The sequence below is a fragment of the Pecten maximus genome, chromosome 10 (assembly GCF_902652985.1).
Source record: "Pecten maximus chromosome 10, xPecMax1.1, whole genome shotgun sequence".
Classification (NCBI taxonomy): domain Eukaryota; kingdom Metazoa; phylum Mollusca; class Bivalvia; order Pectinida; family Pectinidae; genus Pecten; species Pecten maximus.
Window position 1 is genome coordinate 35,717,639 of NC_047024.1, and position 72,089 is coordinate 35,789,727.

The 72,089-nt window shown below is 37.5% G+C and overlaps 2 protein-coding genes across 2 annotated transcripts in view; one reads left to right on the plus strand and one right to left on the minus strand.

Moving 5' to 3' along the window:
• Positions 1 to 13,131: 13,131 nt before the first annotated feature.
• On the minus strand, positions 13,132 to 25,866 carry LOC117336661 (metabotropic glutamate receptor-like). Its single transcript, XM_033897270.1, has 8 exons — positions 25,590 to 25,866; positions 21,073 to 21,165; positions 19,400 to 19,578; positions 18,300 to 18,420; positions 17,581 to 18,035; positions 15,823 to 16,296; positions 13,520 to 14,434; positions 13,132 to 13,275 (listed from the first exon to the last, which is right to left on the minus strand). The coding sequence occupies exons 1-8, from the start codon at positions 25,864 to 25,866 to the stop codon at positions 13,132 to 13,134; spliced, it is 2,658 nt and encodes an 885-aa protein (XP_033753161.1).
• A 43,797-nt stretch (positions 25,867 to 69,663) lies between these two features.
• LOC117336251 (sulfotransferase 1C2-like) overlaps positions 69,664 to 72,089 on the plus strand; it is an 8,774-nt gene continuing 6,348 nt past the window's right edge. Inside the window, exons 1-2 of the mRNA XM_033896725.1 lie at positions 69,664 to 69,759; positions 71,565 to 71,759. Of these exons, the coding sequence (XP_033752616.1) occupies positions 69,744 to 69,759; positions 71,565 to 71,759 (211 nt within the window). The 5' untranslated portion in view covers positions 69,664 to 69,743. The remainder of the gene's footprint in view (positions 69,760 to 71,564; positions 71,760 to 72,089) is intronic.

Here is a 72,089-nt window from a genome sequence, read left to right on the forward strand (position 1 = left end):
AAATCTTTAGATTTGGTGCAGTCTCTAGTTTATCGGTCAAAGTTTCGATTTGATCTACGAAAGGTGCCATTGCTGCAATAATCTGTTGATTAGTAGCAGGCCCGAGTGCAGTTGGTAAACTTGGGACCAATACACCAATAAAATCGGGAGAGACTGCGGATTCCGACATAAGTTGGGTCAGGTTGATGGGCTTACCTTGGTAAGTGATCATGGTGTGTATTTTTGTATGTCCTGAAATGTCATCACTTTGTTCAATTAAACACAGGCAAATCAATGACATGATTCTACTGATGATAAATAATGATTAAAACCAGCATTTTATTCTATTATTATTATTTCTATGTACTATTTTGTTAACCAATCTGCACACGACACCAGGGTGTTCCAATTATTTATCCCATATGTCGGACCTGTCGGTAAAGCGAACATTTTGAACTATTACGCGTATTCATTTTTTTTTTTTTTTTTTTTTTAAGAGAATCAGAAAACACAAATATTGATATCAGTACTGAAATGCCTTGATATGGTATCGATCGTCGATTTAAATGACAGATCTTTGCAGGCAAACATATCATTGCGCTAATGCGTAAATATTGTTAGCAGCGCAATAGGATCTAGTTATGTAAACGCTCATTTAAAGCGACCAAAACCATTCCGTATCAAGACAGTCAAATCTCAGATGTCTGGTCCACGGACACAACCACGAGGTCTTACTTTAGTCTCTCCATGGACTGACTTTAATTTGTTACTTATATTTATACACGTTATTATGGATTTTTAATTAACAGTATAGCTTACACCAAGACTATGTCTTGTTTACCCAAAAGGTAAACTTTCTTTCCGTAGGTTGTGCATCCTCATTCCTGTTCTAGCAAGTGCCTACCTTTACGTGGCCAGTATGAAGAAACGTAGTTTTTTTCAGCGCCATTTTCTTTAATGAAATCTTGTGTCTTGTGAAAGGTCTCATGTATAAAAGTGCATATACCTGTTTTTAGACATTGTCCCGAAGTACGTATCCATTCCATAACAAAGGAGCCTCATCAACAGGTTGCTATGACGACAAAACATAACTGCCTTTTGATCACCCCAATTTATTCCCATGTGAAATTCCACACAACTGCATTGTGATTTTGTTATATAATCTATGTTGCGTTCTTGGTAAAATGGGATTTTGCTCCCACACTTGTTCTTAAGTGGCGTTTTATGTTGCAGATAATAACAGATTTCCAACGCAAACAAGTCTCACGAGAACAATCTTTCCCTTGAATCTACTTCATGGACGGTAAAACTGAATTGCTTCACTATATATCGGCAACAATACGAAATCTCAGGATATAAGAAAAGTTTACCGCTCGGAGAAATAATAAGAAAGGATACAACGACAACAGAACGATACAATCCATTTTTATTTCAAAATCACCTGAAATTTTCTTTCGTTACATTTTGCATAACATTTTATCAAGTTGTGTTTTCTAAGTTTTCACATCCAAAAACTGTTGGTAAAACTGAAGTTCCTTTCGTCACATGTCGAAATATACAGACATGAAAGAGCACTTATTGTGCATTAAATACAATGAGCTATCATTTGTACATTAAATACAATGAACTCTTATTATATATTAAATACAATGAGCTCTTATTGTACTTTAAACACAATGAGCTCTCATTTGTACATTAAATACAATGAGCTCCTTATTGTACATTAAATACGATGAGCTCTTATTATACATTAAATACAATGAGCTCATATTAATATATCAAATACAATGAACTCTTATTCTACATTAAATGCAATGAAATCTTATTATGCATTAATTACAATTAGTTTCTATTTCACCATTAAACGCCCGTTATTATCCGTTTTTTTAACTTTACGTATGTTTAATAGAGGATAAAGGTACATATTAAAATTCCAAAAAAAATAATATATATCCGTAGTATTATCGAATAACAATTGTTTTGTATTTACAAGTAGCATACTGAACTATCGTCTGAATTAAGATTTTATAAGAATTATTATCAAAAAAAATATTATAAAACGTTCATAATTCACATGATTAATAACTATTCAATCAGGCATCGTTAAGTATTCAGTCACCCATGGTTAAATATTCAGTCACATATCATTAATCTTTCAGTCACACATCATTAATTATTCAGTCACACATCTTTAAATATTCAGTCAAACATTGATAATAATAAGTCACACATCATTAATTATTCAGTCACACGCCGTTAATCATCGTGTGTATCCTTACTATTATGGTAGACATCGTGTGTATCCTTACTATTATTGTAGACATCATGTGTATCCTTACTATTATGGTAGACATCGTGTGTATCCTTACTATTATGGTAGACATCGTGTGTATCCTTACTATTATGGTAGACATCGTGTGTGTCCTTACTATTATGGTAGACATCGTGTGTATCCTTACTATTATGGTAGACATCGTGTGTATCCTTACTATTATTGTAGACATCGTGTGTATCCTTACTATTATGGTAGACATCGTGTGTGTCCTAGCTATTATGGTAGACATCGTGTGTATCCTTACTATTATGGTAGACATCATGTGTATCCTTACTATTATGGTATACATCATGTGTATCCTTACTATTATGGTAGACATCGTGTGTATCCTTACTATTATGGTAGATATCGTGTGTATCCTTACTATTATGGTAGACATCGTGTGTATCCTTACTATTATGGTAGACATCATGTGTATCCTTACTATTATTGTAGACATCGTGTGTATCCTTACTATTATGGTAGACATCGTGTGTATCCTAGCTATTATGGTAGACATCGTGTGTATCCTTACTATTATGGTAGACATCGTGTGTATCCTTACTATTATGGTAGACATCGTGTGTATCCTTACTATTATGGTAGACATCGTGTGTATCCTTACTATTATGTAGACATCGTGTGTATCCTTACTATTATGGTAGACATCGTGTGTATCCTTACTATTATGGTAGACATCGTGTGTATCCTTACTATTATGGTAGACATCGTGTGTATCCTTACTATTATGGTAGACATCGTGTGTATCCTTACTATTATGGTAGACATCGTGTGTATCCTAGCTGTTATGGTAGACATCGTGTGTATCCTTACTATTATGGTAGACATCGTGTGTATCCTTACTATTATGGTAGACATCGTGTGTATCCTTACTATTATGGTAGACATCGTGTGTATCCTTACTATTATGGTAGACATCGTGTGTATCCTTACTATTATGGTAGACATCGTGTGTGTCCTAGCTATTATGGTAGACATCGTGTGTATCCTTACTATTATGGTAGACATCGTGTGTATCCTTACTATTATTGTAGACATCGTGTGTATCCTTACTATTATGGTAGACATCGTGTGTGTCCTAGCTATTATGGTAGACATCGTGTGTATCCTTACTATTATGGTAGACATCATGTGTATCCTTACTATTATGGTATACATCATGTGTATCCTTACTATTATGGTAGACATCGTGTGTATCCTTACTATTATGGTAGACATCGTGTGTATCCTTACTATTATTGTAGACATCGTGTGTATCCTTACTATTATGGGAGACATCGTGTGTATCCTAGCTATTATGGTAGACATCGTGTGTATCCTTACTATTATGGTAGACATCGTGTGTATCCTTACTATTATGGTAGACATCGTGTGTATCCTTACTATTATTGTAGACATCGTGTGTATCCTAGCTCTTATGGTAGACATCGTGTGTATCCTTACTATTATGGTAGACATCGTGTGTATCCTAGCTATTATGGTAGACATCGTGTGTATCCTTACTATTATGGTAGACATCGTGTGTATCCTTACTATTATGGTAGACATCGTGTGTATCCTAGCTGTTATGGTAGACATCGTGTGTATCCTTACTATTATGGTAGACATCGTGTGTATCCTTACTATTATGGTAGACATCGTGTGTATCCTTACTATTATGGTAGACATCGTGTGTATCCTTACTATTATTGTAGACATCGTGTGTATCCTTACTATTATGGTAGACGTAGTGTGTATCCTTACTATTATGGTAGACATCGTGTGTATCCTTACTATTATGGTAGACATCATGTGTATCCTTACTAGTATTGTAGACATCGTGTGTATCCTATCTATTATGGTAGACATCGTGTGTATCCTGACTATTATGGTAGACATCATGTGTATCCTTACTATTATGGTAGACATCGTGTGTATCCTTACTATTATGGTAGACATCGTGTGTATCCTTACTATTATGGTAGACATCATGTGTATCCTTACTATTATGGTAGACATCGTGTGTATCCTTACTATTATGGTAGACATCGTGTGTATCCTTACTATTATGGTAGACATCATGTGTATCCTTACTATTATGGTAGACATCGTGTGTATCCTTACTATTATGGTAGACATCGTGTGTATCCTTAGCTATTATGGTAGACATCGTGTGTATCCTTACTATTATGGTAGACATCGTGTGTATCCTTACTATTATGGTAGACATCATGTGTATCCTAGCTATTATGGTAGACATCGTGTGTATCCTTACTATTATGGTAGACATCGTGTGTATCCTTACTATTATGGTAGACATCGTGTGTATCCTTACTATTATGGTAGACATCATGTGTATCCTTACTATTATGGTAGACATCGTGTGTATCCTTACTATTATGGTAGACATCATGTGTATCCTTACTATTATGGTAGACATCGTGTGTATACTTACTATTATGGTAGACATCATGTGTATCCTTACTATTATGGTAGACATCGTGTGTATCCTTACTATTATTGTAGACATCGTGTGTATCCTTACTATTATGGTAGACATCGTGTGTATACTTACTATTATTGTAGACATCATGTGTTTCCTTGCTATTATGGTAGACATCGTGTGTATCCTTACTATTATGGTGGACATCATGTGTATCCTTACTATTATGGTAGACATCGTGTGTATCCTTACTATTATGGTAGACATCATGTGTATCCTTACTATTATGGTAGACATCGTGTGTATCCTTACTATTATTGTAGACATCATGTGTATCCTTACTATTATGGTAGACATCGTGTGTATCCTTACTATTATGGTAGACATCGTGTGTATCCTTACTATTATGGTAGACATCATGTGTATCCTTACTATTATGGTAGACATCGTGTGTATCCTTACTATTATGGTAGACATCGCGTGTATCCTTACTATTATGGTAGACATCGTGTGTATCCTTACTATTATGGTAGACATCATGTGTATCCTTACTATTATGGTAGACATCATGTGTATCCTTACTATTATGGTAGACATCGTGTGTATCCTTACTATTATGGTAGACATCATGTGTATCCTTACTATTATGGTAGACATCGTGTGTATCCTTACTATTATGGTAGACATCATGTGTATCCTTACTATTATGGTAGACATCGTGTGTATCCTTACTATTATGGTAGACATCCTGTGTATCCTTACTATTATGGTAGACATCGTGTGTATCCTTACTATATGGTAGACATCGTGTGTATCCTTACTATTATGGTAGACATCGTGTGTATCCTTACTATTATGGTAGACATCGTGTGTATCCTTACTATTATGGTAGACATCGTGTGTATCCTTACTATTATGGTAGACATCATGTGTATCCTTACTATTATGGTAGACATCATGTGTATCCTTACTATTATGGTAGACATCGTGTGTATCCTTACTATTATGGTAGACATCGTGTGTATCCTTACTATTATGGTAGACATCATGTGTATCCTTACTATTATGGTAGACATCGTGTGTATCCTTACTATTATGGTAGACATCGTGTGTATCCTTACTATTATGGTAGACATCATGTGTATCCTTACTATTATGGTAGACATCGTGTGTATCCTTACTATTATGGTAGACATCGTGTGTATCCTTACTATTATGGTAGACATCGTGTGTATCCTTACTATTATGGTAGACATCGTGTGTATCCTTACTATTATGGTAGACATCGTGTGTATCCTTACTATTATGGTAGACATCGTGTGTATCCTTACTATTATGGTAGACATCGTGTGTATCCTTACTATTATGGTAGACATCATGTGTATCCTTACTATTATGGTAGACATCATGTGTATCCTTACTATTATGGTAGACATCATGTGTATCCTAGCTATTATGGTAGACATCATGTGTATCCTTACTATTATGGTAGACATCGTGTGTATCCTTACTATTATGGTAGACATCATGTGTATCCTTACCATTATTGTAGACATCATGTGTATCCTTACTGTTATGGTAGACATCGTTTGTATCCTTACTGTTATGGTAGACATCATGTGTATCCTTACTATTATGGTAGACATCGTGTGTATCCTTACTATTATGGTAGACATCGTGTGTATCCTAGCTATTATGGTAGACATCGTGTGTATCCTTACTATTATGGTAGACATCATGTGTATCCTTACTATTATGGTAGACATCATGTGTATCCTAGCTGTTATGGTAGACATCGTGTGTATCCTTACTATTATGGTAGCCATCGTGTGTATCCTTACTATTATGGTAGACATCATGTGTATCCTTACTATTTTGGTAGACATCATGTGTATCCTTACTATTACTGTAGACATCATGTGTGTCCTAGCTATTATTGTAGACAACATGATCGCACTCATTACTGTACGCGATATGACGTCAGAAGTATTCGATGTCCATTGATATACCCGGTTATCCCCTTGTCATCACCCTTAATCTCATTTTGATCACGTGACACTTAATATTGATTTCCAAGGCGGGTGCCGTCTATGAAGCGCTAACCCTTCCGAATGACATTGGCTCCACCGATATCGTTCCCATGCAAATATATGTATATATATATCATAATATGACCTTATGTCGGTTTTTTTTTCTGTTGTGTTTGTTCTCCTAGCACAACGGACGACCCATAATCTCATATTGAGAATGATACTTAACCCGGCTATGACCTAGATTTGTATTGCGGGTGTAGTCGTCGTGACCTAGATTTGTATGGCGGGTGTAGTCGTCGTGACCTAGATTTGTATGGCGGGTGTAGTCGTCGTGACCTAGATTTGTATTGCGGGTGTAGTCGTCGTGACCTAGATTTGTATGGCGGGTGTAGTCGTCGTGACCTAGATTTGTATGGCGGGTGTAGTCGTCGTGACCTAGATTTGTATGGCGGGTGTAGTCGTCGTGACCTAGATTTGTATGGCGGGTGTAGTCGTCGTGACCTAGATTTGTATGGCGGGTGTAGACGTCGTGACCTAAATTTGTATGGAGGGTGTAGTCGACGTGACCTAGATTTGTATGGCGGATGTAGTCGTCGTGACCTAGATTTGTATGGCGGATGTAGTCGTCGTGACCTAGATTTGTATGGCGGGTGTAGTCGTCGTGACCTAGATTTGTATGGCGGGTGTAGTCGTCGTGACCTAGATTTGTATGGCGGGTGTAGTCGTCGTGACCTAGATTTGTATGGCGGGTGTAGTCGTCGTGACCTAGATTTGTATGGCGGGTGTAGTCGTCGTGACCTAGATTTGTATGGAGGGTGTAGTCGACGTGACCTAGATTTGTATGGCGGATGTAGTCGTCGTGACCTAGATTTGTATGGCGGATTTAGTCGTCGTGACCTAGATTTGTATGGTGGACGTAGTCGTCGTGACCTAGATTTGTATGGTGGATGTAGTCGATGAAGCAGAAGACTTTTTCCTTTCTACAAGACATGATCTGATTTTGCGTTCTATTGTCAGGTCGGTGTTACCGTGAAACTAAATTCTGACTACAGTGGCTTACAAGCAAGAGTTAAATTACAATTATGGTCAGGAGTTATTAAAAACTAGTCTCAGAATTCAATAGAAAAAAATGAAAATGAAAAGAAATGGTCTTATAATTACGTAGTAGGTTTGCTTAAAATAAAACTTGAAGGAGAATCTATTGTTATTATTCACAGCTTTTTTCCTCTTCAGGCTTTTCAAGAAGTATGCTATTGTTCACCAAAATCTCATTGTAATAAGTAATAGTCATTGTACTATGTTCAGTCATTGTTATTGGTTCAGCCATTGTAATAAGTTCAGCCATTGTAATAAGTTCAGCCATTGTAATAAGTTCAGTCATTGTAATAAGTTCAGCCATTGTAATAAGTTCAGCCATTGTAATAAGTTCAGCCATTGTAATAAGTTCAGCCATTGTAATAAGTTCAGCCATTGTAATAAGTTCAGTCATTGTAATAAGTTCAGCCATTGTAATAAGTTCAGTCATTGTAATAAGTTCAGCCATTGTAATAAGTTCAGCCATTGTAATAAGTTCAGATATTGTAATAAGTTCAGCCATTGTAATAAGTTCAGCCATTGTAATAAGTTCAGCCATTGTAATAAGTTCAGCCATTGTAATAAGTTCAGCCATTGTAATAAGTTCAGTCATTGTAATAAGTTCAGTCATTGTAATAAGTTCAGTCATTGTAATAAGTTCAGCCATTGTAATAAGTTCAGCCATTGTAATAAGTTCAGCCATTGTAATAAGAACGATCTAGATGAAATATATACTAGAGCGATCTAGAATGAACTAAGAAAGAATATTGGAACGAGCTGAATAATAAATTTAAACGATACATTTCCCTCCAGAGATGTTTGATCAAAATCTGTAAGAAATAAAGTCGCTAGAACGTCAACAATTCTGTTCAACGAAGAGTAAAAGTGACCTTGTCCTTGACCTTGTACCTTGCAACAAAAACTAGTTCGGGGTATTCTAATTCTTGACTTGAAGTCTGATTAAAATTTGTCAAAAGAGTTTCTAAAGTGCTGACAAAAGATGAAAGAAACGTAAATATGAACATCCAAGCTAGTACGAACATAACGCTATATCCCCTCCCCGAATTTGTGGATAGGGGATAACAAAACACTGACTGGAAGGAACTAAATAGAATCAACTAGAATAAGTTGAATAAAACCTAAACAAAATCATAAATCTTCGCTGTACAAATCTCTATACAGTCTTATTCAAATCGACAAAAGGAGAAGATTATATGAACAAAATAACATGATTAGACCCTTGATAGAACAATAGGATCATGTGTCCTCGCCTCGTTCTAGATTAATCTAGAATGTAATTAATTTAGACGGTATCCAAACTTAATACGGTTGCTATGGTAAAAAGGACGCATGGCAAATATATACATATCCAGCTTTGATCGCTTAGATCGTGCGTGTAGTATTTTTGTCGGTAGGAATGTCAAGGCCCCGATGTATATGTGATAATTACAACAAATGTTATCAGATTTGTCACGCCAATAGCAAATTGCTGATCATGTTGAAATACTTAACTCTGCACGCAAGAACGAACAAAGAGAAAGAACAAAGAGAAAGAACAAAGAGAACGAACAAAAAGAAAGAACAAACTGACGACCGTGAGCACTGTGTATCTCTAGGCCAACTTAATGGTCGCGATCGATGTATCGACCTTTAATTGTAAATGTTGAAGCATGAAAGTTAAATTTGACAAATAGAAGTCCCTTTATCTCAATATTCCAGTTTTATATTGTCATGCATGTTATAATGTAACAATAAAATATATTTCCGTTTAAACGAAGAAATAAATAAAATGAATGACAAATAACATGATTTATTGATTTTTCAACCTGTGATTGGTTTAACTTTTGCGTGTACTAAATCCATATGTGATGGTCCATAGAAAAAGCACTGTGAGCTAGAGATAGGATCAATGTGAATGTGTAAGATGATCTAGTGTTGTGATTAATGTGTACCTGGAAGGTGAGCAGACATAAGAGTGACACATTATGAGGGTAAATGGCCTATAAGTATGATAAACGTGTACGGATTCAGGATTTATTATTTTGATGATACAAAATTCTTGTCCCTCCAAGGAACAGTTTAAATAACACATCGCCGGTGAAACGAAAACAGGCTTTTATAATAAATTAAAATACACGTTATAAACATTCACTAATGCATATCCTCAGAAACATACACGTTCTTGAATTCTTCGAATTGTCAAAATCTTTTGCTGGTCATAATTCAAATCATGTATCTTGACACAAATAAGCGTTTATAACCACGGCGAACTAAACTCCTTGTAATCGTATACATTGAAGACAAATATTAGAAATAGCTGACAAATATCATTAATTTATAGTTACACGTTTAAACTAGAGACATAATTGATCTGTAATTGGTAACCAGTATCTTCTCCCAGGTAGTACCAGTGATAACAATGTATTTGATATTTGTTTTCAGACATGACTACAAAACTGCTATTAAAGTGCACATATATACGCACGCACCTGCGTAGGCACACAACATTTTCTATGGTTTATTGTCGCATTGACCTATTTCTATTTTCTGTGTTTCCCCTGGATTTCAGCACCTATACTTATTGTACAGTTTCACTGTCCGATGTATAATCCATGGTAAAATACACAGTAAGAGATAGTGTTCATTTGTTCTGTCTTTTTTTTTAAGATGACATTTGACATGTAACATATAACTACAAGGCGTTCATCACGAACAGTAAAAGAATGTCATGGTATACGGCGAGGAGGTCTTAAGTGGCAGAGCAGACACGTCATATTGTAACCGTGGGGTATTTATCCACGGCGAGATTAACAGAATAACGATTTCATAGAAATTACATTTTTTACTGCCGAGTTTTAAAAACCATCTGACGAGTCTGTTCCGACATCAATCCGAAATCACCTTATACTTAAATCCTTGGTATATGATAAAGGTCGGCATTTAATCGACGTTCTTGTGCTGAAACAGAACAATACATGCTGGATCATTATTTTGTTTTAATATCATGACGCTGTAGTGTTGTGCTATATTATTGTACTTTCAATATGCTGACGCCTTAAAAATGTTCGGAATTATTGTTTTGTTTTTGTTTTTAAGGTGCGTGAAAAAATATGACAATTTTCAGAAAAGTCTGAGCAACGTACAAATACATCCGTTACTAAATTCCACATTATGATGGATTCCGAAAATCTGTTATTACAAAAATGTTGATCGAGTCCATATTCGATCTAAATCATCTTATTGACTTCTTAACATGCAAATTTGCATACGTTAATATGGCAATACGTTTAAATGCATAAAGAATGTGTTCTGTAAACAATGGAATAGCCATGTGATAAGATAACTCTTTAATATCATAAACGTCCAAGAAAATTGTGTAGTATCGTTTTCTATTTATCATGATTAAAAGAAAACTGATATTTTTTTTATCTGAAATCGGTTCTGTTCTCAAATAAGTGAATTCACCACACCGATCGTGTCTGTGTAAACACCACTTATTGCCAATATCACTACGTGCTCTTCAGCGTAAACCATGGACAATATAAATTTAACATGCATAACTAGCATTACCATTTCATTTTTCGGTATTGTGTCTTTCATTTCTAATGTTTAACCGTTTTACGTACGTTATTTACGTATCATGAGTGATAAGGATTTGTCCTCCTGTGATTTCCGTCATAATTTCCGACTGACAGACTAACAACGCCCTCGATAGGAATATAACCTTATAGTATTTTGGTCAACTTCGTGATCTCACCTCTTTCGTAATATAGGATTTTCTTTTGACATTTTAAAGAACGGCGTTTCCCTGATGGCATTATTGCCACTGCCCTGCTTGTCACTTAAGGAACGTCACATCACTTGTAGTTGTCCTTTATTTAAATATTTTCGTCGATGTAGCAGATTAGTTAATTTTCGTTGTTTTAGTAACAGTGTATCTAAGCATTTTTACTTTTTTGATCTTCTGTTGTATTTTGAAAAGTGCTGAATATGCTTTATGAGAAGATGTCAGCTTTATTCGTTCTAGCCAAGCGTTATACTGTATAAATGATTTGGAAACCGTACAAAATCAACATTCTATTTTAAAGTTTTTAGTGTGCGGTAATATTCAACAAAACTATGCTAGGGCTAATTACATTTCGATACTGTTTCAGATTACAAATGTGTACTAACGCCAATCCGGATATTTTTTTACGCAAAAATGTTAAAATTCGCTATAATTTTAATACATCAAAATCTGTGCTTTAACAACGCCATGAACCATTTGAAATTTCTACATCCATATACAATTATTAAAACTAGATATGAAGAGGTTTTTACAAAATCAAAGTAATATAACCTCATGCAGAAATAATGTATGTTTATCAATGCCTGTCTGTGCATAGAAGCGGTAAACAAGGAAAGAGAGAGACTTCTGACATATGAATTTGGAGGAAATCATATTAATTAAGACGGTCGAATCTTCCACCAATATGTGCGAATATCATCAGTTTATTACATAATGTATTATGACATCGGTTTATTGTATTGGTTATGATAAATTACCTTGTTTCTTCTTTTTTCGAAGACATTTTGATAAATGCCTGGCAAACAGAGTCGTCAGGATTCCTGATAATAGTCCTATTACACTGTATAAAGTGTTTCTCAGTATACTATCCTGTTCAGACCTGAAAAGAATAGTACAATCTCGAAATTAGGAAACACCACCAACGCATGACATTATTGAAAGTTAAACTTTGACACATTGTCAATTTTGATATACCATTGTATAATTTGTGAGGTTACTTTGACGCATTGTCAATTTTGATATACCATTGTATGTTGGGTCATTGCTGTCTAAAATGATCATCGTTAACCTGAATACGAGATGGAACCACGGAGAATCAAAGTAATCTCTGTAAGCAATCGAAACATTTACTGAGCAGATTTCTCAACAAATCAAACATTGGTTGGTCAATCATGTAAAATGTCAAGTGACATTTGACTGGCGTTGCACCGTAATTTTGGCCCAACATCAAACAGCAGTGGCTGCACATATGGCCGTGTTTTATAAATATGTATATAATTACTATATATTCTATATATACTAAATATATATAATATAAATAGTTACTGTATATAATATATATATATATATATATATTTACATGGTGTAGATATTTACTATATATACTAAAGATATTTACTATATATACTAAAGATATTTACTATATATACTAAAGATATTTACTATATATATTTATTTATATATTTTATATATATACTATGTCTACAGTGTCTGTACTTAGTTATACATACAGTCGGTCGTCATTTCCTTGGAAACACTTTGCGCAGTATCCCTCTTGAGTTTTACACTGTGAGTCCAAAGTTTGGGTTTTATCGTCCAGCATAGTGTCATTGAACAACAGCAGGTCATCCAACCACTGACCTACCTAGTAAATACATAAATACAATTAAATTTATTTTAGTGGGGCTAGGGACTAGAATAGGCTTTTTAAAATTGTTTTTTTCTTATAAAAGGAGAGGGCACTTCGGAATTCGATGCAGATGAGTTCAAATCACCAGAATTCGTTCAAAACATCTTGAAAGATGGCTCGTTTAATTGTCGTAATCATTGGACAGAAAGACATGGCTCATCGTATATAAATGTGACATGACATGATATTATAAACTTACCTTAACATACATGGGTTGATTTGAAGTCTGATTGATATGAACATTGTATATATGAAAGCCAACCGTCCCATCTCCTGTTTTGTCGAACATATAGGTCTGAGATCTAGCCGGAGCTCCATATTTCTGGGGCACTTTCCTAACATGATCAAGAAGGAATTCAGCGTCTATATCATTTGCAAACATCGGACGTTCTTTTAAGGCATTGTCGCCTCCTTTCAGTAGTGCATATACTGCGTTGAGGACAAATGAGTGCCAGGGATCTAATGTTCCCGGCTGTATCATGTGATCATCGACACATTTCGGTTTTCCATATCTGTTAAAAGACGATTCAAAATAGCATCCCAACCTTGCTTCTGCAAACCTCTCTAAGAAACTGTTATCGTAACGTGCTTCTGTTACATTTATGGACATAAGATAATCTTCGTAACCAAAGTCGTAGCCCATTTCCTGTGAAATAGTTATCATGCCACGCAATCCCGGCCTTCCCAGAATATTGTCTTCTCTTTTGCCCCACGAGTCCGACGCAATAAATATGAAGCCGTCATCTTTGAGGAAAGTATTTAAAGCTTCAGCAACAACTGACGCTTTGTGAGACCGAAGAAACAACATGACCACACGAGCATCCGGGTACTTACGTATGTGAGGAAGTACATCATATCCATTAGAATCTTCACCAACTGGTAAAGAGTTTTCCACAACACAAATACTATATTCCTGAGCTAACAGTAAAATAGCGTCTCGACCAGATGCTCCGAATTCACCTTTACTATATACAATCTGTATGTAGTTGGTACCTATCTTTTTGGCTAATTTTACCATCAGCTCTGCCTGTTTGTAGATCGACGTGGACACTCGCAGAAAAGTAGGGTACATGTTGGTGTTGCTAAGGATCTGCGCAGAAGAACAGCAGCCAACCTGTTAAAATGATTATTGCTATGAAATATTACAAACATTTGTTTTTTTTAATTATCCAAAAGCTCTGATCCATTTCGAAACCAAACAGAGTTCGCTTTCATAGTCCTACACTGCACTGTCTAAGATGTCTTAGCATAGAGTTTATGCTGCTGCAACAGTAGTTTTTTTTTTACAATAAATATTAAAACATGAAATGTAAACGGAAATGTTGAGCACTGAAGGTAGGTGAGTTTTCAAATTGATTAAAATGATGAACTAATTTGTCGTAACATAATATATTGCAATGTTATTCTGGTAGCATAAACATTAGATGCTATTTTTTAACATTAAGCACTTTCCCCGTGTTTTGTATTATTATAAAACCATTTTTTTTCACACTGTCTTATTGGCTGAAATAGTGTCATGTGATTACCGATAAAAAGACATATTGACCAGCCCAAAAAAGCTGGTAAAAAGTTGGTTGATTAAGTGTATCCAAAAATAGATTAACTATTAATAACTTCCCTTTTGGTATTATCAACAGTGTAAATATCTTTAGATGTTTTGAAACATGACAGGCAATAACTTTGATTAACAGAATATCAAGTTTTCGTTAGAATTAGTGTATTGAAATTATTTTGATGAATGTATTAGTTTACTTTTGATTGTATAGATATAATGAACTATTTATAAAAGCCTCAGAAGTCAGTCTCTATCATTACATATACAGGTGTTACTTTCATTCAGTGGATGAATATTAAAAATCAAAATTGTCATGTTATAATTAAACTGTTATATTTTTATTTTATTTTTTTGTCAATACATGGTTTTATTAACATGAAAAAATATCAATCTCTGTCTTCGTCCTCGGTAGATATTATTAAGGTTTATCTATCAACCTTATCAGAAGGCTATAATTGTATATTTTTGTTCTCTGTCACATGATCATCCATTTATCCAGCGAATTCGTCCTGTAGTATTTTTCATGCCACTATTGAAATATAACCTTGGACTTATTTCTCTGTGCCAGTGAGAAATCGATAATATACCGACTGACGTGAATTGAGAATGACGCACTTACTCCATTGAATTAAGTCTTTTACGTTTTGATTTCAAAATTTTCAATATGAAAGTTTTCTAAGTCATATGATAAAATAAAGCATCTTAAACTAAAGAAAACCTAATATATATTATGACTTTTTTTGTATCAAATAATCATACGATTTACATATGTGCTTTGTTGGAATGTCTGACCTATGTATGACAGTATCATTGCTTTGTTATCTTAAAATTTTATCCGGTTTAAAACCCGTTCATAGACTTGATAAAACTGTTCTGTTGATACAGCGGCTGCTATGTATTTTATTTCGGAACGCTACAAGGAGACACATTTGTATTCATATCAATACCTGGACAATGCCGAGGCTGCTGAAGATACCAGCGGCTGATATGGTAGCCGTACTGCCTAGAGGGCCTATAACACCGAGTATCTTGTTTCTGTATTCTCCGTCTGTCGACAACATATCCAGTATTCTTTTCTGTGTTACTAAGGGGTCATTACAGGTGTCCATGATCGTGTAACCGATCGTCTTATCTGGAAACATGTCGGTAGCGTTGTTCACACTCTCCACAACATATTGGATTGCCAATGTAATGTCTAGTCCGATACTCGGACGAATGTCTCCGCACGTTAGTGGGGATCCTTGACCCTGGTCGTGCATAGGCATCAACCCCACGACGATCAAATCTCCTGGTTTGTTAATTATCTCAGAGGGAAGATCCTCCGACATGCATTCGAGACATGATCCGCTACACTGGCCATATCCTCTCAAATTGTGTAAGCTCTCGTTAATACTAAAGGTGTCGTTTGTGTAATCTGCTATCTGGAAATGAATTGTTTTAGATTATCAAAAGAAAATACGTGTTAAAAAGATTCCTGTTATTCAAAAGAAAAAAAAAGAAAAAAAACCAAAATCAAAAGAAAGCTATAATTCTAATTTTACACCAAAGAAACGACTGTAAAATAGAATCAAAAGGAAGACCCTTGAACGCCTACAAAATAAGATGACAATGGATTCGAGGAGAGTTAGCGTCTTGGTTCATAGACAGCTCTTAACATAAAAGCCTTGGTTAATTACAAGAAATGAAATGCTCTCAAAGTTGGGATCAGGGTAGTTATAAGGAATCCAACGGGTAACAGGCAAATTTTATAAATGACTTCATGTTGCACAATGAAAGGAATATCCTCAAGGTGATCATAGCGGTAATCATATCACTTCCTTTTTTTGTTATCTATTTTCCTTAAAATGAACTAGTCACAGATTACAGCAACTGCGACAAAAATGTAATTATCTAGAAACACATAATATTTAGCAGAAAAATTGAAAATATCTGCGCTTGTCATACAATTATGTAATTATCTATAACTGTTTGAAAGGAAGGACTGAAGTTAGAGGCCGATGAACCCTCTGTATCGTTAGGAACAGGTTATGAATTAAACGAAAAAAATATGGTTTAGAGAAAATGCTACATTAGATTCAATTTAAAGGGTAGAATAAAAGCATAAATGCTGCATTTCATAGAATTTACATCATAAAATCTAAATATGAACGAAAAACAACTACTAGTTTTCATCTCATCACGATGTTAAGACCACTCTTTACGATTTGCTGTGCCACTAAACATCAAATTACTCTATTAATTGCCTGCTTCTAAAAAAATCGTTCAACACATCACTCACGCGAATGATGTTAACAGGATCTATTCTGGGGCGTATTTAATTTAATGAACAGCTAAGGCCAATATAAAATATATTGAGGATGAAATTGTGGGAATGAAAATACGAGACAATAATTAATCGAGTTTAGTGGCAAGACCTTCAAATAGAAAAAAGGCGTTACCACGGGAAAACAGGAAATCAGATGACTCTGTGGAATGACTTATCAACTATAAAATTAGGTTAAAGAAGTTAAAAGAAGGAAGATGTAGCAATACCCGAACGATATACTTCTTTATGGGCTTCCTTCTATTTCTGACTGCCTAGATACCCATTCTCTTATGGTTTTGTGCGTGCACATAAAGGGTGCAGAATGTAAACGAATGACTCAATATAAAATTTGGTTTAGGAAGTCGCACAATCCTGTGATTAAAGTCGGTGAGTAACATACCTTGACTTTACATAATGCTTCCGTTGTCGTTCCATCACATTCCTTATATCTATACACTTCATACATCGGTACATGTGCAGAAACTAGTTGAATTTCTCCAAATCTATCAAATTTGATCGTCAGGTCATCTTTGACAAATGAAGAAATTGTGAAAGGAAAATCGGTAAAATTTACCGTCAAGTTAGACATGATATCAATCAAAGAATTACGATCAGAATTAACGAAATCTGAACATGCTCCATTGAATGATTCTCCACACATACTGGTGTGTAGTGAGCGTAACGCCATAGCCATAACATATGCGGTCTTAATGGAATATTGTACGTAGATAGACTGATCCGTTCCCAAAACAGCCTCCTTATTCAGCCAGGGATTTGTTATCGCTCGTTCCATCAAGAAAGTCTCATTAGAGGCGATCTTCTCCCAATGAAGTGCGAATTCGCTGATATCTCTCGCTGGCGGAGAGAGAAAAAATGCTTTTGATAAAATATTTCCTGTATGTAAAACAGTAGTACGTGATGCTGCATCGGAAAATATAACAGAGGGTATATGTCTATCAGTTATTTCATCACAGAAGTTAATAAAACTTTTAGCATGATCGTAACTCCCAATAAATACAATTCCTTTAATTTGTTTCCTTGATAATTTTGTGATAATTCCATTATATCTGTCTTGAAGATTATTTGATACGGGACCGACTGTTTCTATCTCTGATATACAGATATGTTCCGACTTTGCTAATGTCTTTAAGTGATCCGTGGCATTCATAGCATACATATCGTCCTCCCTGATCACAGATATGTAGTTCCAGTCTAGTCTCTTTAGAAGAGCTATTATGGTCTGCAAAAAACAAAAGTGTATTAAAGTATAGGAAATACCAAAACAATTATATCAGATACGTATCAAAATTAATCCCAACATACGTATCTCAATCAGGAAATTATTAAAATATTGACGTATTGAATGCTGAACTAAACTTCTTTATTTGTGGATAACCAAAGACATATTTGACTTTAATAAGACAGGTTATGTCTTCGTATGTCCTTTTCTATTTATAGATACTCCAGACTTCCTGTGATATTTGCTTCTTAAGAAATGTTCTTTAATGATTGCCGTTTGTGTACTCCTCCTACTGAAGAAAGGAGCTTTTGGTAATCTAATCTTATGTGTAGTCGAGGTGACTTCCATTAACCATTAAGCAAATACATTTCCAAGGGTTACAACACCTACACAAATATGGATCACGTAGAAGGTATTGTAAACTTCTGGGCATTATTTTTATTAATATAGGAAATATAGAGCTCTTCAATTGAAACACTGAATAGGTCAAATGTTTATATTGGAAAGATACAGCCCTTCAATTGAAACACTGGAATATTGGAAGAATACATCTCTTCGATTGAAACACTAAAAATGTATCATGTTTATATTTGAAAGATACAGCTCTTCAATTGAAACACTGTGTAGGTATAACGTTATTGAAACACTGAAAATGTATGATGTTTATATCTAAAAGATACATCTCTTCATTTGAAACACTGAATAGGTAAATTGTTTATATTGAACAAAATCAGTTCTGTAATTGAAACATGAATTGGTATAATGCTTATATTGGAAAGTTAGAGCTTTTCAATTGAAACACTGAATGGGTACTATGTTTCGCTTTAAAACTTGCAAGAGAAATGACACTTACACAGACATGGTTCATCCCTTTGGTGATATAAAAAAAACCTTCTGAACAGTACAAATGTATTTGTATTTATTGAGGAGATATCTCAACAACAGATCCATATATCACGGTAAAATAGCTAGTGCTTACCTTGACCTGTGTGTTGTCAGAAGGAACAACCCTTAAAAGGTTACTGTATGTATCCTTGTTGGTGAAGAGCGAGGAGGTCGGCTGGTACACAACCTGTGGAAGTCTGTACCGAGCGGGTAATGAACTCAAGAACTCTGAACTTATGTTCGTCTCTGCACTTGTAACAGGACCAATGACACCTACATAAAATCGGTATACTGCCATATAAATTTTAGCAAGTAAAATAAAAACATGTCAAAGAGCTTGAAATGCTCTCTACCTGATGATCGACTCCGAATCAAGATATAATCCCGGATATCCACAATTTAAAATTAATTTGAGTTATGCCCTTATCCCGGAGATCCATCACATCAAAGGGATTTGAATCAAGAACTTATCAAGGAGAGCCATGATATAAAAACCGAATTTTAACTATGACCTTATCCCGAAGATCCATCACATCAATGGAATTTGAATCGTAACTTTATCCCAGAGATCCAGTGCATAAAAGCTAGTTTGAATGTTGACATTATCCCGGATATCCAAAAAAGAATTTAAATCAAGAACCGATCTCGGAGACCTATGACGTAAAAGCAATTTGAATTATGGCCTGAATGTATAAGATTTTGTAGTGAAAATATAAGATTTTGTAGTCAATATATTTCTCCTATTTCTCTTTTTTATGTAAAAAAAAAATCTGTTCATCTGTGCAGACTAAACATGCAATATCCCTACTTAATGTTACGCATGGATAAGGAATCTGATACGAAAATTCCAAATAGTATCAAGAACATACATGTAGAGGCAGTTAGTTGACTGATCCTACATAAGGTAATGAAAAGGGGAAGTTACAGAAGGATTTCATTACATAATTCAAATTACTTCGCTCGCTCAGATTTGTCAAACACCAATTAAGATAAGAAAAAACGATAGTTGAAAGCAAAGTTGGTTGATCCATATACTAGTAGATGAAGGCAGTCCACTGACAGCTTGACATAAAAAAACATATAATAGAGCTTAAGATTCATAAAGTGGTCGCATCTATACATTCACTCTGTTACATATATGAATCATCATTAGTTCAAAGATTCGCAGTCGGGTAAAAAAAAGCTCGCACTAGAGATAGCTAGGTAGATATTACGAGTAAACATAAACTTTTTGGCGTAAAAATATTCATTGAAATTGTTTTCTTTTGTTTTGATTCACAATAAAATCAAAGTTTGTATTTTCAGTTGCCTCCTCAATTCTAATTTTGTAACCTCTTTGTTTGGTTGTTTGTTATTATGTTTTATGTCATTTCCTCCTTTCACTATTATCCATTTCATGGCACAAATGACTGTATTTACCAGGTGGTGAAAACATTTTTTCCCGCATAGCCAAGAGTTACATTTTCATCTTTATTTAGAAGTTCTGTGCTATAACCTTGTACACAATCCTTCAATATAGTTTCTTTATATTTTGAAATGCGCAGTTATCCCGATCAGCTGACTCAACCGGTTGTGATTTCGATTGATTGACCTAGCTACTTTCCAGTAAGCAGGTAAAGAATGGGTATCAAAATGTCTTGTGATTGTTTATGTCTGTTAATATCATAGATTATTTCACTTCTATTTCCGGAGTAATATATCAGTGTGGGTTTGATAGTTCAGTAATGTTTATTTCATGAAATATGTATAAGGTATAGCTTAACTCACCCATCAGCACTTTGTCATCTATCTCACTCACAATACGTGCAGTTTGGAGACTTGACATTTGTGGGGAACAACAAGTTTTATACGGCTGTAAAACTAAAAAAAAAGAAATACAAGCTCATATAAGTCAACAGGATATGATCTCTACTTGAATATTACGACAGAGAACCGTATCATAAGAGGGATACAATTTATAACCAAATGATCAAGACAGACACTCATGATAACAATGACTCAAACAGACAAATAACTGACGTAACAGTGGGGATAATAATTACTCAAACAGACAAATAACTGACGTAACAGTGATGATAATAATGACTCAAACACACAAATAACTGACGTAACAGTGGGGATAATAATTACTCAAACAGACAAATAACTGACGTAACAGTGGGGATAATAATGACTCAAACAGACAAATAACTGACGTAACAGTGGGGATAATAATGACTCAAACAGACAAATAACTGACGTAACAGTGGGGATAATAATGACTCAAACAGACAAACAACTGACGTAACAGTGGGAACAATAATGACTCAAACACACAAATTTACTAAGATAATAGTTCAACAAAACACCAAAGCTCTTTAAGAAAGACACTGAGAAGAGGCTTAATTCAAGGATAACGTGGGCTGAAACCAAATATCAAGGGGACACTGATATCAGTGAGGCTCCAATGTCAGAGGGACATTAATACTCAACGGTGACTGCCCTTAGGAAATTCTCGATCCCTGAGATCAATTGTGGATGGATATAGGATTCTTGTCGATTTTTAAAGACTTGATAGCTAGTGAAAAATTCTTCTTTCATGTATGTGTTCTGGTTACATTACCCGGTACCAACCTTAATTTACACGGCGGCCATGAAATAGAATGTGTACGTTCTTTTTAATTTCTTTTTTTGTCGCTGTTTGATCGATTTTGACTTTTCATTCCTACAGTTAACATCACGGATCTGTGTGTTTATCATACAACAAATGACTATATCGGGAACTGTTTGATACGTCTACCTTGTAGGGATTTCTGTTGATTTTTACGTCGGAAATTGTTTTCTAAGTTAGATACAATCTAATACGTTTTACCTATACAATTCCGTGTGTTGATCATAGAGTTAAAGAAATAAACTAGCGACTCGCTGTAGTAAAAAGTGTCTAATGGCAAAAAGGGTTGCCAGAACTCAATTAAAATACCAAGAAAATAAGAGGCCAAAGACCTCGTTACATTGTTGCCGACATCGTGAACAATATTTACCTCACACAGCAAGACATGTGCGGTAATTTAGCAGTCGATTTCTTACATAACATAACAAACCTATCAAAATAGGGTCCGCCATAAACACGTCATCGTACAGTGAAGAGGATATTTGAGGAGGATTCGTCTTTATAGGTGACTGATCAACACATCATCAAACAAAATGTCCTTGTGATACCAAGTTTGTCAAGAAAGACTTGTTCAATAACCGGTTACCCGAGAACCATGAGAAGGTTGTCATTTAGGCTATGCGAGAATATCAAGCAATTGTCGACATAAATGATTTATTTTGAACTCAATTATGAAATTTTTACATTTCGGGAAACTCTGTTTCAACAAAATTTTAAACTTCAACTTTTGGTAAAATAAAAAAAAATGTCATCATCTGACTAAGCTTTCATGGACTCCGTAAAATGAATTGCCAAACTGGACGCACGTGGCATAAAAACAAAATAAAATGTACCCCGAACACCCACAAAACAGAGAGAGATAAATTAGGTAATTTACCAATGTGAGGTTTCATGCACTGTAACTGGCTCCCGTCCAAGTGGCTACAGTTAAATATAGGTCACCAGACGCTTGCCCTTTCCACGCCAGGCAGTGGCTTCAGGGAAGTGATTTACATTTTCTTAAATTCCATTTACCCTATCAAGTGTTTTATTGTTCGTTTTTCCGCCATTACGGCTGAAGCAGTTGCAATAAATTTGGTTTTTGAAGAAATCGAAAGGATTACCAAAACAATTATTTGTTCGAATTCATTGTAAGTATTCTCATCGAAAATGGAAGTTTTGAGAATGTTCTCGTTCAAAATATTTGTTGTTAAATGATCCGTTATTTAATCTGATTATTGATCTCTGGTAAGGTTGAAATTATTAGAAATCAGAAAGTTGACTTTTTAAAGCAGTGTTAACATTACAACTAGATTGTCCGACACCGATTTTAGGCATACATATCAAATCAATTATGACGAATTGGTCTCGTGCTTATGACCTATTGTTGGATGTTTTATATCAATGGAAGATGATCTGTTTCTGTATGATTATTTTCATCATCATTTACTTTCGATTGATACGACCTATCAGATGCAATACATCTTATAACAAGTCCATTTTCTATAGCATTCGAACTTTTAAAACTTAGTTAGGGTTTAATGCTTTCATTTTGATGGGCAATCTCCTTTATCATTTACCCCGAAATGACTTGATGAATTGTGTATTGGTTTAAAACAATACAGTTACGTACAATAATATCTCATTTCGTTCTTTTATTTGGTATTTGATTAAGATAATCGCGGCACAAATATTAAGGTTACAGGCCGGGTAATGATGAGTGTGTACAAATATTAAGGTTACAGGCCGGGTAATGATGAGTGTGTACAAATATTAAGGTTACAGGCCGGGTAATGATGAGTGTGTACTAATAACAAGGTTACAGGCCGGGTAATGATGTGTGTGTACAAATATTAAGGTTACAGGCCTGGTATTGATGAGTGTGTACAAATAACAAGGTTACAGACCGGGTAATGATGAGTGTGTACAAATATTAAGGTTACAGGCCGGGTAATGATGTGTGTGTACAAATATCAAGGTTACAGGCCGGGTAATGATGTGTGTATACAAATATTAAGGTTACAGGCCGGGTAATGATTAGTGTGTACAAATATTAAGGTTACAGGCCGGGTAATGATGTGTGTATACAAATATTAAGGTTACAGGCCGGGTAATGATGTGTGTGTACAAATATTAAGGTTACAGGCCGGGTAATGATGTGTGTATACAAATATTAAGGTTACAGGCCGGGTAATGATTAGTGTGTACAAATATTAAGGTTACAGACCGGGTAATAATGAATGTGTACAAATATTAAGGTTACAGGCCGGGTAATGATGTGTGTGTACAAATAACAAGGTTACAGGCCGGGTAATGATGTGTGTGTACAAATATTAAGGTTACAGGCCGGGTAATGATGAGTGTGTACAAATATTAAGGTTACAGGCCGGGTAATGATGAGTGTGTACAAATATTAAGGTTACAGGCCGGGTAATGATGAGTGTGTACAAATATTAAGGTTACAGGCCGGGTAATGATGTGTGTGTACAAATATTAAGGTTACAGGCCGGGTATTGATGAGTGTGTACAAATATTAAGGTTACAGGCCGGGTAATGATGAGTGTGTACAAATATTAAGGTTACAGGCCGGGTAATGATGTGTGTGTACAAATATTAAGGTTACAGGCCGGGTAATGATGTGTGTGTACAAATATTAAGGTTACAGGCCGGGTAATGATGAGTGTGTACAAATAATTAAGGTTACAGGCCGGGTAATGATGAGTGTGTGCAAATATTAAGGTTACAGGCCGGGTAATGATGAGTGTGTACTAATATTAAGGTTACAGATCGGGTAATGATGAATGTGTTGTACAAATAGTAAGGTTACAGGCCGGGTAATGATGAATGTGTTGTACAAATAGTAAGGTTACAGACAGGGTAATGATGTGTGTGTACAAATATTAAGGTTACAGGCCGGGTAATGATGAATGTGTTGTACAAATAGTAAGGTTACAGACAGGGTAATGATGTGTGTGTACAAATATTAAGGTTACAGGCCGGGTAATGATGTGTGTGTACAAATATTAAGGTTACAGGCCGGGTAATGATGAGTGTGTACAAATATTAAGGTTACAGGCCGGGTAATGATGTGTGTGTACAAATATTAAGGATACAGGCCGGGTAATGATGAATGTGTACAAATATTAAGGATACAGGCCGGGTAATGATGAGTGTGTACAAATATTAAGGTTACAGGCCGGGTAATGATGTGTGTGTACAAGTGACACAAAGGAGTTAGTCAATTCTATGATCAAATTATAAATACAAGATACGCCGAGTCATTAATACAAAGTTTATATCGGAAATACGTTACATCTTGCTTGGGCCAATTTAATCAATCATGTATATTCTGGATATTTAATAATATTTGAAAACATATTCAAATGATTATGAATAATATAACATGTGCCTGTATTAGTAACGACATGTCAGGGACTGACGGTCCATCAAACGGGCTTACCACCTTCAATCCAAATAGATTGTACAAATCACATGCAAGTAAGGCTGTGTTTTCTAGTACAAAAGGAAATATTAAACAAGGCACTGTCCACACAAACGTCCGTTTTTTATAAACATCAATGGCAATATGATCACTGAGGAAACTGTGATTCGTATAATTATATTAGTACAGCATTTTGATATATATTAGACGTACCTAGTTTCACACCAGGTATGTACTGATGCGTGTTGAGATGTTCGAATATCCAGAAGACAGATTCCAGTGCCTGTACCGATGCTATATCGATATCGAGGCACTCAGGGTCACTGTATATGCTAAACAGGCCCGCTACTCTCACCTCATTGGTTGACTTTGACCTGTGTACTGTCACTTCCACCTCATTGGCTGACTCTGATCTTTGTACTGTCCCGTGACTTCCATTTTGATTTCCCATTTGTCCAATCACAATAATTCTGACATTCAAGGCGAGCATCGATACGATTAGATAAGACAGCGATGACATGGTCTGATCACCTGTAAAGAGGGATGATTGTTAGAAGTGAAACAGTATACGTCAACAATATTAACAAAAAAAGCATTCACAAAATATTGACCGTTTGTATAACTTTGAAATATGAAATGATAATCCATTTAATGTAAACCATAGATATAACCACGATTTGATAGGAATAATTTCAACACGATATGTTCACAAACGATACATTATTTTGTATCTTTAGCAAAAAGACATTAGCTAATAACAATATGTAAAACACTCATTTGATTGATATGAATTTATACATATTTTTATATCAAGATGTTACATTTTGTAATGCTATAACTCTTAACAATAATGGTTTCGCTATTTGTAACATAAGCATCTCGTGTTAAATTTAACCTTGTCTACACTCAAATCTTTCGGCTTGATAAAAAGTATTTTTATGAATGATCTGTGTAAATTATCTGTAGACATACCTTTTAGTGTGTATCCGGAACCCTAATTTGAGGCTATGGGGCCCACAGAGCCCTATATATAATGCTTCGTCTTCCGGGTCAATTTTAATCTAACCAATGCTAGCTGAGTAAACAGACCAGAGACAGTTTCACGGAACACTCAATCAACTCTAACAATTTTACAGCAGACATGTTTTACAGGATTGCACAAACGGCAGACAAAATTAATGTATCAGCACCAGAAAATCGGTATGGATAATAAATAACACCAATTGCAATTATCCTTCTGATTACACTCCATGTTCGCTGTCAATGTAAAATGCTATTTCTGAATATGACATGGATTTGCCTATTTTCTCTTGTCAATGTCATTTCCTTTTCTGTTATATCAAGGTCAGACCTGATGTGACCCTGCTAAGACGACGTAAAAATTGTACTTGCCGTCCCCATTGTAGTATTCGTAAGAAGTGACTAAATGTTGGCCCTAACCCTTTGTTTCTTTTTCATCAACCCTCTGTCTTTTTCCTCAACCCTCTATGTCTTTTTCCTCAACCCTCTATGTCTTTTTCCTCAACCCTCTGTCTTTTTCCTCAACCCTCTATGTCTTTTTCCTCAACCCTCTATGTCTTTTTCCTCAACCCTCTATGTCTTTTTCCTCAACCCTCTATGTCTTTTTCCTCAACCCTCTGTCTTTTTCCTCAACCCTCTATGTCTTTTTCCTCAACCCTCTATGTCTTTTTCCTCAACCCTCTGTCTTTTTCCTCAACCCTCTATGTCTTTTTCCTCAACCCTCTATGTCTTTTTCCTCAACCCTCTATGTCTTTTTCCTCAACCCTCTATGTCTTTTTCAACAATATTTTCTTCCTATTTTCTCCGTTGACACTGCCGTACCTTCGACTTCCACTTTCGTGTGAGTCATGGCTAAGGCTCTGCCCACTGGTCATTGTGGAATGAATTTTATTCCGCCGTGTATCAGCTCACAGTGATGACGTTCTATATTCTTACCAGTCATAATGTCACCAGTTACGTTCTGACTGTACCTGTCATACTGTCACCAATTACGTTCTGACTATACCTGTCATACTGTCACCAATTATGTTTTGTTAGCCCCTGGCATAATATTACCAATTGCTTTGTCATTCCTTTTATTTTTATTTTTTTTTTTTTTTTTTTGTTATTTTGTTTAACGTCCTATTAACAGCCAGGGGTATTTAAGGACGTGCCTGGTTTTGGAAGTTGAGGAAAGCCGGAGTACCGGAGAAAAACCTAGGGTCAGTACCAGGCAACTGTCCCACGTGGGTTTCGAACTCGCATCCCAGAGGAGGAGGGCTACTGGCTACTGATAAAGTGTCGAGACACCTTAACCACTCGGCCACCACGGCTCCTTTATCTTACCAAATCATAATATCACAATGTCTCAATATCACCAATCTTGTTCTGGTAGTTCCAGTCATAATGTCATCCATAACGTTCCGCCTGTTCCAGTCATAATGTCACCCATTATGGTCCGTCTGTCCCCGTCATAATATCACCAATTACGGTCCAGCTGTCCCCGTCATAATGCCACTCATTACGGTCCGTCTGTCTCCGTCATAATGTCACCAATTACGGTCCGTCTGTCTCCGTCATAATGTCACCCATTATGGTCCGTCTGTCCCCGTCATAATGTCATTCATTACGATCCGTCTGTCTCCGTCATAATGTCACCAATTACGGTCCGTCTGTCTCCGTCATAATGTCATTCATTATGGTCCGTCTGTCCCCGTCATAATGTCACTCATTACGGTCCGTCTGTCCCCGTCATAATGTCACCAATTACGGTCTGTCTGTCCTCGTTATAATGTCACCAATTACGGTCCGTCTGTCTCCGTCATAATGTCACCAATTACGGTCTGTCTGTCCCCGTCATAATGTCACTCATTACGGTCCGTCTGTCCCCGTCATAATGTCACCAATTACGGTCTGTCTGTCCCCGTCATAATGTCACTCATTACGGTCCGTCTGTCCCCGTCATAATGTCACCAATTACGGTCTGTCTGTCCCCGTCATAATGTCACTCGTTATGGTCCGTCTGTCTCCGTCATAATGTCACTCATTATGGTCCGTCTGTCCTCGTTATAATGTTACCCATTACGTTCCGTCTATCCCCGTCATAATGTCACCCATTACGGTCCATCTGTCCCCGTCATAATGTCACTCATTACGTTCCGTCTGTCTCCGTCATAATATCACCAATTACGGTCCATCTGTCTCCGTCATAATGTCACTCATTACGTTCCGTCTATCCCCGTCATAATGTCACCCATTACGGTCCAGCTGTCCCCGTCATAATGCCACTCATTACGGTCCGTCTGTCTCCGTCATAATGTCACCAATAATGGTCCGTCTGTCCCCGTCATAATGTCACCCATTATGGTCCGTCTGTCCCCGTCATAATGTCATTCATTACGATCCGTCTGTCTCCGTCATAATGTCACCAATTACGGTTCGTCTGTCTCCGTCATAATGTTATTCATTACGATCCGTCTGTCCTCGTTATAATGTCACCAATTACGGTCCGTCTGTCTCCGTCCTAATGTCACCAATTACGGCCCGTCTGTCTCCGTCATAATGTCACTCATTACGTTCCGTCTGTCACCGTCATACCGTCACTCATTACGGTCCGTCTGTCTCCGTCAATATGTCACTCGTTATGGTCCGTCTGTCTCCGTCATAATGTCACCCATTATGGTCCGTCTGTCCTCGTTATAATGTTACCCATTACGTTCCGTCTATCCCCGTCATAATGTCACCCATTATGGTCCGTCTGTCCTCGTTATAATGTTACCCATTACGTTCCGTCTGTCCCCGTCATAATGTCACTCATTACGTTCCGTCTGTCCCCGTCATAATGTCACCCATTATGGTCCATCTGTCCCCGTCATAATGTCACCCATTATGGTCCGTCTGTCCCCGTCATAATGTCACTCATTACGTTCCGTCTATCCCCGTCATAATGGCACCAATATGTCTGTCTGTCACCGTCATAATATCACCCGTTACAGGCCGCCTGCCTCGTCATAATGTCACCAATAATGGTCCGTCTGTCCCCGTCATAATGTCACCCATTATGGTCCATCTGTCCCCGTCATAATGTCACTCATTACGTTCCGTCTGTCTCCGTCATTATGTCACCAATTACGGTCCGTCTGTCCTCGTTATAATGTCATCCGTCTGTCCCCGTCATAATGGCACCAATATGTCTGTCTGTTTCCGTCATAATATCACCCGTTACAGGCCGCCTGTCCCCGTTTTAATGTCACCCATTACGGTCCGTCTGTCCCCGTCATAATGTCGCCCAATAAGTTCCGTCTATCTCCGTCATTATGTCACCAATTATCACCCCCTCACCTTCATGCTATAAATCTTTGTCAAATCTATTTTTGTTCCTGTTCCTTTTTACTGAACAACTTTTAATTTCGCGACATCTTAGTCAGATATAACGAGAAATGTTTTACATGCCTAATTCTTTAATGATTTGACAATATTAGTCTTTTTTCAGTGTATTTTATACGTAATGTAATATTAATATAGTTTGTATCCGTAAAGCAGATATCAAGAATATGCATGCGATTGTTTGACAATTTCACAACTGAGAATCAAGATCCATCAATTTATAGCTTGACGTGTCACCCTACTAAAATCTGCATTATTAAATGAAATATGGTTCTACTATAGCGACATCCGGATTTCATAAACAGTGTCATAAAGCAATTTTAGGCTCTAGGTCAAGTAGACCCAACCTTTGTTGGGTTTTTCCCATTCACAGAAACTTCCTGTTCCCGAATTACAGTCAGTCCCCATCTAAAATTAAAACGAATGGTTGGTTTTACGTACCTGCACAAGTGTTTAAACATTCCATTTATTTTTATCGTTATTGATACTAAGATTATATTCAAGTCCTGATTTTCTTAAATAGCTTATTTTCTTATTATCTTGATGAGATGAGTGTATGCTGTTTTTCTACAGTTTCGAGTCGAATGATTAAAAATTAAGTATTAAAAAACAAGAAAAATGGATGAGGTCAAAAATAGCATCTTATAAAGGAACTGAGAGTAGGATTCTTATTGATTATAATGTCTGGGGAAACTCGAAACACTGGCTGACAATATCAACTACTACGATACACATATATTTTGCAGTAAGTTTAAAGATTTCATAATATACTTCTGTATATACTTAACCGGTATCATTAAACTTGTCGCACGAAGAGGGATGGCAATAGAGTTATAGTCCACTAGAGGAGGTTAACGGCAAATCTCGGAGAGTAATAGTCCACTAGAGGAGGATAACGGCAAATCTCGGAGAGTAATAGTCCACTAGAGGAGGTTAACGGCAAATCTCGGAGAGTTATAGTCCACTAGAGGAGGATAACGGCAGATCTCGGAGAGTAATAGTCCACTAGAGGAGGATAACGGCAGATCTCGGGGACTTAAAGTAAGGGGGTCTATATATATTGATGTAAAATACATATGCCCAGTTATTAGGGAACCAACACTCTGGTTGAATTGATTAATTAAAACATATCCTAGATGTTGGTGTCCCGCCATCTCACTGTCGTCGTATCGATAATAATTACTGATTTTCAACATATCAATACACACTACATGGTTATATCCGATCAAACGGACGATAATTTTGCGAGGAAATATCGTAAATCCTATATCTCTCAGACCACCAGCAGCTGTTCTAAGACTATACTCATTAAATTGTTGAGACGTTTTGTTGTAATTTAAGGTCTCAGAGTAGAGATAGGAAATGTTAGGGGTACTTTTGTATCTAATGTACCTTAGTGTGTTATCTTCATGAGACTTGTGATATATGTTAACGCTGATGTTCATTACATTGTATTAGGAGTCTCACGAACCAGTAGCTACACTCGTAGTTTAACATTTTGGTTAATGTGTAGATCACAAGTTCCTACATGCTCAGACGGACCAAAGTTGTATAGGGACGTAATACAACATGTCGGAGTTGTTAGCGTGTCACCTAAATTCAACTGCTGAGGCGTTTTCTTGTTATTAAAGTGGTTGAAACCAATAGCCTAAGTTTAATTATAAGGAAATGTCAGTGGCACTTTTGTAATGTGGTATGTTCGCTTAGGCTGACTGTACTACGATATGACAGCTTTGATAGACTTGTGGATTAGAATATTACTGATGTTATTTTAATACCGGGGTATGCTAGGATATTAAAATCTATTACTACGGCGGTTTGTTAGCTTCGATAGACTCGTGGAATAGGTAGTTACAGATGTTATTGAAGTACCGCGACATGTTAGCATTGACAGACTTATGGAATAGGATATTATGCTCTCCCTCATTATATTCGTCCGAACATAAAGTAATTAATTTCAAATGAATAACAAACACATTAATGGGATTGCAGCTCGTTGCTCATTCATTTTAATCGATAACACATCAAAATCAAACATGTTCATGAACAAAACCATCGCCCCACAACACCTATCCTCCTATAAACCTCTGCTAACCGGCATAACTAAGATATACGCGATTATACATTTAACCTGAATACACCTTACGGTTCTAGCACGTATATGTATACGAAGAGAACCAAATATAACAAAAATCGCGTACAAAATAAATCAACGTGTATGTAGTGTTGAACAACGAACTCGAAAGACCGCATAGAGCACGTGTTGTATATAGCCCTACACCACGTGACATCCACCCCGATGACCACCCTATGAACTACCGAATACTTACGAAAACAACCGAACTTAATTCCATTTGTGTTCTCCCTCATTATATTCGTCCGAACATAAAGTAATTAATTTCAAATGAATAACAAACACATTAATGGGATTGCAGCTCGTTGCTCATTCGAAAAGCAAAGGTGTGTGAAAAAGATATTACGTTTAGATATTTAAATTCAAAGGCACTGACAACTGTGTACTTAGTGGATCCTTTATGTATCCGTCCTTAGCTACGTCTGACTTCCATCGACCATGGGCCTTTAACAGACGAGCAGACACCTGCTGATTTGTCGACACCTCAGTCGCCCCACCACTCCTTAAACTATGTAAACCAAACTTCTTTCTGTCTAGGCCTATAGATGACAGAGCATCCAAAAGTAACTCCCTCGCCCTGGTGTACGATAAAGGTTTATTCAAATTACATAACTTATAACTGTTCGATTTTTTACAAGAAACAACTGCGTGAAAAATAAAAGCGTCAGGACTTTCTGAAATGCCGGCTAGCTCTAAGTATCTACACATCCACAACACTGGACAAGTTACCTCCCCTGTTCTAGCGATAACAACCTTATTCCCTCTCCTATATATGTCCGTTTTACTGCGTTCAATGACAATACTCATGTATTCCTTAAAAACAGCTATATGTTTAACCATCAACTGTGCTATTTCGTTAAACCTTAGAAAACCTGCGAATCCTATCAAAAACATATTACACAATCTTAAATTTGGAAGATTAGTAAGGTCCGAACCGTACTTTGATATTATCTTCTTGATAATGTCCGAAGAAATGGGTTCCTTCTTTTGAACTTCCTTACACACCATACGCCTCGCTCCTCCCAATAACAGTAGAATTAATTTATCCTCGCAAGGATTAGATAGCAAATGTACGTCATGATATCTCTTAATACTGTAGTAAAAAGAGTTGATAACGGACTCCGATTCGTTCATCTGGACCCGCGCACTAATAAAAACAGCTACTGTGGAAACTGCGGCCGGTAAACAACTTAAGCCTTTGGAATCACACCAGCTCCTGAATATCCTGAAATAAGTGTCGTACTTCGAGTTGGTCCGTTCGCTTCTCCCTTTTCATATAATAGAAGGAATTTGATGAGCGGCTGACTTGAACTCTGAATCATCCGAAGCCCGTATAGACTGTAATATAGCCCCAATTCCCCGGCCGTCCGTAACAGCACCTGAAGACTTCAGTGAGGCTCTCTGAATTGAAAAGAAAAAATGCTCGATAAGACAAGACATTCACTGAAAAGAAATCCACTTATACCAAAACATCTCGTTTCGACATGGTCGTATTTTTTTTTTTTTTTTTTTACAGTATCGTAATCGACTTCATTTCAGCATGGCTGTAATACAACATACAATGTACATATATATGTCGCCCCTCTGACTAGATTTCTTGTAGCATGGCTTATTTTATTATGTGTCATGTTTGTAGCCACTCACACAGGGACTGACCTTCATCTTCTCATGGAGAAATTGATTTTTAATGCCAGTACATTACTGTCAAATTTTCCATCTGTGAAAATACTGTTCACATCGGAACCAGAGACAAAAAAGCTTGACGGCTTGACAAATTCTATATGATCTTCTATGAATGTGTGAAAACATAATTTCTGCTCATTCCAAATAATAGGCCAATATATAGCAGACACCCACTTGGGAACTATCAAAATCCCTCTATATGGTGGCATATTTCTGCCATCGTGTTATTTTAGGTCGCGTTACGGTAACACGACTTGTCGAGATAATTATGTCGACAAGTCGTGTTATTAACACGGCAAGTCGTGTTATTATGGCGACCTGTCGCGATAATTTATCACGACCGGTCAAGTTAGGTTATCGCGGATCTCGACCTAAAATGTGCTTTTGCCCAGATATGCCATCTACTTAACGTTTCGAAACGTCTCGGGCTTTACACTGATATTATTACGCATGGCTGACAGGGAACAGTTGCTCTGACCTAAAGTACAAATGTAATGAACTTAAAATGTGTGTGTGTGTGTGTGTGTTTTTTTTTAATCCTGTAATATTCAAACCATAATGTAGACCTGTAATTATTCATTCAAACTAATAACTTAATCTCCAAGTGCTATATGAGCTAAGTCCCTACCGCTACCAAACGGGATATGCACGAACCAAAGTCATTAAAATGTGTTTATCTATGAAATATTTGATCCCTTGACTTTTGTACCTCTTCCTATATTTCTATATAGACAAAAGTCCTTGCCAAATCCCTGTGACAGTTACAAATGGTTTGGGCTAAAGCGGTAATACTCTAAGTCTTTATCGAACATCCGATATATACATTATTTTTATCGTTATTGATACTAAGATTATATTCAAGTCCTGATTTTCTTAAATAGCTTATTTTCTTATTATCTTGACGAGATGAGTGTATGCTGTTTTTCTACAGTTTCGAATCGAATGATTAAAAATTAAGTATTAAAAAACAAGAAAAATGGATGAGGTCAAAAATAGCATCTTATAAAGGAACTGAGAGTAGGATTCTTATTGATTATAATGTCTGGGGAAACTCGAAACACTGGCTGACAATATCAACTACTACGATACACATATATTTTGCAGTAAGTTTAAAGATTTCATAATATACTTCTGTATATACTTAGCCAGTATCATTAAACTTGTCGCACGAAGAGGGATGGCAATAGAGTTATAGTCCACTAGAGGAGGTTAACGGCAAATCTCGGAGAGTAATAGTCCACTAGAGGAGGTTAACGGCAAATCTCGGAGAGTAATAGTCCGCTAGAGGAGGTTAACGGCAAATCTCGGAGAGTAATAGTCCACTAGAGGAGGATAACGGCGATCTCAGGGACTTAAAGTAAGGGGGTCTATATATATTGATGTAAAATACATATGCCCAGTTATTAGGGAACCAACACTCTGGTTAAATTGATTAATTAAAACATATCCTTAGATGTTGGTGTCCCGCCATCTCACTGTCGTCGTATCGATAATAATTACTGATTTTCAACATAAGTTCGTGCGTTTTTATCAATACACACTACATGGTTATATCCGATCAAACGGACGATAATTTTGTGAGGAAATATCGTAAATCCTATATCTCTCAGACCACCAGCAGCTGTTCTAAGACTATACTCATTAAATTGTTGAGACGTTTTGTTGTAATTTAAGGTCTCAGAGTAGAGATAGGAAATGTTAGGGGTACTTTTGTATCTAATGTACCTTAGTGTGTTATCTTCATGAGACTTGTGATATATGTTAACGCTGATGTTCATTACATTGTATTAGGAGTCTCACGAACCAGTAGCTACACTCGTAGTTTAACATTTTGGTTAATGTGTAGATCACAAGTTCCTACATGCTCAGACGGACCAAAGTTGTATAGGGACGTAAAACAACATGTCGGAGTTGTTAGCGTGTCACCTAAATTCAACTGCTGAGGCGTTTTCTTGTTATTAAAGTGGTTGAAACCAATAGCCTAAGTTTAATTATAAGGAAATGTCAGTGGCACTTTTGTAATGTGGTATGTTCGCTTAGGCTGACTGTACTACGATATGACAGCTTTGATAGACTTGTGGATTAGAATATTACTGATGTTATTTTAATACCGCGGTATGCTAGGATATTAAAATATATTACTACGGCGGTTTGTTAGCTTCGATAGACTTGTGGAATAGGTAGTTACAGATGTTATTGAAGTACCGCGACATGTTAGCATTGACAGACTTATGGAATAGGATATTATGCTCTCCCTCATTATATTCGTCCGAACATAAAGTAATTAATTTCAAATGAATAACAAACACATTAATGGGATTGCAGCTCGTTGCCCATTCATTTTAATCGATAACACATCAAAATCAAACATGTTCATGAACAAAACCATCGCCCCACAACACCTATCCTCCTATAAACCTCTGCTAACCGGCATAACTAAGATATACGCGATTATACATTTAACCTGAATACACCTTACGGTTCTAGCACGTATTTGTATACGAAGAGAACCAAATATAACAAAAATCGCGTACAAAATAAATCAACGTGTATGTAGTGTTGAACAACGAACTCGAAAGACCGCATAGAGCACGTGTTGTATATAGCCCTACACCACGTGACATCCACCCCGATGACCACCCTATGAACTACCGAATACTTACGAAAACAACCGAACTTAATTCCATTTGTGTTCTCCCTCATTATATTCGTCCGAACATAAAGTAATTAATTTCAAATGAATAACAAACACATTAATGGGATTGCAGCTCGTTGCTCATTCGAAAAGCAAAGGTGTGTGAAAAAGATATTACGTTTAGATATTTAAATTCAAAGACACTGACAACTGTGTACTTAGTGGATCCTTTATGTATCCGTCCTTAGCTACGTCTGACTTCCATCGACCATGGGCCTTTAACAGACGAGCAGACACCTGCTGATTTGTCGACACCTCAGTCGCCCCACCACTCCTTAAACTATGTAAACCAAACTTCTTTCTGTCTAGGCCTATAGATGACAGAGCATCCAAAAGTAACTCCCTCGCCCTGGTGTACGATAAAGGTTTATTCAAATTACATAACTTATAACTGTTCGATTTTTTACAAGAAACAACTGCGTGAAAAATAAAAGCGTCAGGACTTTCTGAAATGCCGGCTAGCTCTAAGTATGTACACATCCACAACACTGGACAAGTTACCTCCCCTGTCCTAGCGATAACAACCTTATTCCCTCTCCTATATATGTCCGTTTTACTGCGTTCAATGACAATACTCATGTATTCCTTAAAAACAGCTATATGTTAAACCCTCAACTGTGCTATTTCGTTAAACCTTAGAAAACCTGCGAATCCTATCAAAAACATATTACACAATCTTAAATTTGGAAGATTAGTAAGGTCCGAACCGTACTTTGATATTATCTTCTTGATAATGTCCGAAGAAATGGGTTCCTTCTTTTGAACTTCCTTACACACCATACGCCTCGCTCCTCCCAATAACAGTAGAATTAATTTATCCTCGCAAGGATTAGATAGCAAATGTACGTCATGATATCTCTTAATACTGTAGTAAAAAGAGTTGATAACGGACTCCGATTCGTTCATCTGGACCCGCGCACTAATAAAAACAGCTACTGTGGAAACTGCGGCCGGTAAACAACTTAAGCCTTTGGAATCACACCAGCTCCTGAATATCCTGAAATAAGTGTCGTACTTCGAGTTGGTCCGTTCGCTTCTCCCTTTTCATATAATAGAAGGAATTTGATGAGCGGCTGACTTGAACTCTGAATCATCCGAAGCCCGTATAGACTGTAATATAGCCCCAATTCCCCGGCCGTCCGTAACAGCACCTGAAGACTTCAGTGAGGCTCTCTGAATTGAAAAGAAAAAATGCTCGATAAGACAAGACATTCACTGAAAAGAAATCCACTTATACCAAAACATCTCGTTTCGACATGGTCGTATTTTTTTTTTTTTTTTTTTACAGTATCGTAATCGACTTCATTTCAGCATGGCTGTAATACAACATACAATGTACATATATATGTCGCCCCTCTGACTAGATTTCTTGTAGCATGGCTTATTTTATTATGTGTCATGTTTGTAGCCACTCACACAGGGACTGACCTTCATCTTCTCATGGAGAAATTGATTTTTAATGCCAGTACATTACTGTCAAATTTTCCATCTGTGAAAATACTGTTCACATCGGAACCAGAGACAAAAAAGCTTGACGGCTTGACAAATTCTATATGATCTTCTATGAATGTGTGAAAACATAATTTCTGCTCATTCCAAATAATAGGCCAATATATAGCAGACACCCACTTGGGAACTATCAAAATCCCTCTATATGGTGGCATATTTCTGCCATCGTGTTATTTTAGGTCGCGTTACGGTAACACGACTTGTCGAGATAATTATGTCGACAAGTCGTGTTATTAACACGGCAAGTCGTGTTATTATGGCGACCTGTCGCGATAATTTATCACGACCGGTCAAGTTAGGTTATCGCGGATCTCGACCTAAAATGTGCTTTTGCCCAGATATGCCATCTACTTAACGTTTCGAAACGTCTCGGGCTTTACACTGATATTATTACGCATGGCTGACAGGGAACAGTTGCTCTGACCTAAAGTACAAATGTAATGAACTTAAAATGTGTGTGTGTGTGTGTGTTTTTTTTTAATCCTGTAATATTCAAACCATAATGTAGACCTGTAATTATTCATTCAAACTAATAACTTAATCTCCAAGTGCTATATGAGCTAAGTCCCTACCGCTACCAAACGGGATATGCACGAACCAAAGTCATTAAAATGTGTTTATCTATGAAATATTTGATCCCTTGACTTTTGTACCTCTTCCTATATTTCTATATAGACAAAAGTCCTTGCCAAATCCCTGTGACAGTTACAAATGGTTTGGGCTAAAGCGGTAATACTCTAAGTCTTTATCGAACATCCGATATATACATTATTTTTATCGTTATTGATACTAAGATTATATTCAAGTCCTGATTTTCTTAAATAGCTTATTTTCTTATTATCTTGACGAGATGAGTGTATGCTGTTTTTCTACAGTTTCGAATCGAATGATTAAAAATTAAGTATTAAAAAACAAGAAAAATGGATGAGGTCAAAAATAGCATCTTATAAAGGAACTGAGAGTAGGATTCTTATTGATTATAATGTCTGGGGAAACTCGAAACACTGGCTGACAATATCAACTACTACGATACACATATATTTTGCAGTAAGTTTAAAGATTTCATAATATACTTCTGTATATACTTAGCCAGTATCATTAAACTTGTCGCACGAAGAGGGATGGCAATAGAGTTATAGTCCACTAGAGGAGGTTAACGGCAAATCTCGGAGAGTAATAGTCCACTAGAGGAGGTTAACGGCAAATCTCGGAGAGTAATAGTCCGCTAGAGGAGGTTAACGGCAAATCTCGGAGAGTAATAGTCCACTAGAGGAGGATAACGGCAGATCTCAGGGACTTAAAGTAAGGGGGTCTATATATATTGATGTAAAATACATATGCCCAGTTATTAGGGAACCAACACTCTGGTTAAATTGATTAATTAAAACATATCCTTAGATGTTGGTGTCCCGCCATCTCACTGTCGTCGTATCGATAATAATTACTGATTTTCAACATAAGTTCGTGCGTTTTTATCAATACACACTACATGGTTATATCCGATCAAACGGACGATAATTTTGTGAGGAAATATCGTAAATCCTATATCTCTCAGACCACCAGCAGCTGTTCTAAGACTATACTCATTAAATTGTTGAGACGTTTTGTTGTAATTTAAGGTCTCAGAGTAGAGATAGGAAATGTTAGGGGTACTTTTGTATCTAATGTACCTTAGTGTGTTATCTTCATGAGACTTGTGATATATGTTAACGCTGATGTTCATTACATTGTATTAGGAGTCTCACGAACCAGTAGCTACACTCGTAGTTTAACATTTTGGTTAATGTGTAGATCACAAGTTCCTACATGCTCAGACGGACCAAAGTTGTATAGGGACGTAAAACAACATGTCGGGAGTTGTTAGCGTGTCACCTAAATTCAACTGCTGAGGCATTTTCTTGTTATTAAAGTGGTTGAAACCAATAGCCTAAGTTTAATTATAAGGAAATGTCAGTGGCACTTTTGTAATGTGGTATGTTCGCTTAGGCTGACTGTACTACGATATGACAGCTTTGATAGACTTGTGGATTAGAATATTACTGATGTTATTTTAATACCGGGGTATGCTAGGATATTAAAATATATTACTACGGCGGTTTGTTAGCTTCGATAGACTCGTGGAATAGGTAGTTACAGATGTTATTGAAGTACCGCGACATGTTAGCATTGACAGACTTATGGAATAGGATATTATGTTCTCCCTCATTATATTCGTCCGAACATAAAGTAATTAATTTCAAATGAATAACAAACACATTAATGGGATTGCAGCTCGTTGCTCATTCATTTTAATCGATAACACATCAAAATCAAACATGTTCATGAACGAAACCATCGCCCCACAACACCTATCCTCCTATAAACCTCTGCTAACAGGCATAACTAAGATATACGCGATTATACATTTAACCTGAATACACCTTACGGTTCTAGCACGTATTTGTATACGAAGAGAACCAAATATAACAAAAATCGCGTACAAAATAAATCAACGTGTATGTAGTGTTGAACAACGAACTCGAAAGACCGCATAGAGCACGTGCGTGCCTTATATAGCCCTACACCACGTGACATCCACCCCGATGACCACCCTATGAACTACCGAATACTTACGAAAACAACCGAACTTAATTCCATTGGTGTTCTCCCTCATTATATTCGTCCGAACATAAAGTAATTAATTTCAAATGAATAACAAACACATTAATGGGATTGCAGCTCGTTGCTCATTCGAAAAGCAAAGGTGTGTGAAAAAGATATTACGTTTAGATATTTAAATTCAAAGACACTGACAACTGTGTACTTAGTGGATCCTTTATGTATCCGTCCTTAGCTACGTCTGACTTCCATCGACCATGGGCCTTTAACAGACGAGCAGACACCTGCTGATTTGTCGACACCTCAGTCGCCCCACCACTCCTTAAACTATGTAAACCAAACTTCTTTCTGTCTAGGCCTATAGATGACAGAGCATCCAAAAGTAACTCCCTCGCCCTGGTGTACGATAAAGGTTTATTCAAATTACATAACTTATAACTGTTCGATTTTTTACAAGAAACAACTGCGTGAAAAATAAAAGCGTCAGGACTTTCTGAAATGCCGGCTAGCTCTAAGTATGTACACATCCACAACACTGGACAAGTTACCTCCCCTGTCCTAGCGATAACAACCTTATTCCCTCTCCTATATATGTCCGTTTTACTGCGTTCAATGACAATACTCATGTATTCCTTAAAAACAGCTATATGTTAAACCCTCAACTGTGCTATTTCGTTAAACCTTAGAAAACCTGCGAATCCTATCAAAAACATATTACACAATCTTAAATTTGGAAGATTAGTAAGGTCCGAACCGTACTTTGATATTATCTTCTTGATAATGTCCGAAGAAATGGGTTCCTTCTTTTGAACTTCCTTACACACCATACGCCTCGCTCCTCCCAATAACAGTAGAATTAATTTATCCTCGCAAGGATTAGATAGCAAATGTACGTCATGATATCTCTTAATACTGTAGTAAAAAGAGAGTTGATAACGGACTCCGATTCGTTCATCTGGACCCGCGCACTAATAAAAACTGCTACTGTGGAAACTGCGGCCGGTAAACAACTTAAGCCTTTGGAATCACACCAGCTCCTGAATATCCTGAAATAAGTGTCGTACTTCGAGTTGGTCCGTTCGCTTCTCCCTTTTCATATAATAAAAGAATTTGATGAGCGGCTGACTTGAACTCTGAATCATCCGAAGCCCGTATAGACTGTAATATAGCCCCAATTCCCCGGCCGTCCGTAACAGCACCTGAAGACTTCAGTGAGGCTCTCTGAATTGAAAAGAAAAAATGCTCGATATGACAAGACATTCACTGAAAAGAAATCCACTTATACCAAAACATCTCGTTTCGACATGGTCGTATTTTTTTTTTTTTTTTTTACAGTATCGTAATCGACTTCATTTCAGCATGGCTGTAATACAACATACAATGTACATATATATGTCGCCCCTCTGACTAGATTTCTTGTAGCATGGCTTATTTTATTATGTGTCATGTTTGTAGCCACTCACACAGAGACTGACCTTCATCTTCTCATGGAGAAATTGATTTTTAATGCCAGTACATTACTGTCAAATTTTCCATCTGTGAAAATACTGTTCACATCGGAACCAGAGACAAAAAAGTTTGACGGCTTGACAAATTCTATATGATCTTCTATGAATGTGTGAAAACATAATTTCTGCTCATTCCAAATAATAGGCCAATATATAGCAGACACCCACTTGGGAACTATCAAAATCCCTCTAGCCTTGCAAATCTGACAATGTGCCAGAACTCTTGGTACTAAATAAGGAGGGGGCACAAGCCAATTCATACCCACGGACCAATCATATGCAAACGCATCAACACCTGATGTACATGGTACCCAAAACTTAGAATAAAATGTGTCAAGCTTCTTATTATTGCAATCAGCAAACCTGTCGCATGTACAGGGTCCCCATTTTCTATTTAGTAATATAAACACATTATCGGATACCGACCAATCGTCAAAATCGAACATTTTACTGTACATATCTGCCTCAACGTTAAGCTCTCTGGGTACCCATTCGACCTCAATCTTAATGCTAAATTTTATACATAACTTGTAAACACTTTATGCTAACTTCTGCAAAGCCTCCACCATGCTACCTTTGCTAACTATCCTGACCACATTTTGATTATCTGTGTAAACTTTAACAAGTTTTCCTGATAAAATACTGCCCCGCGAAAGCAAAACGATTTCTACGGTTCTTACTCTCTCCAAGTAGAACTTTGTAATTTCTCCTCCTCATTCCACATTAAGTGTACTACATTCTTGTCAGAACCTACTGTGAAACCCGCACCGGCGAAACCACTCGCACCTGTAAACACTATACTTTCTGGTGTATTGTGTACCTTAGTAACGGGATTACTCGGAATACCCTCTAGACTCCCCAACCAAAAAGTTAGTTCATTCACTGCCTGAGATGACACAGAGAATACTCGATCCCACGAATCCCTGTGACAAACAAACATAGACAAATGCTTTGTCATCAGCTGACAAATACTACCTAGAGCAGGTTTAAAGGATATTATCTTTCCCACTACCGAAGCTAAGGGCGAACTTGATTCTAGCTTGCCGTCAGTGCCGTTTGCCGGTTTTGAGCTTGCCGACGGCACGTACATTCAAGCAAAGCGGCTCATTTGCAATATGGCCGACATAGACCAAAACATATTTTTATTTTTTTTATTTTATACATTTATATATGAATAAACTATTTCAGAAGCATTGTAAACAACGAACGCTGCAGAACATTCAAAATCAGCTTATTTTGCAATATATATATGACTAAAATAGCCCGACCGGATCAAAATAAGTTGAAAATCTTTAACGTCTCACTTAATTTAATCTTTCGGTTGAACACGTCGCCATCTTGTTTGCCGGTGTGCCGGTGGTTTCAAACCGGCAGGAATTTGCGCCGATCGGCACATGCCGAAATTGCGCGCGCATATTCGGGACACAATCAAGTAATTTTACCGCCTTCCCACCTTGCCGCCGGCACACCGGCACGTCAGAATCAAGTTCGCCCTAAGTCTCTTGCCGTTAAACGAATTTTTTTATGTTGAAAACTCTCAATCAGTCTTGTAATTGAAACTACCTTTTTTCTAGGAATCTCTAAATTTCCAGTCTCCAAATTCCATAAGAAACCCAACTAAATGATTTGCTTAGTAGGAATGAACTGCGATTTTTCAAAATTTGGCACAAATCCTGAACTCAAGATAGAATCTCTAACGAAGTGAGAAAAACAAGTACATTATATTTTTCCCGCGCACCACCAACCATCATCTAAATACGCCAATATTTTACAAGTACGCGTACAACCTTGGTAAAAATGTGACCGGCTGAACTGAGGCCGAAAGGTAAAACAGTAAACTCGTAATAACTTGTATCATTCCCAGTTTTCCAATAAAACCCAAGAAATTTCTGATGTTCAGAATGAATATCAATATGATGATAGCCACTTTTGAGATCAAACTTGTACATATAAAAACCTTGCCGCGCATAATGTAATGCCTCGTTCACACCCTCAAATTTGACCATCTTTTCGACATATTGATTAACGTGTCTCAAATCGAGAACTAATCTCTTTTTGCCTGTACTGTTGACAGAAACTGTTAAAGGATTGCAAACATAAGGACGATCGACTTGCTTTATACACCCAGCCTTTAGAAGTTCAGATATAGCTTCAACTACTGATGTTACTGAAGTACCGCGGTACGTTAGTGTTGACAGACTTATGGAATAGGACTTACTGAAGGAGCGCGGTACGTTAGTGTCGACAGACTTGTGGAATAGGACTTACTGAAGGAGCGCGGTACGTTAGTGTTGACAGACTTGTGGAATAGGACTTACTGAAGGAGCGCGGTACGTTAGTGTTGACAGACTTGTGGAATAGGACTTACTGAAGGAGCGCGGTACGTTAGTGTTGACAGACTTGTGGAATAGGACTTACTGAAGGAGCGCGGTACGTTAGTGTTGACAGACTTGTGGAATAGGACTTACTGAAGGAGCGCGGTACGTTAGTGTCGACAGACTTGTGGAATAGGACTTACTGAAGGAGCGCGGTACGTTAGTGTTGACAGACTTATGGAATAGGACTTACTGATGTTACTGAAGGAGCGCGGTACGTTAGTGTTGACAGACTTATGGAATAGGACTTACTGAAGGAGCGCGGTACGTTAGTGTTGACAGACTTATGGATTAGGACTTACTGAAGGAGCGCGGTACGTTAGTGTTGACAGACTTATGGAATAGGACTTACTGATGTTACTGAAGGAGCGCGGTACGTTAGTGTTGACAGACTTATGGAATAGGACTTACTGAAGGAGCGCGGTACGTTAGTGTTGACAGACTTGTGGAATAGGACTTACTGAAGGAGCGCGGTACGTTAGTGTTGACAGACTTGTGGAATAGGACTTACTGAAGGAGCGCGGTACGTTAGTGTCGACAGACTTGTGGAATAGGACTTACTGATGTTACTGAAGGAGCGCGGTATGTTAAAGTTGACAGACTTATGGAATAGGACTTACTGATGTTACTGAAGGAGCGCGGTACGTTAGCATTGACAGACTCGTATGGCAAGCCAAATTGTCATTTATTCGTGGAGCAATGTTGGTCCAGTATTTTACCAAATCCTATATCCTTATAAGATATATAATATGTTTATAAGATATCTTATTTAAAGTTTATGTGATATGTTATGTAACATACAAGATATCTCATAAAAGATATAAGATATTTCACAAACTTTTCTTTATAAGATATCTTACATAATATATAATAAGATATCATACGTATTATTTATATTATATCTATTAAAGAACGAGACTCTCGCGATGGCCGAGTGGTTAAGGTGTCCCGACACTTTACCACTAGCCCTCCACCTCTGGGTTGCGAGTTCGAAACCTACGTGGGGCAGTTGCCAGGTTCTGACCGTAGGCCGGTGGTTTTTCTCCGGGTACTCCGGCTTTCCTCCACCTCCAAAACCTGGCACGTCCTTAAATGACCCTGGCTGTTAATAGGACGTTAAACAAAAACAAAACAAAACAAACTCTCGCGAAACCGACAAAAAGTCCGATATGGAAAGTCAAGTTGTCATTTATTCATAGAGCAATGTTCATCCAATATTTAACCTATATGTAAGATATGCCATAAAGAAAATGAAATATATAAGATGTCTTGCATATTATATACGATATCTATACGATACATGCGATGTCTTATATATTATATAAGATATCTTTTAAAGAACAGTTTATGAGTTTCCGAGAATGACTGCTCCCTCTGTAAGGTCACTTCAATTTTTTGTTTGAATGCCCGCAAAATACAACTGAAAGAGTGGACGAAACGGCGGCTGCCACAATCAACTGAATTAAATGATAACATTTATGAATATGACAATATTAAAACTGTATCAAACCATTGTGTGCAGTTTAAGCTTCTGTCATGTGTTCCGATGAGATTTTCTCGGCTCCGTCATCGAGTGGAGGAGGGTTCCTTATCTCAAAAATTTAAATCTCGTTCTTTATAAGATATCTTATAAACGAATTATATATGAGATATCTTGTGTCTTTTATGAGATATCTTATTATGATATAGAAGATATCTCATAAAAAGATATATATCTCATTTATCATTTAAGATATCTTATATATATTATATAAGATATCTTATATAATTTGGAAAATTATTTGAGCAACGTTGCTCCGTGAATAAATGACGACTTTGCTTGCCAAAGACTTGCATTGTTTGATTTTACTGATGCTGCTGTAGCGCCGTGGTGATCTATGTTAGTTTTGACCTTTGATGTTAATAGCATTTACATCATTTTCATACAGTTCTGCTATCATGATTGTTCCTGAACCAATGAAGTTCTCACGTGCCTCATGGTATAGCACATCATCAATAACGTTTTGAAATATCAAAGCTTGTTTCCAAAAGGCACCATGAACGGGTTTTAGCCTAATCGCTTCGCTCATATCACAGACAGAAACAGCAAATAAAAACTGATGAAAATGTCAAGTACTTGATTGAACATGTAGACTGTTACCTTTAGGCATTCATACTGTTAGAAATGAAACATCTGTATTTCAATAAAACCAATAATTCAATTATTTGATTTCACTTAAAAATCATTTGAAACAAAATACCACATGTGACATACACAATGTTGGTGTTCCGTTGCGGCCAAATTTCCAAGGAGCGAAGGAGCGAAGGGGCAACGACACGATGGTGACGGAGCGAAAACGCGATGACGAAGGAGTGAAGGAGCGAAGGAGCGAAAATACATTAATGTACGATTGCGAAGTCATCATGTTTTCGCTCTTTCGCTTCTTCGCTTCTTCGCTATGGTGTTTTCGATCCTTCGCTCCGTCGCGTTTAGGTCGAAGGAGCGAAGAAACGATATTGGAAATTTGGCCCTAACGGAACACCATAACAATCGGCAATTCGTTTTCGATAATATCCCGAACATATACACGTTTTAGCAGGTCTAAAGGTGGTTTATCATGATGTTTTGCTATTTAGTCTGATATACTATTAAATCCATTTATTAAGGAGTTATTGTATATCTTTTATAGAATCCTTTGATCTGTCGTAATATCGATATCCATGATGACAATAACGTCGCCGGTGATGGGTGAACAAAGACCTTATGCTAATTTTATTACATCCTGGATGGGATAAATTCCCTTCACTATATATATGCAGTCATTGCACCTACATGTTGCAGCAATGCAAATAAATCTGATATAATAGCCGTCTCTGTGTGAAGAGCATGATGAACTAATTGTAGGCTACGTATTAGCACGGTGATGAATCCTCTCTAGGGAATAGTCACATATAAACACTATTGGATTATCAGGAAGGCTGGAAGGTTGAAACAAACATTGATTATATCAACGCTTCATTGGAGAACGGTGATGATTTATTCGTTGCTATAACTTTTCCCCTTTGACCACCATATATGAAATTGCACAGGGCACACACAACAACACAGACATCATTCAAAGAAAAACATAACAGAATATCACCGTAATTCAATTCGATAAAGGCCTAATTGAATAACTACACGAGCAAGCAATAAAACTGTGTTTATATATTAGGAGTTTAACGCTTCTTATCATATTATCATTTTTAGTTAGGGAACTGATTTAACTGTTGAATGTAAACAGTATATTTTTACAGTTTTAAAGGTCCACATCTGGATCTACATATAAGCATTTGTAGTTTTAACCCGACGTGTCTGAAACGTAAAACTATTAGGTGAAACCAATTTGATAAGGTTTCATCTTAATGTACTGATTTAACACGTTACAGTCCCGGTGCTTAGTTACCCAGACAGATTCAATATACAGTTCCTGACGACAGGAGATTATAGATGAAACGCCAGACATTTGGCGGATTCTTATTGAACCTTTCGAGCTTTCCAGAACAACCCAGACACAGAGGTTATATTAATCGTGAGTTGGTATAATGACTGACGTTTTATACTAACTCTATCCTCCGATTGTATTAGAGAATATTACTTTAGAAGAGACCATTTTGATAATTTGACGCGCCTGATCATATCAATTACAGCTCTTACAAAGAGACACTGTAATGTGTCAAAGATAGTCAGTAAAATAAAGAGGTTCGCTATCATAGATAAGGTTTGGTTTACAAGTGATCTTGTGTAGTTTGTCCAACTGACGAATAGTTACTTCAGCATTAGGTAAGCTTATACATACACGTGCTAAATCTAATTTATTATTATATCAAAATATATATGCCTCAAGTGGACGAATTCAAAATATCAATACAAATGTCTCGCATATTAAGTGACCTGGCTGTTGATTTCTGCCTTGGGATGACAAAATAGCCGAAAATAGTGCAGAAGTGACATTTTTATTGATATTATAATATATTATTACTTTTATTTTTTAATTTCTATTGTCTGGAGCACCGTGGACGGAGAGACAAAACGTTATAGAAAGACATCGGAATTGCCTCGGAGACCTGTGTCTGGTTTCTTGTCTGTAGCCTCCGAAGATGACGTAGTAAATAGAAAGAATTTGTGTTCAACCCATTAAACTGAACTAAACATATTTTGAATAGTGATCATTATAATAAGATCAGTAAACAGCGTCAATTGACATATTGATAGTAACGAGGAAACGGCAGGGTAACAAGTGAGCAGTAACCAATTTAGACAGACATCAGATGGCACACGCTACACTTCAGATCAACTCAACCCAATAATGGTCTGTAAGGTATATGACAGGTATATGCTAGTACCTATTGACAATACGCTGCAATCTGGCATTGAAATCGCTGTCAGATCAGTGCTTGTATCAGTAAATGTTATGTGGTCTTATCCACAAACGCTACAATGATGGTTACGTAGTATTAACTATGCTAATTAAGTGATACATTGACGTTACATAGTCTTGACTATACTAAACAAGCGCTACAGTGATGTTACGTAGTCTTAACTTTGCTAATCAAGCAATACAGAAGTGTTACGTATTACTATGTTAATCAAGCGCTACAGTGACGTTACATAGTATTTTACTTACTGAGCAAGCGCTACAGTGACCATTATATAGTCTTTACTGTGCTAATTAAGCGCTACAGTGACTTTACGCAGTCTTTACTATATGCTTATCAAGCGCTACAGTTGCTATGTGTCGGGGGTCCGTACCCAAGTAACTTCATGGGATCCGTGATAGGTGCTCTACTCGGGTGCTCAAAAGTGCCGATATATACAACAAGAGGCCCATGGGCCTCAACGGTCATCTGACTAAATTATTGGTGATTGTGTACTTCATTGAATATCAAATAGAAAGAGGCCCTATTGGCCTAAATCACTGATTGACATGGATGTTTTGGTTGAGACGTAGTTTGAAGACTTGAGTCCTGTAATCTTAAAAGGAGGTTAAGGTTATTCACTTGAACAAACTTGGTAGCCCTTCACCCCAGAATGCTACAGATCCAATATCAACTCCCTAGCACTCTTGGTTATTGAGAAGAGGTTGTTTAAACATTTCAGCCTATTTAACCCCTGTGACCTTAAATGTTGGTCAATGTCATTCATTTTAACAAACTTGGTAGCCCTTTGCCTCAGTATGCTACAGGACCAATATTAAATCCCTGTGCTGCTTATTTATTGTAAAGCTGTTGAAAGATTTTAGCCTATTTGACCCTAGTGACCTTGAAAGTAGGTCAAGGTCATCCATTTAAACAACGTGGTAGCCTTTTGTCCCAGCATGCTACAGGGCAAATATCAAGTCTCTTTGCCTCTTGGTTATTGAGAAGAAGTTGTTTAAAATATTTAACCCTATTCGACCCATGTGACCTTGAATGAAGGCCAAGGTCATTCATTTGAACAAATTTGGTAGCCCTTTGCCCCAGAATACTACAGGCCTAATATCAAGTCCCTTGGCCTCTTGGTTATTGAGAAGAAGTTGTTTGAAAATTTAAACCTATTTGACCCCTGTGACCTTGAAAGTAGGTCAAGATCATCCATTTTACGAAACTTGGTAGGGCTTTATCAAAGCATACTGCAGGCCCAATATCAGTACCCTGGGACTTCTGGTTATTGAGAAGAAGTCGTTTGAATGAAAAGTTTACGCACGACGCACGACGCACGACGAATTACGAAGCATGATGACTATGTCATCCTGACCCTCTGGGTCAGATGACCTAAAAATATATCCTGAGCATGCCTTGCCAAGGAATGATCGTACTAAATATTGTAGTGGAAATCGGAGGAGTTATATCCCTTGGTTGGAACTCATTCCCCAGTGAGCTAGTATTTAATCCCGCGGGATGCCAGAGAGAGGTCTCTTTGACCCTGAACCTCAGAATAGCTAGACCACGAAACGTAAGTACTAACTGCATTGTTTGGGTTTTGGGATACGGGAGCATTCATTAGTCTTTTAGAGAAGGCTGGTGGTAACCCACACCTGTTTTCTCTACAATATATACACACACCCTTACTGAGTAGAACTGACTAACATTAAAGCTGACAGTGCAAGTTAAAAAGCATCCAATTGAGATTAAAAAAAAAAAAACAACACATGTACAGATTTCCGAAAATCGTTTTCGAGACATCCCCCAGTTATGGTAGTGTCGTATCTAAGGACGGGCAGACATTTTTCTTTTTCGTTATGCATGGATACGAACCGCTATAAAGGCGCGTGCGTTCATTGAGACAAGTATCAGTCTATCGATACATGCGCAAAGCGACACATCTCTCCATTATTATATAGTATACGTTCTCAATACACACGCCAACGGGGTTTTTGTTTTCATTGTACGCAATTGTAGAACTTGGATATGGAATTTGAAGAGGTAATTATATATATAAATATATATCTTATTTTACAATAAAAGAAAGAAAAGAAAATTTTGACAATACAATAAATTTGGGCCTCAACAAAAACATGCACCTAATAAAATTATAAACAGAACTCCTACCTGAGTCTTTACAACTGTTACAGTATTATATCCATATAGTTTCCATCGATATATTTTCCGTGTCTTCGTATCATTTGTGCACGTGTCATAACGCAATTAAAGCGTGATAAAACTGCACTTCTGCACTACAACAGCCCTAGTGTAGTGTAGACAATATGAATACATCCGAGGAGTTCCGAGTGCTAGTGTAGACGCGAGTAAAAATTGGAACTCTCGGACTGTTTACTTGTTATCGAAATGGCTGCACCCACGAAAAACACGTGAGAAAATGGATAGAGTATTTTGGATTAATTCGTTATGCATTTTCAGCATTTATTTGGAGATTTTATTTTGAACAAGATTTGAAAGATAAACTGAGAGACACTGACCATCTTTCTGCTCAGGTTACAGGTAAGTGCTTCGTCTGTTTGGTGTCGTAATATAGCCCCAATTCCCCTGCCGTCCGTAACAGCACCTGAAGACTTCAGTGAGGCTCTCTGAATTGAAAAGAAAAAATGCTCGATAAGACAAGACATTCACTGAAAAGAAATCCACTTATACCAAAACATCTCGTTTCGACATGGTCGTATTTTTTTTTTTTTTTTTTTACAGTATCGTAATCGACTTCATTTCAGCATGGCTGTAATACAACATACAATGTACATATATATGTCGCCCCTCTGACTAGATTTCTTGTAGCATGGCTTATTTTATTATGTGTCATGTTTGTAGCCACTCACACAGAGACTGACCTTCATCTTCTCATGGAGAAATTGATTTTTAATGCCAGTACATTACTGTCAAATTTTCCATCTGTGAAAATACTGTTCACATCGGAACCAGAGACAAAAAAGTTTGACGGCTTGACAAATTCTATATGATCTTCTATGAATGTGTGAAAACATAATTTCTGCTCATTCCAAATAATAGGCCAATATATAGCAGACACCCACTTGGGAACTATCAAAATCCCTCTAGCCTTGCAAATCTGACAATGTGCCAGAACTCTTGGTACTAAATAAGGAGGGGGCACAAGCCAATTCATACCCACGGACCAATCATATGCAAACGCATCAACACCTGATGTACATGGTACCCAAAACTTAGAATAAAATGTGTCAAGCTTCTTATTATTGCAATCAGCAAACCTGTCGCATGTACAGGTCCCCATTTTCTATTTAGTAATGTAAACACATTATCGGATACCGACCAATCGTCAAAATCGAACATTTTACTGTACATATCTGCCTCAACGTTAAGCTCTCTGGGTACCCATTCGACCTCAATCTTAATGCTAAATTTTATACATAACTTGTAAACACTTTATGCTAACTTCTGCAAAGCCTCCACCATGCTACCTTTGATAACTATCCTGACCACATTTTGATTATCTGTGTAAACTTTAACAAGTTTTCCTGATAAAATACTGCCCCGCGAAAGCAAAACGATTTCTACGGTTCTTACTCTCTCCAAGTAGAACTTTGTAATTTCTCCTCCTCATTCCACATTAAGTGTACTACATTCTTGTCAGAACCTACTGTGAAACCCGCACCGGCGAAACCACTCGCACCTGTAAACACTATACTTTCTGGTGTATTGTGTACCTTAGTAACGGGATTACTCGGAATACCCTCTAGACTCCCCAACCAAAAAGTTAGTTCATTCACTGCCTGAGATGACACAGAGAATACTCGATCCCACGAATCCCTGTGACAAACAAACATAGACAAATGCTTTGTCATCAGCTGACAAATACTACCTAGAGCAGGTTTAAAGGATATTATCTTTCCCACTACCGAAGCTAAGGGCGAACTTGATTCTAGCTTGCCGTCAGTGCCGTTTGCCGGTTTTGAGCTTGCCGACGGCACGTACATTCAAGCAAAGCGGCTCATTTGCAATATGGCCGACATAGACCAAAACATATTTTTATTTTTTTTATTTTATACATTTATATATGAATAAACTATTTCAGAAGCATTGTAAACAACGAACGCTGCAGAACATTCAAAATCAGCTTATTTTGCAATATATATATGACTAAAATAGCCCGACCGGATCAAAATAAGTTGAAAATCTTTAACGTCTCACTTAATTTAATCTTTCGGTTGAACACGTCGCCATCTTGTTTGCCGGTGTGCCGGTGGTTTCAAACCGGCAGGAATTTGCGCCGATCGGCACATGCCGAAATTGCGCGCGCATATTCGGGACACAATCAAGTAATTTTACCGCCTTCCCACCTTGCCGCCGGCACACCGGCACGTCAGAATCAAGTTCGCCCTAAGTCTCTTGCCGTTAAACGAAATTTTTTATGTTGAAAACTCTCAATCAGTCTTGTAATTGAAACTACCTTTTTTCTAGGAATCTCTAAATTTCCAGTCTCCAAATTCCATAAGAAACCCAACTAAATGATTTGCTTAGTAGGAATGAACTGCGATTTTTCAAAATTTGGCACAAATCCTGAACTCAAGATAGAATCTCTAACGAAGTGAGAAAAACAAGTACATTATATTTTTCCCGCGCACCACCAACCATCATCTAAATACGCCAATATTTTACAAGTACGCGTACAACCTTGGTAAAAATGTGACCGGCTGAACTGAGGCCGAAAGGTAAAACAGTAAACTCGTAATAACTTGTATCATTCCCAGTTTTCCAATAAAACCCAAGAAATGTCTGATGTTCAGAATGAATATCAATATGATGATAGCCACTTTTGAGATCAAGCTTGTACATATAAAAACCTTGCCGCGCATAATGTAATGCCTCGTTCACACCCTCAAATTTGACCATCTTTTCGACATATTGATTAACGTGTCTCAAATCGAGAACTAATCTCTTTTTGCCTGTACTGTTGACAGAAACTGTTAAATGATTGCAAACATAAGGACGATCGACTTGCTTTATACACCCAGCCTTTAGAAGTTCAGATATAGCTTCAACTACTGATGTTACTGAAGTACCGCGGTATGTTTAAGTTGACAGACTTGTGGATTAGGACTTACTGAAGGAGCGCGGTACGTTAGTGTTGACAGACTTATGGATTAGGACTTACTGAAGGAGCGCGGTACGTTAGTGTTGACAGACTTGTGGAATAGTACTTACTGAAGGAGCGCGGTACGTTAGTGTTGACAGACTTATGGATTAGGACTTACTGAAGGAGCGCGGTACGTTAGTGTTGACAGACTTGTGGAATAGGACTTACTGAAGGAGCGCGGTACGTTAGTGTTGACAGACTTATGGAATAGGACTTACTGAAGGAGCGCGGTACGTTAGTGTCGACAGACTTATGGAATAGGACTTACTGAAGGAGCGCGGTACGTTAGTGTTGACAGACTTATGGAATAGGACTTACTGAAGGAGCGCGGTACGTTAGTGTTGACAGACTTATGGAATAGGACTTACTGAAGGAGCGCGGTACGTTAGTGTTGACAGACTTATGGAATAGGACTTACTGAAGGAGCGCGGTACGTTAGTGTTGACAGACTTGTGGAATAGGACTTACTGAAGGAGCGCGGTACGTTAGTGTTGACAGACTTATGGATTAGGACTTACTGAAGGAGCGCGGTACGTTAGTGTTGACAGACTTATGGAATAGGACTTACTGAAGGAGCGTGGTATGTTAGTGTTGACAGACTTATGGATTAGGACTTACTGAAGGAGCGCGGTACGTTAGTGTTGACAGACTTATGGAATAGGACTTACTGAAGTACCGCGGTATGTTAGTGTTGACAGACTTGTGGAATAGGACTTACTGAAGGAGCGCGGTACGTTAGTGTTGACAGACTTATGGATTAGGACTTACTGAATGAGCGCGGTACGTTAGTGTTGACAGACTTATGGATTAGGACTTACTGAAGGAGCGCGGTACGTTAGTGTTGACAGACTTGTGGAATAGGACTTACTGAAGTACCGCGGTATGTTAGTGTTGACAGACTTATGGAATAGGACTTACTGAAGGAGCGCGGTACGTTAGTGTCGACAGACTTATGGATTAGGACTTACTGAAGGAGCGCGGTACGTTAGTGTTGACAGACTTATGGATTAGGACTTACTGAAGGAGCGCGGTACGTTAGTGTTGACAGACTTATGATGTAGGACTTACTGAAGGAGCGCGGTACGTTAGTGTTGACAGACTTATGGATTAGGACTTACTGAAGGAGCGCGGTACGTTAGTGTTGACAGACTTGTGGAATAGGACTTACTGAAGGAGCGCGGTACGTTAGTGTTGACAGACTTGTGGAATAGGACTTACTGAAGGAGCGCGGTACGTTAGTGTTGACAGACTTGTGGAATAGGACTTACTGAAGGAGCGCGGTACGTTAGTGTTGACAGACTTGTGGAATAGGACTTACTGAAGGAGCGCGGTACGTTAGCGTTGACAGACTTATGGAATAGGACTTACTGAAGGAGCGCGGTACGTTAGTGTCGACAGACTTGTGGAATAGGACTTACTGATGTTACTGAAGGAGCGCGGTATGTTAAAGTTGACAGACTTATGGAATAGGACTTACTGATGTTACTGAAGGAGCGCGGTACGTTAGCATTGACAGACTCGTATGGCAAGCCAAATTGTCATTTATTCGTGGAGCAATGTTGGTCCAGTATTTTACCAAATCCTATATCCTTATAAGATATATAATATGTTTATAAGATATCTTATTTAAAGTTTATGTGATATGTTATGTAACATACAAGATATCTCATAAAAGATATAAGATATTTCACAAACTTTTCTTTATAAGATATCTTACATAATATATAATAAGATATCATACGTATTATTTATATTATATCTATTAAAGAACGAGACTCTCGCGATGGCCGAGTGGTTAAGGTGTCCCGACACTTTACCACTAGCCCTCCACCTCTGGGTTGCGAGTTCGAAACCTACGTGGGGCAGTTGCCAGGTTCTGACCGTAGGCCGGTGGTTTTTCTCCGGGTACTCCGGCTTTCCTCCACCTCCAAAACCTGGCACGTCCTTAAATGACCCTGGCTGTTAATAGGACGTTAAACAAAAACAAAACAAAACAAACTCGCGAAACCGACAAAAAGTCCGATATGGAAAGTCAAGTTGTCATTTATTCATAGAGCAATGTTCATCCAATATTTAACCTATATGTAAGATATGCCATAAAGAAAATGAAATATATAAGATGTCTTGCATATTATATACGATATCTATACGATACATGCGATGTCTTATATATTATATAAGATATCTTTTAAAGAACAGTTTATGAGTTTCCGAGAATGACTGCTCCCTCTGTAAGGTCACTTCAATTTTTTGTTTGAATGCCCGCAAAATACAACTGAAAGAGTGGACGAAACGGCGGCTGCCACAATCAACTGAATTAAATGATAACATTTATGAATATGACAATATTAAAACTGTATCAAACCATTGTGTGCAGTTTAAGCTTCTGTCATGTGTTCCGATGAGATTTTCTCGGCTCCGTCATCGAGTGGAGGAGGGTTCCTTATCTCAAAAATTTAAATCTCGTTCTTTATAAGATATCTTATAAACGAATTATATATGAGATATCTTGTGTCTTTTATGAGATATCTTATTATGATATAGAAGATATCTCATAAAAAGATATATATCTCATTTATCATTTAAGATATCTTATATATATTATATAAGATATCTTATATAATTTGGAAAATTATTTGAGCAACGTTGCTCCGTGAATAAATGACGACTTTGCTTGCCAAAGACTTGCATTGTTTGATTTTACTGATGCTGCTGTAGCGCCGTGGTGATCTATGTTAGTTTTGACCTTTGATGTTAATAGCATTTACATCATTTTCATACAGTTCTGCTATCATGATTGTTCCTGAACCAATGAAGTTCTCACGTGCCTCATGGTATAGCACATCATCAATAACGTTTTGAAATATCAAAGCTTGTTTCCAAAAGGCACCATGAACGGGTTTTAGCCTAATCGCTTCGCTCATATCACAGACAGAAACAGCAAATAAAACTGATGAAAATGTCAAGTACTTGATTGAACATGTAGACTGTTACCTTTAGGCATTCATACTGTTAGAAATGAAACATCTGTATTTCAATAAAACCAATAATTCAATTATTTGATTTCACTTAAAAATCATTTGAAACAAAATACCACATGTGACATACACAATGTTGGTGTTCCGTTGCGGCCAAATTTCCAAGGAGCGAAGGAGCGAAGGGGCAACGACACGATGGTGACGGAGCGAAAACGCGATGACGAAGGAGTGAAGGAGCGAAGGAGCGAAAATACATTAATGTACGATTGCGAAGTCATCATGTTTTCGCTCTTTCGCTTCTTCGCTTCTTCGCTATGGTGTTTTCGATCCTTCGCTCCGTCGCGTTTAGGTCGAAGGAGCGAAGAAACGATATTGGAAATTTGGCCCTAACGGAACACCATAACAATCGGCAATTCGTTTTCGATAATATCCCGAACATATACACGTTTTAGCAGGTCTAAAGGTGGTTTATCATGATGTTTTGCTATTTAGTCTGATATACTATTAAATCCATTTATTAAGGAGTTATTGTATATCTTTTATAGAATCCTTTTATCTGTCGAATATCGATATCCATGATGACAATAACGTCGCCGGTGATGGGTGAACAAAGACCTTATGCTAATTTTATTACATCCTGGATGGGATAAATTCCCTTCACTATATATATGCAGTCATTGCACCTACATGTTGCAGCAATGCAAAATAAATCTGATATAATAGCCGTCTCTGTGTGAAGAGCATGATGAACTAATTGTAGGCTACGTATTAGCACTGTGATGATCCTCTCTAGGGAATAGTCACATATAAACACTATTGGATGATCAGGAAGGCTGGAAGGTTGAAACAAACATTGATTATATCAACGCTTCATTGGAGAACGGTGATGATTTATTCGTTGCTATAACTTTTCCCCTTTGACCACCATATATGAAATTGCACAGGTCAACACAAAACCACAGTACTCATGTCAAAGAACAAATAACAGAATATCAAACGTAATTCAACATCGATAATAGCCTAATTGACTATACTACAACGAACAGCAATAAAAACTGTGAATTTCAATATTGGATTTAACGTAATTTACTTTAGGCATTTTATGTTAGGAACTGAATTAACTGTATTAAAAAACAGTTAAATTTTTTTACAGTTTAAAAAAGTCCACATTGGAATACTACATTTAGCTGTTGTGCAAATTTTCAAGACCACGACGGTGCTCTGACACGTAAACACTATTAGGGTGAAAATTTGAAGGTTTCATACTTAATGTACTGATTTAACACGTTTTCAGTCTTTCGCTTCTTTGCCTCTTCGCTATGGTGTTTTCGATCCTTCGCTCCGTCGCGTTTAGGTCGAAGGAGCGAAGAAACGATATTGGAAATTTGGCCCTAACGGAACACCATAACAATCGGCAATTCGTTTTCGATAATATCCCGAACATATACACGTTTTAGCAGGTCTAAAGGTGGTTTATCATGATGTTTTGCTATTTAGTCTGATATACTATTAAATCCATTTATTAAGGAGTTATTGTATATCTTTTATAGAATCCTTTGATCTGTCGTAATATCGATATCCATGATGACAATAACGTCGCCGGTGATGGGTGAACAAAGACCTTATGCTAATTTTATTACACCCTTCACTATATATATGCAGTCATTGCACCTACATGTTGCAGCAATGCAAATAAATCTGATATAATAGCCGTCTCTGTGTGAAGAGCATGATGAACTAATTGTAGGCTACGTATTAGCACGGTGATGAATCCTCTCTAGGGAATAGTCACATATAAACACTATTGGATTATCAGGAAGGCTGGAAGGTTGAAACAAACATTGATTATACAACGCTTCATTGGAGAACGGTGATGATTTATTCGTTGCTATAACTTTTCCCCTTTGACCACCATATATGAAATTGCACAGGGCACACACAACAACACAGACATCATTCAAAGAAAAACATAACAGAATATCACCGTAATTCAATTCGATAAAGGCCTAATTGAATAACTACACGAGCAAGCAATAAAACTGTGTTTATATATTAGGAGTTTAACGCTTCTTATCATATTATCATTTTTAGTTAGGGAACTGATTTAACTGTTGAATGTAAACAGTATATTTTTACAGTTTTAAAGGTCCACATCTGGATCTACATATAAGCATTTGTAGTTTTAACCCGACGTGTCTGAAACGTAAAACTATTAGGTGAAACCAATTTGATAAGGTTTCATCTTAATGTACTGATTTAACACGTTACAGTCCCGGTGCTTAGTTACCCAGACAGATTCATTATACAGTTCCTGACGACAGGAGATTATAGATGAAACGCCAGACATTTGGCGGATTCTTATTGAACCTTTCGAGCTTTCCAGAACAACCCAGACACAGAGGTTATATTAATCGTGAGTTGGTATAATGACTGACGTTTTATACTAACTCTATCCTCCGATTGTATTAGAGAATATTACTTTAGAAGAGACCATTTTGATAATTTGACGCGCCTGATCATATCAATTACAGCTCTTACAAAGAGACACTGTAATGTGTCAAAGATAGTCAGTAAAATAAAGAGGTTCGCTATCATAGATAAGGTTTGGTTTACAAGTGATCTTGTGTAGTTTGTCCAACTGACGAATAGTTACTTCAGCATTAGGTAAGCTTATACATACACGTGCTAAATCTAATTTATTATTATATCAAAATATATATGCCTTAAGTGGACGAATTCAAAATATCAATACAAATGTCTCGCATATTAAGTGACTTGGCTGTTGATTTCTGCCTTGGGATGACAAAATAGCCGAAAATAGTGCAGAAGTGACATTTTTATTGATATTATAATATATTATTACTTTTTTAATTTCTATTGTCTGGAGCACCGTGGACGGAGAAACAAAACGTTATAGAAAGACATCGGAATTGCCTCGGAGACCTGTGTCTGGTTTCTCGTCTGTAGCCTCCGAAGATGACGTAGTAAATAGAAAGAATTTATGTTCAACCCATTAAACTGAACTAAACATATTTTGAATAGTGATCATTATAATAAGATCAGTAAACAGCGTCAATTGACATATTGATAGTAACGAGGAAACGGCAGGGTAACAAGTGAGCAGTAACCAATTTAGACAGACATCAGATGGCACACGCTACACTTCAGATCAACTCAACCCAATAATGGTCTGTAAGGTATATGACAGGTGTATGCTAGTACCTATTGACAATACGCTGCAATCTGGCATTGAAATCGCTGTCAGATCAGTGCTTGTATCAGTAAATGTTATGTGGTCTTATCCACAAACGCTACAATGATGGTTACGTAGTATTAACTATGCTAATTAAGTGATACATTGACGTTACATAGTCTTGACTATACTAAACAAGCGCTACAGTGATGTTACGTAGTCTTAACTTTGCTAATCAAGCAATACAGAAGTGTTACGTATTACTATGTTAATCAAGCGCTACAGTGACGTTACATAATATTTTACTTACTGAGCAAGCGCTACAGTGACCATTACATAGTCTTTACTGTGCTAATTAAGCGCTACAGTGACTTTACGCAGTCTTTACTATATGCTTATCAAGCGCTACAGTTGCTATGTGTCGGGGGTCTGTACCCAAGTAACTTCATGGGATCCGTGATAGGTGCTCTACTCGAGTGCTCAAAAGTGCCGATATATACAACAAGAGGCCCATGGGCCTCAACGGTCATCTGACTAAATTATTGGTGATTGTGTACTTCATTGAATATCAAATAGAAAGAGGCCCTATAGGCCTAAATCACTGATTGACATGGATGTTTTGGTTGAGACGTAGTTTAAAGACTTGAGTCCTGTAATCTTAAAAGGAGGTTAAGGTTATTCACTTGAACAAACTTGGTAGCCCTTCACCCCAGAATGCTACAGATCCAATATCAACTCCCTAGCACTCTTGGTTATTGAGAAGAGGTTGTTTAAACATTTCAGCCTATTTAACCCCTGTGACCTTAAATGTTGGTCAATGTCATTCATTTTAACAAACTTGGTAGCCCTTTGCCTCAGTATGCTACAGGACCAATATTAAATCCCTGTGCTGCTTATTTATTGTAAAGCTGTTGAAAGATTTTAGCCTATTTGACCCTAGTGACCTTGAAAGTAGGTCAAGGTCATCCATTTAAACAACGTGGTAGCCTTTTGTCCCAGCATGCTACAGGGCAAATATCAAGTCTCTTTGCCTCTTGGTTATTGAGAAGAAGTTGTTTAAAATATTTAACCCTATTCGACCCATGTGACCTTGAATGAAGGCCAAGGTCATTCATTTGAACAAATTTGGTAGCCCTTTGCCCCAGAATACTACAGGCCTAATATCAAGTCCCTTGGCCTCTTGGTTATTGAGAAGTTGTTTGAAAATTTAAACCTATTTGACCCCTGTGACCTTGAAAGTAGGTCAAGATCATCCATTTTACGAAACTTGGTAGGGCTTTATCAAAGCATACTGCAGGCCCAATATCAGTACCCTGGGACTTCTGGTTATTGAGGAGAAGTCGTTTGAATGAAAAGTTTACGCACGACGCACGACGCACGACGAATTACGAAGCATGATGACTATGTCATCCTGACCCTCTGGGTCAGATGACCTAAAAATATATCCTGAGCATGCCTTGCCAAGGAATGATCGTACTAAATATTGTAGTGGAAATCGGAGGAGTTATATCCCTTGGTTGGAACTCATTCCCCAGTGAGCTAGTATTTAATCCCGCGGGATGCCAGAGAGAGGTCTCTTTGACCCTGAACCTCAGAATAGCTAGACCACGAAACGTAAGTACTAACTGCATTGTTTGGGTTTTGGGATACGGGAGCATTCATTAGTCTTTTAGAGAAGGCTGGTGGTAACCCACACCTGTTTTCTCTACAATATATACACACACCCTTACTGAGTAGAACTGACTAACGTAGTCAATTGGAACCATATGTACTATACTGTACAAAGCCACCTGTCATGTGATTTTTACTATGTCAGGTTACTCGCATCACATGCTAGTAACCTGTCATGTGATTTTTACTATGTCCGGTTACTCGCATCACATGCTAGTAACCTGTCATGTGATTTTTACTATGTCAGGTTACTCGCATCACATGCTAGTAACCTGTCATGTGATTTTTACTATGTCAGGTTACTCGCATCACATGCTAGTAACCCGCCATGTGATTTTTACTATGTCAGGTTACTCGCATCACATGCTAGTAACCTGTCATGTGATTTTTACTATGTCAGGTTACTCGCATCACATGCTAGTAACCCGTCATGTGATTTTTACTATGTCAGGTTACTCGCATCACATAAATGCGAGTAACGTGACGGCTGATATCGGCCATCGTAAACACCGGCCAACACACGCACAACAGCAGAACATAGCACTCCAGAGCACGTATTACAGCGTCTGATTTAAAAGCTGACAGTTGTCAAGTTTAAAAAGCATCCCAATTGAGATTTAAAAAAATAAATACATGTACAGATTTCGAAAATCGTTTTCGAGACATCCCCCAGTTATGGTAGTGTCGTATCTAAGGACGGGCAGACATTTTTCTTTTTCGTTATGCATGGATACGAACCGCTATAAAGGCGCGTGCGTTCATTGAGACAAGTATCAGTCTATCGATACATGCGCAAAGCGACACATCTCTCCATTATTATATAGTATACGTTCTCAATACACACGCCAACGGGTTTTTGTTTTCATTGTACGCAATTGTAGAACTTGGATATGGAATTTGAAGAGGTAATTATATATATAAATATATATCTTATTTTACAATAAAAGAAAGAAAAGAAAATTTTGACAATACAATAAATTTGGGCCTCAACAAAAACATGCACCTAATAAAATTATAAACAGAACTCCTACCTGAGTCTTTACAACTGTTACAGTATTATATCCATATAGTTTCCATCGATATATTTTCCGTGTCTTCGTATCATTTGTGCACGTGTCATAACGCAATTAAAGCGTGATAAAACTGCACTTCTGCACTACAACAGCCCTAGTGTAGTGTAGACAATATGAATACATCCGAGGAGTTCCGAGTTCTAGTGTAGACGCGAGTAAAAATTGGAACTCTCGGACTGTTTACTTGTTATCGAAATGGCTGCACCCACGAAAAACACGTGAGAAAATGGATAGAGTATTTTGGATTAATTCGTTATGCATTTTCAGCATTTATTTGGAGATTTTATTTTGAACAAGATTTGAAAGATAAACTGAGAGACACTGACCATCTTTCTGCTCAGGTTACAGGTAAGTGCTTCGTCTGTTTGGTGTCGTTCGCGAATACAGTTGTAGGTCACGTGATGTACAGATGTAGTGTAGGTGATACAGGTGTGCCACCGTGAACACCTGAGGTTAGAGTGAATGCGAGTGTGACGAAGCACGTTCTTTTTATAGCAGCCGCGGCTTGGTTGTATCCACGCTTAACAAAAAAGAAAAATGTCTGCCCGTCCTTAGATACGACACTACCATAATTGGGGGATGTCTCGGAAACGATTTTTGGAAAGCTGTACATGTATTTTTTTTTTTTAATCTCAATTAGATGCTTTTTAACTTGCACTGTCAGCTTTAAGGTTCATGACCAGTCTTCCAGTAAATATTACTTGTTATTGAAATAGTTTGTACAAACACCAGGGTGTTTGCGAGATTAGCTATGGTTTTACCTGTGTTTCTTTTGAAAATGGAACTTTCTCATATTCACAAAGGCCTACCAACTCTTCCTAATAAACCAAACTGGTTGGTTCGTTTACATCGAGAATAAGTAGAAACTTTTAAACTTTAAAAAAAAACTGTCTCAAAACAGGTAACAGGTACGAAATTATACTTTTCTATGGGTAACCATATGACATTCACCTACTTTGTGTACCCTATATAACAACAGACCACTTCAGAGGGGGTACATGTGTCAATGAGTATTTGTAATCAATACTATAATATAATAAAATATTGCCAGCAGTACCTTATTTTTCATAATGATGCTTGTTCAAGAAATGGCTCTAAATTTTTTTTAAAGGAAATACATTTTGCTATTGGATTTGCTAACTTGGGCAATGTATAGGTGAAATACACAGATAGTATGTCATTGGATTATAAAAGTGCAAGGTAACCTGGGGTCCATTACGGGTACAGTATACATTTTCAATGGAATCTTACAAAACAACGGTTTTCAGTTTCCTTGGGAGTGTATGCGGTCAAGCACGACGGTGTTACAATAGGATTCACTGTGAACGTTGTCTCAGTAACTCTGTGCATACAAGGCTAGGTTTGATTACCGTAGTCGCTTCGTAAGAAGCCCTGGGTTTACGGATAAAATAAATCTGAACTGAGAGTTTATGTCAGAAGTGTGGTCATGAACCTTAATTACGGATATCAACTAGGCTAAAATGTAGAGCAAGGGCAAAACGTCTCTACCTATATCTACTCACTACTTATTTATTAAGCAATACTAAATATCAATATATAAAGTATATGGGAGCATGTTATATGCAGTTTTTCTAGGGACCCAGTACTCTATGAGTACTCAACTACCCGCTCAAAAGGACATAACTCGTACAACACCGGCCAACACACGCACAACAGCAGAACATAGCACTCCAGAGCACGTATTACAGCGTCTGCTCACTACAGCAGGGCCCGTATATCTATATACGAGCGCTCTAACCTACTGACTAAACGTGAGGAGAGCTCGACTGAGGGATACATCTCTCAACACAAGCAAATCTCTTGAACTCTCATACTTGCTACATAATTCTATAATCTTACTGGTTTGAATAATGTCTTTCTTTTGCACTGAAAGTTTGTTTTGTCTTTTTGCTGATTCCAAAATGGATGTAACGAAATGATTGTCAGTAGGATCAGCCAAACCGCGAAGCATGTGAGCCTATTTGATCGCATAATAAGCTCCTTGTATACTGGAAAATGAAGCACTGTTATCAACAAGCTTGGTTAGATAAAGGGCCACATGGATAGATTGTCCTGGAATTGCACACGCGCCTTCAGCTTCTATGAATGTGTCCCTCTTTTGAAAGTTTCTTTAATACTTAACATTTGAGCTGTCACTTCTGGACTTCATAATATGTGTTGCCATGCTTCCTGCCACGCTCTTCATATTTTCTGTTAAACATCCGCCTCTGCTCAGTTGATCATCTATGGCGTCCTTCATTCCTAGGCCTGAAAAAAAATCAAGCATGCATAAACCTCAGTGCAATCATCTTTAATTTGGTTCTTCCATCCCCCAAAATGCCGTTTTTAGCCAACCCTCTATTAACAACACTGGAGTCTAAGAAATCTTTTATGAAGGGTTTTAAACCATTTTTATCGTTCAATTTTGGCCAAAACGGTGCAGACTTCCAGAATGGAATGAGCATTGTTCCTTTGGCTCTTTCTTTTACAGCTTTTTTGATAGATTTACATATCAACCTAGGAGGGGGAACCCACAGGTTCACATCATTACCTGAGAAATGTTCAAATCATCTATACCACTTGTACCGGGTACCCACCATCTTGAATTAAAACTTAAACATTTAGTGTTCAAATTATTTGCAAAGTGTGAGGCCCCATACTGTATCTAACAGCCTGAATGTACACATATCTATGCACCAGTCATCACTGCCCTTGACTCTGCTCAATTCATCTGCAATTTTGTTTTTCTCCCGTTTAACCTAAAATGGTTTAATAGCTATATATTTCTCTTGACATTTTTCATGGATATCCAAAGCAATATCATATAAACTTAGCCTTTTACTGCCTTCTATAATCTTGACAATATTTTGGTTGTCCGAGTGCCAATGCACCCTATGCCCTTTATAATATATCAGCCGAATTATCGGACTGCCAACACAGACCACCTCACTCCATCAATGGCTGCTCACGTTCTGCTTTTTTATTCGGAACACTCGTATAACAATATACACAAGAGAGATGAAAGAAAAGGTGTTCCGGGTACTAAAAACATTATTAGCTAGACTGAATTCACTACACCCTTCAACATTCAACATTCGCCTAACTGCTTCTAGTTCTCTCCAAGTTGAGCTTTCCAAGCTCCCGGTCATTGTCCAATCGCCAAAAATGAAGGAATTTTCTTTACAATATATCCCCCATATCATAAACCTGAAGCGTCTGTGAAAAAAACACTCAAACTTGCCTCAAAAACACAACTGATGTCCCTGTCATTAACATCCCAAATTTTCTTTTTCCAAAATCTTAATTCCTTTTTTGCACTCTCGCTCAATATCACTGGAGCCTTCCAGCTGGCTTTACTGTTTATACACTTGAATATGTTCTTGGTTTTAAGCCCTTCCAGGTTACCTACAGCAGCTTTCGTTGAAATCACCTGCCCTGCAACGCCTGCCAACTTTTTAACTGCAACAACATTCACATTACTAGCTTTGATCTCTAATGTTCAATGCTGTATACCAGTTTCTTCACTCTTTTTCTGTGATATATACTTTACCTTCATTCATTTGCCATCTTAATCCTAACCAAATCAATTCTTTTTGAGGTTCCCCCTTACACTTTTCCTGAGCAATTAAAAATCCAGCACTCTCTAAATCCTGTTTGCATTTTTCACTGAATACCTTTGCTTTCTCTCTGCTGCTTGCGCCCCCGAGCCCGTCATCTAAAAACATTACAATGATTTCACCTTGAGTTCTCCAATGTCTTACTAACGCTTTTGTCACTTTTGTAAAAATGTAACCTGCCGTTGATATTCCAAATGGTTAAACATTGAAACAAAAATATTTCCTTCTGTCGTAAAATACCATGCAAACCCCAGAAAAGTTCTGTGCTCCTTAAAAATCTCTATATGGTGGTAGGCGGATTTCAAATCGAAACCAAAAACAAAATCGCCTTTTGTAAATACATCTTCAGCAACCACGTTGTCTCCGTACTTGAATTTTGATTTGTAAATGTATGGATTAATATTCCTACAGTCCAAAACCAATCTTAGATTTTCTTTATTATCTGCAACTGTTAAAGGATTCACAACGTGCGGTTTCTCTTTATCAGCTGGCTCAGAAACACACCCTTTCTCTACAAGTTTTGCTATTTCTTGTTCTTGCTTTAGGGGGCGAAGTCATAAAAGGGATCTTATAACCGTCTCTTATTACACTCAACACTGCCTCATTAGCACTTATACTATTAACCCAAAAATCATATGCATTTTCAGTTTACCAATTGGGGAATGAACCAGCTCCCTCTCAACCTTATGTCCCAAAACTAAATTGTCTAGTTCAATACTTATCTTATCATTGCGTTCATCCGCCTAAGTCTCTCTACACTCAAAACGCCAATGCCCTGGCTTGCCGCAGCTGAAACATGTCCCCGGCCGTCGTGCAGCTCCATTTTTCTCCCCGTCGTTGCGGCTCTTTCCGCTTCCGGTACCGGTGCATATGGGTGCGTTCGCCTGGCAATAGTAGCCCTGGTCCTCTTTTGAGCCGAACTCTGTTTTATTTTCGTTTGAGCTCTACTTTCAGCTTTGTACATACGTTTTTCATCTTCCGAATCATCTGCGGGCTCTTTCTGTTCATACTCCGTTACTGTTTTCCAACCGAATTCTGAACTGTCCGCAAACTTAATTTTTGTCTGTAGACTATTAAATCGATACCTTTGGAAATTTTGTCCATGGCCTTTCTTGGTTCGTCTTCTCTGAGTGCTGAGAAAAACTTCCTTCAAATGTTCTCGTGTCAGTTATTGACAAAATGCTTTCAGAGGACCAATATATAGTCACACAAAAATGGCCCAACGCATTATTTCAATGTCCAATAGTGACAATGCATTGGCCAAGTGTGTCGCAAGTGATCCAAACATGACCAGTAGAGTTAAGAGTGAGTGGCAAAAGCTGGAGGCCTCACAAATTTCATTTCCAAATCTAGACTTAGAGTACCTGGAAACTCTGGCATGCGGTACATACCAACTGAAGCTTGCACCTGGTTATATCACAGAACATCAGACAAATGGTGATTACGAAATTTGGGTATACCAGCATGCAAATGACATCATCCGAGGGCAAATCCATTCTTGACACAGGTCTCAAACAAAGTACTGTACAGTGTTTGGATCCAGTTTGATTGTAATGCATTGGATGATCCGGTCAGTGAATACTATTGTGTGTGTCCTGCTGGGAAGAGAACATCAGGGATGTGTGCTCATGTGGCATCCATCTTGTATTACCTGGGATATTATGTCCATTTAACAGATGCAAAATCTCTCCAGCCTTCGACCCGAAAGTTCAGATAATTTTGTAATTTCATGAGGGTCGTTAATTGCACAGAGATTAGAAATTCAGAAAACAATACAACATAAACATTGGTAAATAAACAACTACATGAATCTATAATTCTATAATTTTTAACATAGACATTTAACATAATGGTCCAAATAATTGCTAAATATTTTGGGTGTACAAGAACCGGAAGTAGTTGTACCAATGCCGTAAAAAGTGAACATGGCTTAAAATTGGCTTAAAAATATAGGGTTTTGGGGGGTTTAAGATTGGTATTTTTTGTAATCGATATTTTTTGTTGCATTAATGCATCTATGATTTGCAGTAAATAACACTCTAAAGAAAATGATAACGTTTTGATGCAAAACAAAGTTAAATGTGCGTTATTTTGACTGAAAATGGAACCTTGTCACACTCCCGTGTAGGGTGATATTAAAATGAACAGGCCCCTGGGACCTTTTGAATTTTTTAAACATATTTCATGGGTTGTCTCATATAGTACTACAAATATCACCCGGTAATTATCAAATTGGCTCGTGGGCAAAAATCAATGTAACCTGTAACATGTCCATTGTTTAAAATAACTTTCTCCATATTATCTATCATAGACGCTTGTGCCAGCTGAATCGCTTGTGCTACTCCATTGCGCAGAAGAAACCCAACCGTCTGGCTAGGTAGAACAGGCTAGAGTGACCACACTCCCATGTGTTCCCTATTACACACTTTGTACACCGCGTGCTGCACATGGAAATCACTTTCTCTCATACATATTCATTCATTCTTCCCTTCACTGACCAATCAAATTTCAGCTCCTAGCGAAACAGAAACATACATATATTTCCTGCTATTACTGCGAAACGCAGGAAAATACCAATCTCTATACGACCGCTCTAACCTACTGACTAAACGTGAGGAGAGCTCGACTGAGGGAAAACACTATTTCAGCTACGTCTACAGTCTGCTCACTCACTGTGACGTTAACAGGGTCCGCATCAATCATTTTTAGGATAGTATTATCATAAATAAAATTTGGCGGGTTATAGCACAATATCCGGAAGAAACACGAACATTTTAATCCAATAACTGAGATATGGATATAGAGGCATATTGCCTACATCCATTAATTATTACATCATATCATATCACATCAATGCTTTATTACAGCCCTGTTTAAATTACGGCATTTTCTTGGTAAGGTCTGTTGTAGATTTTTCATGTTTGGGAAACGATATACGGCCCACTGTAAATTATATTTACATAAGTATAACTCTGATATACTCTGATATTAGTAACATGATATACGATATACGAACCACAGTTTAGTATATTTACACAAGTATAACTCGTATGTACGATAGCATACTATTAGGAACAAGTACGTATTACACTAACCTGAAATTGATCACAAAATGATATGACAGCGGCACATAAGAAAAGCATATCTTAAAACAAAAGCAAACAGCGGTACATAATACAATGTGCTTTAGTAACTAAATACGAAATGTTAATGGCCATGGCGTGTTGTAATACAATACTGATAGCGATGTAGTCTAGTCGAGTAAAGACGGTGTATTTGCTTTGTACGTATGTATGTGTGATAGTATATATAAGTGCGATAGTAAGCTGTCGGTTCATTTTATGTGTGATAGTATATCTCTTGTTCCAGGTAAGAAGAAGACAACATGACACAGGAAACAGGTAAACAATGTGTTACTTCAGTAATAGTCTAGTAAGTTAAATACCTGCATGGGTGTTGTTTACTGTGTAGGTATTTAAGTTGAACTGCATAATGAATACTGAAATATGTTCTTATAGACCCACGCCGTAGAAGGAATAACATTAAACTCTGACTTCGATTGATAACGCGTGACCTCGTGTCAGTGTCAGTATGTATAATGATGTGTAGTAGAGGATGGGGGCCAATATCTGTCGATACGCTATAAAAATATACAGTAGGCTAAATCTAATGGGAACAATATCATGCTCGAAGTCATTTGTTGCACCTTTGGGGGAATGCAATTTAAACAGGCATAATACAGTTACTTACCTGTTCAATCTGAAATGCATGTGTATAAAATACCCGGATTAAGACTAGAAATATATAAATATACATATCACCAGGTCGGAAAGTAATATCAAACAATACATCAGACATTAACTAGCAATTACTTCATGACTTATTTCGGTAAACCTTGTGGCAAGTTCCTGAAAGCTCAAAACAAGAGCGGTGACCTTCACGTGTAATTTCGTTAAGGTAAATCTTGTGGCGAGTTCATGGAGTTTCGAGACAAGAGTGGTAAACTTCACGTGTAATCTCGTTAAGATAAATCTTGTGGCGAGTTCATAGAGTTTCGAGACAAGAGTGGTAAACTTCATGTGATGCTTCGTTAGGGTAAACCTTTGGGGGTTCCGTGGGGCTCTGGACAAGAGTAAACTTCACTTGATATTTAGTTGAGATTAACCTTGTGGGGAGTTCCAGGAGACTCGAGACAAGAGTGGTAAACTTCACGTGACATTTCGTTAAGGTAAACATTGAGGCGTGTCCCTGGAAGCTCGAGACAAGAGTGGTAAACTTCACGTGTTATTTTGTTAAGATAAACCTTGCGGCGAGTTCATGAGAGCTCGAGACAAGAGGGGTTAAGTTCACGTGATATTTCGGTAAGGTAAACCTTGCGGCGAGTTCATGAGAGCTCGAGACAAGAGGGGTTAAGTTCACGTGATATTTCGGTAAGGTAAACCTTGCGGCGAGTTCCTGAGAGCTCGAGACAAGACTGGCAAACCTAACGTAATACTTTTGAGGTAATACGTTGAGGTAAACCTTGTGACAAGTTCTTCGGGGCTCGGGACAAGACTGGTAAACTTCACATGTTATTTCTTTAAGGTAAACCTTGTGGCGAGTTCCTCGAGGCTCGAGACAAGCGCGGTAAATTTCACGTGTAATTTCGTTGAGGTAAACCTTGTGTCGAGTTCTTCGGGGCTCGAGACAAGAGTGGTAAACTTCATGTGATATTTCCTTGAGATAAACCTTGTGGCGATATCCGCGAGGATCGGGACGGCAGTAGTAAAATTCACATGATATTTCCTTAAGGTAAACCTCGTGGCAGGTTCCTGGAGGCTCGAGACAAGAGTGCTTAACTTCGAGTGTTTTTTTCGTTAAGGTAAACCTTGTGGCGAGTTTCTCGAGGCTCGGGACAAGAGTGGCAAACCTAACGTAATATTTCGTTGAGGTAAACCTTATGACAAGTTCTTCGGGGCTCGGGACAAGAGTGGCAAACCAAACTTAATATTTCGTTGAGGTAAACCTTGTGGCTAGTTCTTGGATGCTCGAGACAAGAGTGATAAACTTCACGTGTTATTTCGTTAAGATAAACCTTGTGGCGATTTCCTGGAGGCTCAAGACAGGAGTGTTAAATTTGACGTGATATGTCGTGAAGGTTAACCTTGTGACGAGTTCCTGGAGGCTCGAGACAAGAGTGGTAAGATTCACGTGTTATTTTGTTTAGGTAAACCTTGTGGCGAGTTCCTGGAGGCTCGAGACAAGAGTGGCAATACTATAACCGTGTTTCAGTATGGCGAAGATACCATACCTGCGATGAAAGGTCTTCTCGACATCATGAACCCACAGCAGCATATGCCACAATTGAGAGAGATGGAAGCGAGAGACGACGATATCGTTGTGTGTGCTCCAGTGAAGGCTGGTATGGTCTGTTTTTGACTTAAGGACATTCCTTTACTTAATATATTACATATTGAAGCATTATTTGCTTTAAGGGAAACATCTTTTCTTCAAAAACAATGAAAAGTATAACTGACAGATCTAGGACCAGTTTTGCTGATTGTAAACTTTCTATAACGTTACATAAACGCTTTTAAAGATACGCGCGTGGTATTTCATATACATGTATTGGTTTTAAAGTTTAAGTGTTCAAAAATTGTAGATTCGTCGGTAAAGCAAAAGACGCTTATCTTTCAAGAATCCTAAATTAATTTCCTTGTATAAGATTCCAAAGGTCTCCATGTAATTCTAT

Bases quoted from the DNA above. Each gene is read 5' to 3' on its own strand.
- LOC117336661 (XM_033897270.1), bottom strand. From the start codon at position 25,866: ATGCTCGCCTTGAATGTCAGAATTATTGTGATTGGACAAATGGGAAAT. The intron at 21,166-25,589 runs GTACGTCTAATA...CTTTTTTTTTAG, and splicing joins CATACCTGGTGTGAAACTAG to TTTTACAGCCGTATAAAACT. The intron at 13,276-13,519 runs GTAAGTTTATAA...TGTATTTACTAG, and splicing joins ATCAACCCATGTATGTTAAG to GTAGGTCAGTGGTTGGATGA.